Source organism: Astatotilapia calliptera, chromosome 4 (assembly GCF_964374335.1).
Source record: "Astatotilapia calliptera chromosome 4, fAstCal68.1, whole genome shotgun sequence".
NCBI classification, from domain to species: domain Eukaryota; kingdom Metazoa; phylum Chordata; class Actinopteri; order Cichliformes; family Cichlidae; genus Astatotilapia; species Astatotilapia calliptera.
The window spans coordinates 32,188-93,135 of NC_137425.1; the positions used below are offsets into that span (position 1 = coordinate 32,188).

Sequence of the window (60,948 nt, forward strand, 5' to 3'; positions counted from 1 at the left end):
AGAACTCCCCAAGCAGGGTTGAGAAAAACAGAAAAAAGCACAGAAAAAGCTAAGAAAATGCAGAAAGAAACCTAAGTAAGAAGAAGCAGAGAAATAGAAGACAAGAAAGTCACAAAGAAAACCTAAGTTAAGGGAAACATATAAATAGAGGACAAGACAGTCCCTACATCATTGAGCCCAGCCTGATGAAGGCGAAACAACGCCGAAACGTCGCGACGGGCTCAATCATAAACAGCTAGCAACTATAACCCAAGATGGGTAATTTTTTGATCAGGGGGCATCAATGCCCACTCCAGTCGAGTGAGAGTGCACCAACAGGGGACCAGCAATTGCTGGGACCCTGTTTCCTTTTCCACACCCTAACCAGCCAGGTCCCGGTGGAGTGGGTGATGCCCCTGCCCATATCTCCTACCCTAATCCTAACCTATCCCCCCTCCCTCCCCCCCACCCCCCAGAAAAACAGAAAAAAAGCCTAAAAAATGGAAAAACAGAAAAACAGAAAAAGAAGCCTAAATAGAGTGGTTACTAAAGATGGGGGTGCCAGAAATATAAAGAAAGAAAGAGTGGACTAAAGAATAGGGGGTGCCATGAATAAAAACAAGAGAACAAAAAGGTAAAATGGAAATAGATGACAAGAGAGTCACAAAGGGTACACAGAGAAGAAAAATAGAGAAAAACTAAGAAAAAAGTACAGAGAAAGCTAAGAAGAAAGCACATAAAAGAAAAGCTCCCCAAGTAGGGTTGAGACAAACAGAAAAATAGAACTCCCCAAGCAGGGTTGAGAAAAACAGAAAAAAGCACAGAAAAAGCTAAGAAAATGCAGAAAGAAACCTAAGTAAGAAGAAGCAGAGAAATAGAAGACAAGAAAGTCACAAAGAAAACCTAAGTTAAGGGAAACATATAAATAGAGGACAAGACAGTCCCTACATCATTGAGCCCAGCCTGATGAAGGCGAAACAACGCCGAAACGTCGCGACGGGCTCAATCATAAACAGCTAGCAACTATAACCCAAGATGGGTAATTTTTTGATCAGGGGGCATCAATGCCCACTCCAGTCGAGTGAGAGTGCACCAACAGGGGACCAGCAATTGCTGGGACCCTGTTTCCTTTTCCACACCCTAACCAGCCAGGTCCCGGTGGAGTGGGTGATGCCCCTGCCCATATCTCCTACCCTAATCCTAACCTATCCCCCCTCCCTCCCCCCCACCCCCCAGAAAAACAGAAAAAAAGCCTAAAAAATGGAAAAACAGAAAAACAGAAAAAGAAGCCTAAATAGAGTGGTTACTAAAGATGGGGGTGCCAGAAATATAAAGAAAGAAAGAGTGGACTAAAGAATAGGGGGTGCCATGAATAAAAACAAGAGAACAAAAAGGTAAAATGGAAATAGATGACAAGAGAGTCACAAAGGGTACACAGAGAAGAAAAATAGAGAAAAACTAAGAAAAAAGTACAGAGAAAGCTAAGAAGAAAGCACATAAAAGAAAAGCTCCCCAAGTAGGGTTGAGACAAACAGAAAAATAGAACTCCCCAAGCAGGGTTGAGAAAAACAGAAAAAAGCACAGAAAAAGCTAAGAAAATGCAGAAAGAAACCTAAGTAAGAAGAAGCAGAGAAATAGAAGACAAGAAAGTCACAAAGAAAACCTAAGTTAAGGGAAACATATAAATAGAGGACAAGACAGTCCCTACATCATTGAGCCCAGCCTGATGAAGGCGAAACAACGCCGAAACGTCGCGACGGGCTCAATCATAAACAGCTAGCAACTATAACCCAAGATGGGTAATTTTTTGATCAGGGGGCATCAATGCCCACTCCAGTCGAGTGAGAGTGCACCAACAGGGGACCAGCAATTGCTGGGACCCTGTTTCCTTTTCCACACCCTAACCAGCCAGGTCCCGGTGGAGTGGGTGATGCCCCTGCCCATATCTCCTACCCTAATCCTAACCTATCCCCCCTCCCTCCCCCCCACCCCCCAGAAAAACAGAAAAAAAGCCTAAAAAATGGAAAAACAGAAAAACAGAAAAAGAAGCCTAAATAGAGTGGTTACTAAAGATGGGGGTGCCAGAAATATAAAGAAAGAAAGAGTGGACTAAAGAATAGGGGGTGCCATGAATAAAAACAAGAGAACAAAAAGGTAAAATGGAAATAGATGACAAGAGAGTCACAAAGGGTACACAGAGAAGAAAAATAGAGAAAAACTAAGAAAAAAGTACAGAGAAAGCTAAGAAGAAAGCACATAAAAGAAAAGCTCCCCAAGTAGGGTTGAGACAAACAGAAAAATAGAACTCCCCAAGCAGGGTTGAGAAAAACAGAAAAAAGCACAGAAAAAGCTAAGAAAATGCAGAAAGAAACCTAAGTAAGAAGAAGCAGAGAAATAGAAGACAAGAAAGTCACAAAGAAAACCTAAGTTAAGGGAAACATATAAATAGAGGACAAGACAGTCCCTACATCATTGAGCCCAGCCTGATGAAGGCGAAACAACGCCGAAACGTCGCGACGGGCTCAATCATAAACAGCTAGCAACTATAACCCAAGATGGGTAATTTTTTGATCAGGGGGCATCAATGCCCACTCCAGTCGAGTGAGAGTGCACCAACAGGGGACCAGCAATTGCTGGGACCCTGTTTCCTTTTCCACACCCTAACCAGCCAGGTCCCGGTGGAGTGGGTGATGCCCCTGCCCATATCTCCTACCCTAATCCTAACCTATCCCCCCTCCCTCCCCCCCACCCCCCAGAAAAACAGAAAAAAAGCCTAAAAAATGGAAAAACAGAAAAACAGAAAAAGAAGCCTAAATAGAGTGGTTACTAAAGATGGGGGTGCCAGAAATATAAAGAAAGAAAGAGTGGACTAAAGAATAGGGGGTGCCATGAATAAAAACAAGAGAACAAAAAGGTAAAATGGAAATAGATGACAAGAGAGTCACAAAGGGTACACAGAGAAGAAAAATAGAGAAAAACTAAGAAAAAAGTACAGAGAAAGCTAAGAAGAAAGCACATAAAAGAAAAGCTCCCCAAGTAGGGTTGAGACAAACAGAAAAATAGAACTCCCCAAGCAGGGTTGAGAAAAACAGAAAAAAGCACAGAAAAAGCTAAGAAAATGCAGAAAGAAACCTAAGTAAGAAGAAGCAGAGAAATAGAAGACAAGAAAGTCACAAAGAAAACCTAAGTTAAGGGAAACATATAAATAGAGGACAAGACAGTCCCTACATCATTGAGCCCAGCCTGATGAAGGCGAAACAACGCCGAAACGTCGCGACGGGCTCAATCATAAACAGCTAGCAACTATAACCCAAGATGGGTAATTTTTTGATCAGGGGGCATCAATGCCCACTCCAGTCGAGTGAGAGTGCACCAACAGGGGACCAGCAATTGCTGGGACCCTGTTTCCTTTTCCACACCCTAACCAGCCAGGTCCCGGTGGAGTGGGTGATGCCCCTGCCCATATCTCCTACCCTAATCCTAACCTATCCCCCCTCCCTCCCCCCCACCCCCCAGAAAAACAGAAAAAAAGCCTAAAAAATGGAAAAACAGAAAAACAGAAAAAGAAGCCTAAATAGAGTGGTTACTAAAGATGGGGGTGCCAGAAATATAAAGAAAGAAAGAGTGGACTAAAGAATAGGGGGTGCCATGAATAAAAACAAGAGAACAAAAAGGTAAAATGGAAATAGATGACAAGAGAGTCACAAAGGGTACACAGAGAAGAAAAATAGAGAAAAACTAAGAAAAAAGTACAGAGAAAGCTAAGAAGAAAGCACATAAAAGAAAAGCTCCCCAAGTAGGGTTGAGACAAACAGAAAAATAGAACTCCCCAAGCAGGGTTGAGAAAAACAGAAAAAAGCACAGAAAAAGCTAAGAAAATGCAGAAAGAAACCTAAGTAAGAAGAAGCAGAGAAATAGAAGACAAGAAAGTCACAAAGAAAACCTAAGTTAAGGGAAACATATAAATAGAGGACAAGACAGTCCCTACATCATTGAGCCCAGCCTGATGAAGGCGAAACAACGCCGAAACGTCGCGACGGGCTCAATCATAAACAGCTAGCAACTATAACCCAAGATGGGTAATTTTTTGATCAGGGGGCATCAATGCCCACTCCAGTCGAGTGAGAGTGCACCAACAGGGGACCAGCAATTGCTGGGACCCTGTTTCCTTTTCCACACCCTAACCAGCCAGGTCCCGGTGGAGTGGGTGATGCCCCTGCCCATATCTCCTACCCTAATCCTAACCTATCCCCCCTCCCTCCCCCCCACCCCCCAGAAAAACAGAAAAAAAGCCTAAAAAATGGAAAAACAGAAAAACAGAAAAAGAAGCCTAAATAGAGTGGTTACTAAAGATGGGGGTGCCAGAAATATAAAGAAAGAAAGAGTGGACTAAAGAATAGGGGGTGCCATGAATAAAAACAAGAGAACAAAAAGGTAAAATGGAAATAGATGACAAGAGAGTCACAAAGGGTACACAGAGAAGAAAAATAGAGAAAAACTAAGAAAAAAGTACAGAGAAAGCTAAGAAGAAAGCACATAAAAGAAAAGCTCCCCAAGTAGGGTTGAGACAAACAGAAAAATAGAACTCCCCAAGCAGGGTTGAGAAAAACAGAAAAAAGCACAGAAAAAGCTAAGAAAATGCAGAAAGAAACCTAAGTAAGAAGAAGCAGAGAAATAGAAGACAAGAAAGTCACAAAGAAAACCTAAGTTAAGGGAAACATATAAATAGAGGACAAGACAGTCCCTACATCATTGAGCCCAGCCTGATGAAGGCGAAACAACGCCGAAACGTCGCGACGGGCTCAATCATAAACAGCTAGCAACTATAACCCAAGATGGGTAATTTTTTGATCAGGGGGCATCAATGCCCACTCCAGTCGAGTGAGAGTGCACCAACAGGGGACCAGCAATTGCTGGGACCCTGTTTCCTTTTCCACACCCTAACCAGCCAGGTCCCGGTGGAGTGGGTGATGCCCCTGCCCATATCTCCTACCCTAATCCTAACCTATCCCCCCTCCCTCCCCCCCACCCCCCAGAAAAACAGAAAAAAAGCCTAAAAAATGGAAAAACAGAAAAACAGAAAAAGAAGCCTAAATAGAGTGGTTACTAAAGATGGGGGTGCCAGAAATATAAAGAAAGAAAGAGTGGACTAAAGAATAGGGGGTGCCATGAATAAAAACAAGAGAACAAAAAGGTAAAATGGAAATAGATGACAAGAGAGTCACAAAGGGTACACAGAGAAGAAAAATAGAGAAAAACTAAGAAAAAAGTACAGAGAAAGCTAAGAAGAAAGCACATAAAAGAAAAGCTCCCCAAGTAGGGTTGAGACAAACAGAAAAATAGAACTCCCCAAGCAGGGTTGAGAAAAACAGAAAAAAGCACAGAAAAAGCTAAGAAAATGCAGAAAGAAACCTAAGTAAGAAGAAGCAGAGAAATAGAAGACAAGAAAGTCACAAAGAAAACCTAAGTTAAGGGAAACATATAAATAGAGGACAAGACAGTCCCTACATCATTGAGCCCAGCCTGATGAAGGCGAAACAACGCCGAAACGTCGCGACGGGCTCAATCATAAACAGCTAGCAACTATAACCCAAGATGGGTAATTTTTTGATCAGGGGGCATCAATGCCCACTCCAGTCGAGTGAGAGTGCACCAACAGGGGACCAGCAATTGCTGGGACCCTGTTTCCTTTTCCACACCCTAACCAGCCAGGTCCCGGTGGAGTGGGTGATGCCCCTGCCCATATCTCCTACCCTAATCCTAACCTATCCCCCCTCCCTCCCCCCCACCCCCCAGAAAAACAGAAAAAAAGCCTAAAAAATGGAAAAACAGAAAAACAGAAAAAGAAGCCTAAATAGAGTGGTTACTAAAGATGGGGGTGCCAGAAATATAAAGAAAGAAAGAGTGGACTAAAGAATAGGGGGTGCCATGAATAAAAACAAGAGAACAAAAAGGTAAAATGGAAATAGATGACAAGAGAGTCACAAAGGGTACACAGAGAAGAAAAATAGAGAAAAACTAAGAAAAAAGTACAGAGAAAGCTAAGAAGAAAGCACATAAAAGAAAAGCTCCCCAAGTAGGGTTGAGACAAACAGAAAAATAGAACTCCCCAAGCAGGGTTGAGAAAAACAGAAAAAAGCACAGAAAAAGCTAAGAAAATGCAGAAAGAAACCTAAGTAAGAAGAAGCAGAGAAATAGAAGACAAGAAAGTCACAAAGAAAACCTAAGTTAAGGGAAACATATAAATAGAGGACAAGACAGTCCCTACATCATTGAGCCCAGCCTGATGAAGGCGAAACAACGCCGAAACGTCGCGACGGGCTCAATCATAAACAGCTAGCAACTATAACCCAAGATGGGTAATTTTTTGATCAGGGGGCATCAATGCCCACTCCAGTCGAGTGAGAGTGCACCAACAGGGGACCAGCAATTGCTGGGACCCTGTTTCCTTTTCCACACCCTAACCAGCCAGGTCCCGGTGGAGTGGGTGATGCCCCTGCCCATATCTCCTACCCTAATCCTAACCTATCCCCCCTCCCTCCCCCCCACCCCCCAGAAAAACAGAAAAAAAGCCTAAAAAATGGAAAAACAGAAAAACAGAAAAAGAAGCCTAAATAGAGTGGTTACTAAAGATGGGGGTGCCAGAAATATAAAGAAAGAAAGAGTGGACTAAAGAATAGGGGGTGCCATGAATAAAAACAAGAGAACAAAAAGGTAAAATGGAAATAGATGACAAGAGAGTCACAAAGGGTACACAGAGAAGAAAAATAGAGAAAAACTAAGAAAAAAGTACAGAGAAAGCTAAGAAGAAAGCACATAAAAGAAAAGCTCCCCAAGTAGGGTTGAGACAAACAGAAAAATAGAACTCCCCAAGCAGGGTTGAGAAAAACAGAAAAAAGCACAGAAAAAGCTAAGAAAATGCAGAAAGAAACCTAAGTAAGAAGAAGCAGAGAAATAGAAGACAAGAAAGTCACAAAGAAAACCTAAGTTAAGGGAAACATATAAATAGAGGACAAGACAGTCCCTACATCATTGAGCCCAGCCTGATGAAGGCGAAACAACGCCGAAACGTCGCGACGGGCTCAATCATAAACAGCTAGCAACTATAACCCAAGATGGGTAATTTTTTGATCAGGGGGCATCAATGCCCACTCCAGTCGAGTGAGAGTGCACCAACAGGGGACCAGCAATTGCTGGGACCCTGTTTCCTTTTCCACACCCTAACCAGCCAGGTCCCGGTGGAGTGGGTGATGCCCCTGCCCATATCTCCTACCCTAATCCTAACCTATCCCCCCTCCCTCCCCCCCACCCCCCAGAAAAACAGAAAAAAAGCCTAAAAAATGGAAAAACAGAAAAACAGAAAAAGAAGCCTAAATAGAGTGGTTACTAAAGATGGGGGTGCCAGAAATATAAAGAAAGAAAGAGTGGACTAAAGAATAGGGGGTGCCATGAATAAAAACAAGAGAACAAAAAGGTAAAATGGAAATAGATGACAAGAGAGTCACAAAGGGTACACAGAGAAGAAAAATAGAGAAAAACTAAGAAAAAAGTACAGAGAAAGCTAAGAAGAAAGCACATAAAAGAAAAGCTCCCCAAGTAGGGTTGAGACAAACAGAAAAATAGAACTCCCCAAGCAGGGTTGAGAAAAACAGAAAAAAGCACAGAAAAAGCTAAGAAAATGCAGAAAGAAACCTAAGTAAGAAGAAGCAGAGAAATAGAAGACAAGAAAGTCACAAAGAAAACCTAAGTTAAGGGAAACATATAAATAGAGGACAAGACAGTCCCTACATCATTGAGCCCAGCCTGATGAAGGCGAAACAACGCCGAAACGTCGCGACGGGCTCAATCATAAACAGCTAGCAACTATAACCCAAGATGGGTAATTTTTTGATCAGGGGGCATCAATGCCCACTCCAGTCGAGTGAGAGTGCACCAACAGGGGACCAGCAATTGCTGGGACCCTGTTTCCTTTTCCACACCCTAACCAGCCAGGTCCCGGTGGAGTGGGTGATGCCCCTGCCCATATCTCCTACCCTAATCCTAACCTATCCCCCCTCCCTCCCCCCCACCCCCCAGAAAAACAGAAAAAAAGCCTAAAAAATGGAAAAACAGAAAAACAGAAAAAGAAGCCTAAATAGAGTGGTTACTAAAGATGGGGGTGCCAGAAATATAAAGAAAGAAAGAGTGGACTAAAGAATAGGGGGTGCCATGAATAAAAACAAGAGAACAAAAAGGTAAAATGGAAATAGATGACAAGAGAGTCACAAAGGGTACACAGAGAAGAAAAATAGAGAAAAACTAAGAAAAAAGTACAGAGAAAGCTAAGAAGAAAGCACATAAAAGAAAAGCTCCCCAAGTAGGGTTGAGACAAACAGAAAAATAGAACTCCCCAAGCAGGGTTGAGAAAAACAGAAAAAAGCACAGAAAAAGCTAAGAAAATGCAGAAAGAAACCTAAGTAAGAAGAAGCAGAGAAATAGAAGACAAGAAAGTCACAAAGAAAACCTAAGTTAAGGGAAACATATAAATAGAGGACAAGACAGTCCCTACATCATTGAGCCCAGCCTGATGAAGGCGAAACAACGCCGAAACGTCGCGACGGGCTCAATCATAAACAGCTAGCAACTATAACCCAAGATGGGTAATTTTTTGATCAGGGGGCATCAATGCCCACTCCAGTCGAGTGAGAGTGCACCAACAGGGGACCAGCAATTGCTGGGACCCTGTTTCCTTTTCCACACCCTAACCAGCCAGGTCCCGGTGGAGTGGGTGATGCCCCTGCCCATATCTCCTACCCTAATCCTAACCTATCCCCCCTCCCTCCCCCCCACCCCCCAGAAAAACAGAAAAAAAGCCTAAAAAATGGAAAAACAGAAAAACAGAAAAAGAAGCCTAAATAGAGTGGTTACTAAAGATGGGGGTGCCAGAAATATAAAGAAAGAAAGAGTGGACTAAAGAATAGGGGGTGCCATGAATAAAAACAAGAGAACAAAAAGGTAAAATGGAAATAGATGACAAGAGAGTCACAAAGGGTACACAGAGAAGAAAAATAGAGAAAAACTAAGAAAAAAGTACAGAGAAAGCTAAGAAGAAAGCACATAAAAGAAAAGCTCCCCAAGTAGGGTTGAGACAAACAGAAAAATAGAACTCCCCAAGCAGGGTTGAGAAAAACAGAAAAAAGCACAGAAAAAGCTAAGAAAATGCAGAAAGAAACCTAAGTAAGAAGAAGCAGAGAAATAGAAGACAAGAAAGTCACAAAGAAAACCTAAGTTAAGGGAAACATATAAATAGAGGACAAGACAGTCCCTACATCATTGAGCCCAGCCTGATGAAGGCGAAACAACGCCGAAACGTCGCGACGGGCTCAATCATAAACAGCTAGCAACTATAACCCAAGATGGGTAATTTTTTGATCAGGGGGCATCAATGCCCACTCCAGTCGAGTGAGAGTGCACCAACAGGGGACCAGCAATTGCTGGGACCCTGTTTCCTTTTCCACACCCTAACCAGCCAGGTCCCGGTGGAGTGGGTGATGCCCCTGCCCATATCTCCTACCCTAATCCTAACCTATCCCCCCTCCCTCCCCCCCACCCCCCAGAAAAACAGAAAAAAAGCCTAAAAAATGGAAAAACAGAAAAACAGAAAAAGAAGCCTAAATAGAGTGGTTACTAAAGATGGGGGTGCCAGAAATATAAAGAAAGAAAGAGTGGACTAAAGAATAGGGGGTGCCATGAATAAAAACAAGAGAACAAAAAGGTAAAATGGAAATAGATGACAAGAGAGTCACAAAGGGTACACAGAGAAGAAAAATAGAGAAAAACTAAGAAAAAAGTACAGAGAAAGCTAAGAAGAAAGCACATAAAAGAAAAGCTCCCCAAGTAGGGTTGAGACAAACAGAAAAATAGAACTCCCCAAGCAGGGTTGAGAAAAACAGAAAAAAGCACAGAAAAAGCTAAGAAAATGCAGAAAGAAACCTAAGTAAGAAGAAGCAGAGAAATAGAAGACAAGAAAGTCACAAAGAAAACCTAAGTTAAGGGAAACATATAAATAGAGGACAAGACAGTCCCTACATCATTGAGCCCAGCCTGATGAAGGCGAAACAACGCCGAAACGTCGCGACGGGCTCAATCATAAACAGCTAGCAACTATAACCCAAGATGGGTAATTTTTTGATCAGGGGGCATCAATGCCCACTCCAGTCGAGTGAGAGTGCACCAACAGGGGACCAGCAATTGCTGGGACCCTGTTTCCTTTTCCACACCCTAACCAGCCAGGTCCCGGTGGAGTGGGTGATGCCCCTGCCCATATCTCCTACCCTAATCCTAACCTATCCCCCCTCCCTCCCCCCCACCCCCCAGAAAAACAGAAAAAAAGCCTAAAAAATGGAAAAACAGAAAAACAGAAAAAGAAGCCTAAATAGAGTGGTTACTAAAGATGGGGGTGCCAGAAATATAAAGAAAGAAAGAGTGGACTAAAGAATAGGGGGTGCCATGAATAAAAACAAGAGAACAAAAAGGTAAAATGGAAATAGATGACAAGAGAGTCACAAAGGGTACACAGAGAAGAAAAATAGAGAAAAACTAAGAAAAAAGTACAGAGAAAGCTAAGAAGAAAGCACATAAAAGAAAAGCTCCCCAAGTAGGGTTGAGACAAACAGAAAAATAGAACTCCCCAAGCAGGGTTGAGAAAAACAGAAAAAAGCACAGAAAAAGCTAAGAAAATGCAGAAAGAAACCTAAGTAAGAAGAAGCAGAGAAATAGAAGACAAGAAAGTCACAAAGAAAACCTAAGTTAAGGGAAACATATAAATAGAGGACAAGACAGTCCCTACATCATTGAGCCCAGCCTGATGAAGGCGAAACAACGCCGAAACGTCGCGACGGGCTCAATCATAAACAGCTAGCAACTATAACCCAAGATGGGTAATTTTTTGATCAGGGGGCATCAATGCCCACTCCAGTCGAGTGAGAGTGCACCAACAGGGGACCAGCAATTGCTGGGACCCTGTTTCCTTTTCCACACCCTAACCAGCCAGGTCCCGGTGGAGTGGGTGATGCCCCTGCCCATATCTCCTACCCTAATCCTAACCTATCCCCCCTCCCTCCCCCCCACCCCCCAGAAAAACAGAAAAAAAGCCTAAAAAATGGAAAAACAGAAAAACAGAAAAAGAAGCCTAAATAGAGTGGTTACTAAAGATGGGGGTGCCAGAAATATAAAGAAAGAAAGAGTGGACTAAAGAATAGGGGGTGCCATGAATAAAAACAAGAGAACAAAAAGGTAAAATGGAAATAGATGACAAGAGAGTCACAAAGGGTACACAGAGAAGAAAAATAGAGAAAAACTAAGAAAAAAGTACAGAGAAAGCTAAGAAGAAAGCACATAAAAGAAAAGCTCCCCAAGTAGGGTTGAGACAAACAGAAAAATAGAACTCCCCAAGCAGGGTTGAGAAAAACAGAAAAAAGCACAGAAAAAGCTAAGAAAATGCAGAAAGAAACCTAAGTAAGAAGAAGCAGAGAAATAGAAGACAAGAAAGTCACAAAGAAAACCTAAGTTAAGGGAAACATATAAATAGAGGACAAGACAGTCCCTACATCATTGAGCCCAGCCTGATGAAGGCGAAACAACGCCGAAACGTCGCGACGGGCTCAATCATAAACAGCTAGCAACTATAACCCAAGATGGGTAATTTTTTGATCAGGGGGCATCAATGCCCACTCCAGTCGAGTGAGAGTGCACCAACAGGGGACCAGCAATTGCTGGGACCCTGTTTCCTTTTCCACACCCTAACCAGCCAGGTCCCGGTGGAGTGGGTGATGCCCCTGCCCATATCTCCTACCCTAATCCTAACCTATCCCCCCTCCCTCCCCCCCACCCCCCAGAAAAACAGAAAAAAAGCCTAAAAAATGGAAAAACAGAAAAACAGAAAAAGAAGCCTAAATAGAGTGGTTACTAAAGATGGGGGTGCCAGAAATATAAAGAAAGAAAGAGTGGACTAAAGAATAGGGGGTGCCATGAATAAAAACAAGAGAACAAAAAGGTAAAATGGAAATAGATGACAAGAGAGTCACAAAGGGTACACAGAGAAGAAAAATAGAGAAAAACTAAGAAAAAAGTACAGAGAAAGCTAAGAAGAAAGCACATAAAAGAAAAGCTCCCCAAGTAGGGTTGAGACAAACAGAAAAATAGAACTCCCCAAGCAGGGTTGAGAAAAACAGAAAAAAGCACAGAAAAAGCTAAGAAAATGCAGAAAGAAACCTAAGTAAGAAGAAGCAGAGAAATAGAAGACAAGAAAGTCACAAAGAAAACCTAAGTTAAGGGAAACATATAAATAGAGGACAAGACAGTCCCTACATCATTGAGCCCAGCCTGATGAAGGCGAAACAACGCCGAAACGTCGCGACGGGCTCAATCATAAACAGCTAGCAACTATAACCCAAGATGGGTAATTTTTTGATCAGGGGGCATCAATGCCCACTCCAGTCGAGTGAGAGTGCACCAACAGGGGACCAGCAATTGCTGGGACCCTGTTTCCTTTTCCACACCCTAACCAGCCAGGTCCCGGTGGAGTGGGTGATGCCCCTGCCCATATCTCCTACCCTAATCCTAACCTATCCCCCCTCCCTCCCCCCCACCCCCCAGAAAAACAGAAAAAAAGCCTAAAAAATGGAAAAACAGAAAAACAGAAAAAGAAGCCTAAATAGAGTGGTTACTAAAGATGGGGGTGCCAGAAATATAAAGAAAGAAAGAGTGGACTAAAGAATAGGGGGTGCCATGAATAAAAACAAGAGAACAAAAAGGTAAAATGGAAATAGATGACAAGAGAGTCACAAAGGGTACACAGAGAAGAAAAATAGAGAAAAACTAAGAAAAAAGTACAGAGAAAGCTAAGAAGAAAGCACATAAAAGAAAAGCTCCCCAAGTAGGGTTGAGACAAACAGAAAAATAGAACTCCCCAAGCAGGGTTGAGAAAAACAGAAAAAAGCACAGAAAAAGCTAAGAAAATGCAGAAAGAAACCTAAGTAAGAAGAAGCAGAGAAATAGAAGACAAGAAAGTCACAAAGAAAACCTAAGTTAAGGGAAACATATAAATAGAGGACAAGACAGTCCCTACATCATTGAGCCCAGCCTGATGAAGGCGAAACAACGCCGAAACGTCGCGACGGGCTCAATCATAAACAGCTAGCAACTATAACCCAAGATGGGTAATTTTTTGATCAGGGGGCATCAATGCCCACTCCAGTCGAGTGAGAGTGCACCAACAGGGGACCAGCAATTGCTGGGACCCTGTTTCCTTTTCCACACCCTAACCCCCTAACCCTAACCCTAACCCCCTAACCCTAACCCCCTAACCCCCTAACCCTAACCCCTAACCCTGTACGGTACCGGGGACGGCGTCTTGTGCCTGGTGGCCGTAACAGGCAGTGGAGTAGCGGGAGGGCCCAAGGGAAGGACCGTGCACCTCCGCGTCCCTTCAGGGGCCGGAACACTTTTCCTCTCCCTAACCCCCTACCAGCTTGCTGGTGGCCTGATTCTTTTCTCAACACCTAACCCCTAACCCTAACCCTAACCCTAACCAGCCTGTGCCTCCTGGGATTGGTGGTGCCCCTGCCCATTGCCTCTCTCCCTCATTGTGGGGAGCCCCCCACCCACTACCCTGTCCTTACCCTAACCCCATTGCCCCCCTCCCCCCTCCCCTTCTAGCCCTAACCCTAAGGGACACTTAAAAGCCTAAATAAAGAGAACAAAAGACAAGAAAGTCAGAAAAAACAGTACACAAGGAAAGGATTTACAGGAAGGGGGTGCCATAACAGAAAAATACAGAACACAGGACGGGATGTCTAAAAGGAAGGGGGTGCCATTTAAAGAAGTAAGAATAAAGAAAAGAACATCAGAAAAATAAAGAGAAAGAATAAAGAGCAAGAAAAAGAATAAAGAACAAGAGAAAAACTAAAGAACAACAGAAATACAAAGAGAAAGATAAAGAAAAACAGAAAGAATAAAGAACAAAAGAAAGAATAAAGCACAAACAGAAATACAAAGAGAAAGATAAAGAAAAACAGAAAGAATAAAGAACAAAAGAAAGAATAAAGCACAAACAGAAATACAAAGAGAAAGATAAAGAAAAACAGAAAGAACAAAGAACAGAAAAAGTTTGAAAAAGGGAGAGCTAAAGCAGAAAAAACTGAGAGTAAAGAAAAAACTAAGAAACAGAAAAAGTTAAGAAAAACAGAAAGGAAAAAGAAAAGTATAAAAGGCCAAGAGTGGCGAAACAGAACACAAAAGCGGGTGGGCCAGCCTGAGGAAGGCTCAAGAGAAGCCGAAACGTCGCGAATGGCCCACCACAGTGCACTACACCCGCTTAGGGTAATTTTTTGATCAGGGGGCACCAATACCAGTCCCATGGATGGACCGTGCACCTAGGTTCCGGCATAGCCGGGCCTATTCTTTCCCCACACCCTAACCCTAACCCTAACCCTGCCTGTCAGGCCCTTGGTGGACAGTTTTCACCTAACCCCTAACTTTGCCCGTGCCTCGTGGGGGTGGGAGATGCCCCTGCCTGTCCTTGGTGGCCTGTTTTCACCTAACCCCTAACCCTAAAACAAATAGAGAAAAATTAAGAAAAAACAAAGAGAACAACGTAATGATATGAAAGAGAACAAACAGAGAAAAAGAAGTGAAAAGCTGTAAGAAGCAAAAGAATGCTTTACAAAACCTAAGAAACAATTTTTCAACTAAAAACACAAGTGGGAGGAGCTAACAAAGGTATAAAAGGCCAAGGGAGGCAAACAGAAAACAGAAAGACAAAGACAAGACACACTGGGTCGGCCTGAAGAAGGCAAAAACATGCCGAAACGTCGCGAACGGCCCAGTTGATGCTAAAAGTGCACTAAAACCCTAGATAAGGGCAATTTTTTGAACCAGGGCAGGGACACCACCACCCGGCCCCATCGATGGCCCGTGCACCTCAGGCTACCAGCTTGCTGGTGGCCTGATTCTTTTCTCTCACCTTTAACTCATTGGTGTGTGTTATCTGGCTTCATGGATAGATAGAGCTGGGTGTCATCAGCATAGCAGTGAAAATGTATGCTATGCCTTCTAATGATGCTGCCTAGGGGAAGCATGTATAATGTAAACAGAATTGGTCCTAGCACTGAACCCTGTGGAACTCCATAATTAACCTCAGTGTGTGAAGAGGACTCTCCATTTACATGAACAAACTGGAGTCTATTGGATAGATATGATACAAACCACTGCAGCACAGTACCTGTAATACCTACAGCATGCTCTAATCGCTCTAATAGGACATTATGATCGACAGTATCGAACGCTGCACTGAGGTCTAGCAGGACAAGCACAGAGATGAGTCCACTGTCAGAGGCCATAAGAAGATCATTTGTAACCTTCACTAAAGCTGTTTCTGTGCTGTGATGAGCTCTGAAACCTGACTGAAACTCTTGAAATAAGCCATTCCTCTGCAACATCATTTTAAATGGCTATATCATATATGGTTAATCTAAAAATCATAGTTTTCCACAAATAAATCATGAAGTGGATAAAGATGTTAGGGTACCTGGGCTGTTGACCCAGCGTTTTCAGTTGTGTACCTTTATTTGTGTGCTCATCTTAGTTTATTACTGTGAAGGTTTTCATTTCTGTTTTGCATTTCTATTTTCCCCAGTTCTTCTTGGTGAACTTTTTTGTAGTTCTTAAATTTTGGTTTCCATACTCCTTCTATTCTGTGTCCAGTCAGTGTCTGTGTCTGCCCTGGTCCCACGTCTCTGTTCCCTTTGTTGCTGCCTGCTTGTCTGTGTCTGTAAGTTCAGTCTGTGGTTCTTGTTTCACTTTGAAAGTCCGTGTCTCAAGTTCAATGTGCTTCCCCTGTATCGTTAGCCCCGATTTGTCCCAGCTGTGTTTCCCTCCTGACTCTCATTCCCTGATTGCTCCCTCTGTGTATTTAAGCCCTGTGTTTTCTTTGGTCTGTGTCATGATCTCCATCGTTCATGCTGTGTGGCCTGCCCCAAATTGTTGTTTTCAGTTTAGTTTTTGTATTCTCAGTTTTGCCAGTTCTCTGTTTGCCTTCTAGCAATAAATCTGAGTTTCAGTTTACTTTCTGCCTCCAAGAGTCTGCACATTGGGCCCTCCTTACCACCACTTCTGCCTGCACACAGCCTTCACATGACAAAAAAAAATACATTTCATGTTAGATGATATGTTAAAAAGATGACTGGAAATTTAAAAAAAAAATTTTAATTTGACATAAAACAATTTATTTTGAAAAACTAAAAATAAGAAAATAAAAACGTGGATGCCATGGAGAATGGCTGGACAGTGGTATGGCTGAAGGCGCCAATGCAACCGTCAATTTATTTGCCAAATTTGAATTGATTATCAACATGACCCCAATCTACACCTCTAAATGCTTTGTTTCAAAAGTTTGGAGTTATAGTGTTAACAGACAGAATGACACGCAAACATAAAACCTCCTGATCTTACAACTGTTCCGAGAGAACACTTTTCCCGTCAGTTAACAGGTTTGGTTTTAAGAATATATCCTATATGGATGACTGGTTTCCCACTAAAGTACCTGATATTCTAACTGGATGGGACAAATGCTTAGTCTTGCAAGTGGAAACTAAAGTTGGAGTGTGTTATTAAGTGGAAAACATTCAGTTCAATTCAGTTTTATTTATATACCACCATAATACAACAAGTGTTGCCTAAAGGTGCCTTATACTGTCTGGTAAAGACCTTACGATAATACAGAGAAAATCCCCCAAATCTCATGACCCCGTAAGATTACAGTGGGAAGGAAAAACAGGAAGAACCTGAGACAGAACCAGGCTCAGGGAGGGGGCAGACATGTTTGTGCAGTACAGATGATCTGATCTCCTGAGATATTCTGCTCAAGCCAAGGTCTGATGGGAAAATCCTCCAGCCTGCCTGTGGAGGGAAAGTATGCTGCAGGACTTTCAATTCCTCTCATGGCTGCATAAAAGCTTTTTATGACTGTTGTGACAAAAACTTACGTTGAATCTAGCTTAGCCTTGGTGAGATTCTGCTTTCAAGAGACATTTTAGATTCAAGCTCCTCAGTTGTCATGTCTCACATAGGAATGCATGTCATATATCATGCATCTTTAAAAACAAATATATTTTTGACCAATTAATCTGTTGATCTTACTAAATGTCTCTTTTATTATTTTAAATGAGGGGTTGATAATTTATGTTGTCAGAAAGGATTTCATAAAGTTCTGATGGGAACTGCTGAACGTGTGTGTGTGTGTGTGTGACAGAGTGAGAGAGAGAGTGTGTGAGAGTGTGCTGACACACTACCTGACCTCTCAAGTTTCAGCCAGAGACGTAAAGTAAAGCGAGGCCAGAAGACCTGAGACGGAGAGAGACATACGGACAGGCAGCATGGTGCTGTGACTGATGTTTACTGGATTTATTGTGGAAGAAACAGCAGAAGCAGGTGAGTCTGAACTTTATGTTTTTGGACATGAAGTGAAACCTAAGATTTTATAGACTCAAGACATTGGTTTGTTGTTGACCTTTTCATTTGTTTATGGAGCAGTTTTTTGTGATAATTAAAGACACGTTTTCATCTGTTAGTCTGAAAACTTTAAAATTTACAAAAAATGTCTAAAATTACAATTTTCACCAAAGATTCAAAGTGCTTTGGATTCTGATTTAAATGTAAGAGCAGGATTTCATGCTTTAGTTTTCACTTTGAAACAACCGATCCTCGTTATTGTCCTGCTTCTCAGTACACTGTGTGTGTGTGTGTGTGTTACACCTGTTGCGTTGCTGTTAACCTGATACCCTCTGTCATCATATCTGCACATCATCAGACACTTTTTAGCTTAAATGAAAAAAATATCAAAGTAAATCAAAAGTAGACTCACTTTAACCAAACTGCTCTTCTTTTATGCAAAGATTCAATTCAATTTTATTTTATTTATATAGCGCCAAATCACAACATAAGTCGCCTCAAGGCGCTTTAAAAACCAAAAACACAGAATCATTTAATCTTTCCAGGCAGGTTTGGACTTTTGAATTTCCCCTATAGTGACCAGTCTCTCTACTTGAAACTTGTGTGAAAGCCTCACAGGAATGTTCAGTTGAGTGGCCTGTGCTTGCAGGTTTGGCATGTTTGCTAACTGAGTGTCTGTAAGCTCGAATTATGAGGATGAACTCTGATTGTTTCACTTCATGCTTTTGCTGCTAGAAATATAAAAAGGCAAAATAAATTTGTCTTGTTGCCATGGTTTTATGACGTGTCAAGAAACATGCTTCAGGGAATGATAGCGTAAGATGATAATAGCTCACAGTTTAAACAAGCAGGAGTATCTGAAGTGGCTGACGCAGAGACAGTGGAGTCAGATTTTTTTTTTTTTTTTGGCCTTCTTATTTACTGCCCAATGTGTAAGTCGGAGAAACCAGAGTGCTCCTTCTTTAACATCTTTCTGGCAGATGATGACGTTGATCTCGTGTATGCAGCACACTGCAGCAGCACCTTGTGATTATGGAGGTTAGCATTACTATGCTACATTATCCACCCTAAATGCGACTCAGACTTTAATAGTTGTAAAGAGGGTTGGGTTTTATAAGACGAAGCACTGACTGGGTTTAGAGTTTAAGGTAAGCCAGCAGACATTATTTATAGGCCAGCTGACTGTAGTGAAGAAGCTGATCAGGGATCAGATATTAACAACTGCTGGGACCAACAACTGCTGCTTTCCAATATAGCCCTGTGTGGCTGCAGCAAAGCTGAGCACTAACAGAGGAGGGTCACACCAAAAGGTTAAGAGTCTGCCACAGGAAATGGCATTGAGCTGGTCACATTAGCACTATTAGAGTCAGATCAGGATGCTATGTTTGCTATAAGATGAAGTGGCAGCTTCTGACCAGGAAACATTTCGTTTAAATTGATGATCACATATCCGGTTGCTTTTCTTGAGAACCGACAGGTGCAATAGTTTAATCACGTGTGCTAGCAGCTTCTAGCCTCACAGGCCTGTACTCCATACATAAGTTATGCTGCTGCCCGGGTTGGGTAGGTTAGGTCTGCAGGTATAGGTGTGAATGCGGGAGTGAATGCGAGCGCGAATGGTTGTCTGTCTCTGTGTGCAACAGACTGGCGACCTGTCCAGGGTGTGCCCCGCCTCTCGCCCTATGACAGCTGGGATAGGCTCCAGCGCCCCCCGTTACCCTGAAAAGGATAAGTGGAAGTGAATGGATGGATGGATGGTCTGCTACTGTGACATTCTTTAGCAATAAATGCCCCAGGCTTTGTAAATAAGAATGCAACAATTTATTCAAGTGTTCAGGTCCCCAGGAAAACCCATGACATCCTAAAGCAGAGGCTGTCAGAGTCCAGAGCATTCTCATTCCCAACACATAACCCTGTCAGATGTGTTTTCCAAAGCTCTTCATAATCAATATGTCAAAGACATTTACATGTACAGATTCATTCCATCTGGCTCTCCTCTGTGTGGTTAGTCCTTTGTCTTTCCTGTTGTTGGCTCATCTGCTTACCTCCCTTATGTTTCCCAGGTTCCAGGTTTCGCGGTTCAGGTTTTTGTATTGTAGTTGTGCAGTGTTCTGTTAAAGCCTTCTCCGTCTCTGTCTCCATCTGCATTTGGGACCACAATCTCTCATCTCCGTCTGCCTCAGCAGATGTGACAGTAGCACTTTCAGCTTTGTTCATCATGTTTCATGTCTTGATCTTGCGTTGAATGACTTTGACAAGGTGCTGTTAGTTTTTGGTTCTTTGTTGTATTCATTTAGAAGTACTAGAATGTCTTTTTCTCCTCCAGTGGGTTGTCAGTTATTATTTATTTATTTATTAACCTTTATTTAACCAGGAAGATCCCATTGAGATTAAAAACCTCATTTTCAAGGGAGACCTGGCCAAGATAGGCAGCAGCAGATGTCTCACAGTTACAGAAATGACTCAAACACAGGCAGCAACAACACACATGCAACAATAAGTGAAAGAATACAAATAAAAAATAAAATAAAATTCTATAAAATTCAAACAAAAATAAAAAAGTCAGTTAAAATGACAATCAATCTAATTGAAACAGTTACATGTTATGGACTTGGCCTCAAGGATTCGTAAGTAACTATTAACAGTAGTTTCGTAACAAACAATGTTGCATGACTCACTTCAGCTTTTTGCTACCTTTTTTGTTGATCAAGTAAAGGGTGAAAGGATCTCCTCAGTAACTGTGTGAGGAGTAACATCACCAGGGTCAATTGAAAATCTGATCTAAAGATTAACCCTACATATTAATGACATTTATATGAAATAAGGACTACAGCCAGAGATTGGGAAGATAAAGCTTCCATGCCTGATGGGTACAAATTTAACCTATGTCAGCCTCTGCACCTTTACATGCTTGGCCTCTTCACACATGGAGAGTTCAGTTGCTCACAGATACGACAGTAACCACATCACTTGAACTTGCCTGAGTAGATGTCAGGCAAGTTCAGTTACAGTCAGGATTAGCTACATGAACTTAACTTTGGTTAATGCTGTTATTTCCATAGAGAGTACAATTTGTCTTCTTGTCAGTCTTTCATATCTTGTACATGTTTAACCTGATAAATATGTCACGGTGTGTTACACAGGTTTCACCACCAGGCAGTGCCAATGAGCAGAAAAATGTAGACAAATAAACTTTATCTAATGCTGATGCTAAATGTTAGCATAAGGAGAACTAGTTCCAGAAAGAGTGTTTCATTTACAGAAAAAAAACTCTACAAGTGAAACTGGTGCCAAGTTCACCTGTGTGTTTCACAGTAGTACTAACTTTAGTAAACTGTAAATTTACCTTTATCCAACCTCAAATAAAGTAGCATTAGTCACCTCTGGTAAGCATGAATCGTCCAACAAGTTAATGTTAGCTATTTAAATAACTGATAATTCCATCGTATCATACTTTAAGGCAGTGGTTCCCAAACGTTTTTTGCTGGGCCCCCCTTAGTTTTACAAGAAAAATGTTGCTCCCCCCCCCCCTCCCCCCACCACAAACACATCCTCCAACCACACACACCCATATTTTGTTACTCCATTGCGGTTTATTTAACACCTGAAACATTTAGTAAACAATTAAGCAAATACAAGTAAACTGCAATAAATTACAGGTAGTAATAAAATACACTACTATTTCTTTTACGCTACGTCCACACCTACACCTAAACGACTTCTACTGCCGTTTTGACGAGCCATCAGGCAGCCTTCACACCTCCAACGGCCCCAACAATAGAGACACTTTGGACACTAATTCCCCCACCTCTCCCCCCTCCATAGAGCCATCACCACCTTCAAACCGTTCACCTACAACACCCCCCTCCTCACCCCACACAAAAGAGGATTTCACACCACCTCCTCCCACCACAACTCTTCATATTCATGAAGCAGATGTGAGGAAGCAGTTTAAGAGTCTGAATGCTCGAAAAGCTCCCGGCCCAGACGGTGTGTCTCCTGCCACCCTCAGACACTGTGCAAACGAGCTGGCCCCAGTGTTTTCTGGCATTTTCAACTCCTCACTGCAGGCATGTCATGTGCCTTCCTGCTTCAAGTCCTCCACCATAATCCCTGTCCCCAAGAAACCTAGGATCACTGGACTAAATTACTACAGACCCGTGGCTCTGACATCTGTGGTCATGAAGTCTTTTGAGCGCCTAGTTCTCTCCCATCTCAGGACCCTCACGGCCCCCCTCCTGGACCCCCTGCAGTTTGCATATAGAGCCAACAGGTCTGTAGACGACGCCATCAACATGGCCCTACACTTCATCCTGCAGCATCTGGACTCCCCAGGAACCTACGCCAGGATCCTGTTTGTGGACTTCAGCTCTGCCTTCAACACCATCCTTCCAGACCATCTCCGAGGCAAGCTTTCCCAGATGAATGTGCCTGATCCCATCTGCCGGTGGATCACTGACTTCCTGACGGACAGGAAGCAGCATGTGAGGCTGGGAAAGAATGTCTCGGACTCCCGGACCATCAGCACCGGCTCCCCTCAGGGCTGTGTTCTTTCTCCTCTGCTCTTCTCCCTGTACACCAACTGCTGCACCTCCACCCACCAGTCTGTCAAGCTAATCAAGTTTGCAGATGACACCACCGTTATTGGACTCATCTCGGACGGGGACGAGTCTGCCTACAGGAGGGAGGTTGAACGTCTGGTGTCCTGGTGCAGCCACAACAACCTGGTGCTGAATGCCCAGAAGACAGTGGAGATTATTGTGGACTTCAGGAAGCACACAGCCCCACTCCCCCCCATCATCCTGACTGACACCCCCATCACCTCTGTGGACTCATTCCGCTTCCTGGGTACCACCATCACCCAGGACCTGAAGTGGGAGCCCACCATCACCTCCGTCATCAAGAAAGCCCAGCAGAGGATGTACTTCCTGAGGCAGCTGAAGAAATTCAACCTGCCAACACGGACGATGATGCAGTTCTACACTGCAATCATCGAGTCCATCCTCACCTCCTCCATCACCGTGTGGTACGCTGGAGCCACTATCAGGGACAAACAGAGACTGCAGCGTGTTGTGCGCTCTGCTGAGAAGGTGATTGGCTGCAGACTCCCATCTTTGCAGGACCTGTACACCTCCAGGACATTGCGGCGTGCAGCTCGGATCTCAGCTGACCCTTCTCACCCTGGACACAGTCTGTTTGACCTGCTCCCCTCAGGCAGGAGGCTCCGGTCCATTCGCACCAGAACCTCTCGCCATAAGAACAGTTTCTTCCCCTCTGCTGTTGGACACATGAACAATAACCATATGACTGTTCCCACCACTAACACATGACCCTACGCTGTGTTCACTGCATCATTCCATGTTTGGCACTGATCACCACCTGCACTCATGTATATATCTTTCAACGTAGCACTCTTAATTCTTATTCTCATGTATATATCTCATGTATATCTCATGCACATATCTTCCCACGTAGCACTTTTAATTCTTATCCCTACTTTTATTTTTTTCCATGTCTATTTAAGTGCTATTTATGACACTATGTTTGCACTGAAGCACCGCAGCAATTTCCTAATGTTGTAAACCTGCTCAACATTTGGCAATAAACCCCATTCTGATTCTGATTCTGATTCTACACGGGTAAACCACACGTAAACTGCGCTTCGAATCACCGAAAACAGTTTTTTTTTTAAACTCCTTTTTTGCGTTTACGTGTGGACGAGGAATACAGAGTTCGTCACGCAACGTCAAAGGTATGTGCCTTTTTTTCACGTCACGCTGTGCACCACGTTATTGTTTACATGTTTACAGGGGCGATCGTGGCTCAAGAGTTGGGAGTTCGCCTTGTAATCGGACGGTTGCCGGTTCGAGCCCCGTTGTATCCTTGCGCAAGACACTTCACCCGTTGCCTACTGGTGGTGGTCAGAGGGCCCGGTGGCGCCAGTGTCCGGCAGCCTCGCCTCTGTCAGTGCGCCCCAGGGTGGCTGTGGCTACAATGTAGCTTGCCATCACCAGTGTGTGAATGTGTGTGTGAATGGGTGGATGACTGGATATGTAAAGCTCTTTGGGGTCCTTAGGGACTAGTAAAGCGCTATATAAAATACAGGCCATTTACCATGAGATGAATTGCAGAATGGCAGATAGAGACAAAATACTGTTAATCTGACAATCTGCAGGTTTTACACGCTTACATATACATTTAGAAAGGCAGAGGTGTCACGGTGTGATTATTTTAGTTGTAGTTGTTTTTTTTTCCTGTGTAATAATATTCAACACTGCTATCAATGTGCCTCTTTGTGCAAAATGGGTTCAAAAACATAAACAGCTGTGGGACTCTGTTTGTCCGTGATTTGAAGAGCCCAGCGCGTGTTCCCGACGCAAGGAAAACCAATTCTGCAGGGAGACCTACCTTGGCATTTGTGCAGGTGAAGCCAAAGGGCAGACATGCTTCACCATATTTTCTAGTCTTTGGCTTAGAATGAAGTTGGTTTGGAAACATATTCAGCGATGCTTCATCTCCTGTATTGTGTTTGTGTGGGAGCCCCAGGACTCTAGAATGCAACCAATTTGGTCACAAATGCGATCAAACTTTTCAGTGGTGCGACTAAAAAAAAATTTGGTCGCACCGGTGCAACCAACTGTTCGGGTAACAAAAAAATAAATAAATAAATCTCTGCAACTCTCCGTGTGGTCAACAACAGACACACATTATGCCCCTATCATGGACTAAACCAATCAGAGATAGTCAGGGGCGGGACCTCTCTGATTGGCCATGGTCCAGTTGAAAGTGCAGGTGGAAGAGGGAGGTAAGTAGCTTGAATAAAGCGATACCGATTCATTAAATCCTGAATTGAATTTTAAATATAACTGTGTTTTGCCAGAAACGCCAGATTCTCAGATTAAAGCTCAAAAAACTATTTCAACAACCACCAAACAGCAAATGAGAGCAGGTACACGGATTCCACACAAAGGCGTAAATACAGAGCGGACCCGACACATAAGAATCAGCTTTGTCTTTCTCAGCTTTCTCACCCGACGGCCCGTAGACAGACACGCTGTCGGAGCTTAGCGATTCTGATGCGTCGGGTCTGCTCTGTATTTACGTCTTTTTGCGCTGATTCTGAGCTGCAGGTTTTGTCTCTCCAACCAAAATTCACCGAGCCAGCAGCAAAAGAAGCAGCAAACTACGCTTCATATTTGATAAATGTCGTCATGAATTCCCTCTGAGTTTTGCTGTTTTGCTTCCACCACGATAAAAATCACACTTCATGCACAGCTCTCTCTCTCTCTCTCTCTCTCTCTCTCTCTCCCTGTACTTCAAAAACAGTTTCCCGTCTCAAATCTCTGTTTTTTGCATTATTCATTCGCTTATTACCCATCAGTGTACCGTTGTTTACAGCGCTGTCGGCCGCTGTCTTTTTCTTTTTCCTTTTTTCACTTAAATGACCTCGGACAAGAAAGCCTAATTTCTGCTGTTCAGTACTGAAGAAATTCTAACTTTTTAAATTTTTTTGTGTTTTATTCTCAGTTACTTTGACACAAAGGCATCTGCAGTGATGTTCACAATTCTGATGAAGTCTCACATGTATCAGTACTGATGAATGATCAGAATTATAATATTTCTGACTGTCTGAGGCTAAATTGAATCGAATCAGGATGTTGAGAACCGGAATCGAATGGATTATAGAAATCAGTGATGATACCCAGCCCTAGTGAGCAGCCTAGGCCTGACAGAAGTAGATGTAGCTGTGGGTAACAAGAAAAGATGAAAAGAACTACAGGGAGTGCAGAATTATTAGGCAAGTTGTATTTTTGAGGAATAATTTTATTATTGAACAACAAACATGTTCTCAATGAACCCAAAAAACTCATTAATATCAAAGCTGAATGTTTGTGGAAGTAGTTTTTAGTTTGTTTTTAGTTTTAGCTATTTTAGGGGGATATCTGTGTGTGCAGGTGACTATTACTGTGCATAATTATTAGGCAACTTAACAAAAAACAAATATATACCCATTTCAATTATTTATTTTTACCAGTGACACCAATATAACATCTCCACATTCACAAATATACATTTCTGACATTCAAAAACAAAACAAAAACAAATCAGCGACCAATATAGCCACCTTTCTTTGCAAGGACACTCAAAAGCCTGCCATCCATGGATTCTGTCAGTGTTTTGATCTGTTCACCATCAACATTGTGTGCAACAGCAACCACAGCCTCCCAGACACTGTTCAGAGAGGTGTACTGTTTTCCTTCCTTGTAAATCTCACATTTGATGATGGACCACAATGGGGTTCAGATCAGGTGAACAAGGAGGCCATGTCATTAGTTTTTCTTCTTTTATACCCTTTCTTGCCAGCCACGCTGTGGAGTACTTGGACGCGTGTGATGGAGCATTGTCCTGCATGAAAATCATGTTTTTCTTGAAGGATGCAGACTTCTTCCTGTACCACTGCTTGAAGAAGGTGTCTTCCAGAAACTGGCAGTAGGACTGGGAGTTGAGCTTGACTCCATCCTCAACCCGAAAAGGCCCCACAAGCTCATCTTTGATGATACCAGCCCAAACCAGTACTCCACCTCCACCTTGCTGGCGTCTGAGTCGGACTGGAGCTCTCTGCCCTTTACCAATCCAGCCACGGGCCCATCCATCTGGCCCATCAAGACTCACTCTCATTTCATCAGTCCATAAAACCTTAGAAAAACCAGTCTTGAGATATTTCTTGGCCCAGTCTTGACGTTTCAGCTTGTGTGTCTTGTTCAGTGGTGGTCGTCTTTCAGCCTTTCTTACCTTGGCCATGTCTCGGAGTATTGCACACCTTGTGCTTTTGGGTACTCCAGTGATGTTGCAGCTCTGGTGGCAAGTGGCATCTTGGCAGCTGCACGCTTGACTTTTCTCAGTTCATGGGCAGTTATTTTGCGCCTTGGTTTTTCCACACGCTTCTTGCGACCCTGTTGACTATTTTGAATGAAACTGTCACGGCTCGGGTCAGCGGCCGTGTGAAGGGTGGAAAGGAGGACTCAAATGCAGCACTTATTCAGACGTGAGGGTGATTTATTAACAATACCAAACATAAAGTGGAGATGGCAAACAGAACTAAGGATGAACTAAACTGGGAGAAACTAAGCCAAGGAGTGGCAAACCTGAACATCGAAGTGAGAAACAGCAGGGAGAGCACGCAGGGAATTTCACAGGGTGTGAACACAGACGACGCGACGAGGAGCAGAGGAAAACACACACTATAAGTACACAGAGAGACACTGGGAAATCACACACAGGTGGGGGAAACAGCTGGACCTGATTAACCTGACGAGACAGGGGAACACTAACACCAGGGACCAATAGAGGGAGCACAAACCCAGAACCCAGTATCTAAAATCCCAAACACAAACCATCCCAAAACAGCCACAAATAATAATGAAAGTAATAACAATAAAGAACATAAACACAAAGTCACTGAGTCATGGCCACAGGACCATGACAGAAACGCTTGATTGTTCGATGATCACGCTTCAGAAGCTTTGCAATTTTGAGACTGCTGCATCCCTCTGCAAGATATCTCACTATTTTTGACTTTTCTGAGCCTGTCAAGTCCTTCTTTTGACCCATTTTGCCAAAGGAAAGGAAGTTGCCTAATAATTATGCACTCCTGATATAGGGTGTTGATGTCATTAGACCACACCCCTTCTCATTACAGAGATGCACATCACCTAATATGCTTAATTGGTAGTAGGCTTTCGAGCCTATACAGCTTGGAGTGAGACAACATGCATGAAGAGGATGATGTGGACAAAATACTCATTTGCCTAATAATTCTGCACTCCCTGTATTGATAACTTTTTTGTTATGTTAAGGCCTGATCTGTCTGAAATTCATAGCCAGTGCTCTGACACAGTGCCATCAATCTGTGAATGCTGAAAAAGCACAGTGTATCCAGAAAACACATTATATGCTGCAATAAATACACTGCCCAAGTGTCCCTCTACCACTGCCTTTCAGCAGCGGACAGCAGCAAAAAGGTCGTCAGAGGAGGCCGAGATGATGATTAAGTTTGACATTTTCTACAATATTGACAAAGCACTTTAAGCACAAGACTGTTAATCATTCAGAAGTGAATGTTGTCTGTATGGACTGCAATTTCCCCCCCAAAAAACTGCACATGTAAAACTGCGGTGTTAAGTGATGCGGTTGAAAAATTGGAGTGCGCCTAACTTTTGTGCCGGTGCACCTATTTTTTTAAAGTTAGGCGCACCGGTGCCCCCATGGCAAAAAGTTAGTCTAGAGCCCTGGGGAGCCCCGTCACAAACCTGTCCATTATGCTAGCAGTGTCCAAGCGTTTATTTATTTATTTTCCTTTTCATACAGTGCCCCTCCTGCAATGGCTCTGCGCCCCCTGTAGGGGGTTGGCCCCACACTTTGGGAAGCTCTACTTTAAGGGTTAACAGAATTCACCGAAAACAGGATTCCAAAATCCTGCAGCTTAACCTGCAAACTGCCCCACATGGTGCCACAAGCACGACCTTAAGATGACAACTAAAAAGTTATTTGTTGTCATTTTCAACAGATAATCACTGAATACATTCAGGCCCACTAATCATGGCGTCTTCTTCACAAGCTGAATACATAAAAGACAACTGAGTGTTTCTGAGTGAATGACACAGACTAAACCACAACGAAAATGGGGCTAACGTTACACTAACCAGGAGATGGCAGCCTTTTAATGGGCAAAGTCTTTAAACCATCAGTGTGATAGAGTGGGAAAATTGGCTAACATCATATCAAATGTATCAGTTAAAGCCACCAATAGTAACATTAAGTGATACAATCTTAGTTTCAGAAACGTCTTCTAGAGTTAAACTTATTTTGTTTAGTGTGAATCCTGATCAAGGTCTCTCTTATCTGTCGCCTAGGATCAGGAGACGCTGGTCTTAGAAGCAAAAAATATCAAGAAATAATAAAACTGAAATAAACAAATTTTTTCAGACATCTATTAAATAACACGTTGTTTTAAATTGTGTTAAATTGCGGGGACACCTTGTGTACCGGCATTATTAAAAATTGCATGCCAGGTTAACTAATGAATGACACAACACTTTACAGTTAAATAGATACATGGATAAAATTAAGGAAAACAACGATTTCATGGTTTCTCATCTGTCAGTGGCTTTGCTCGGTAAATATCATGAGGTAATTTTCCTGTAATAAACTTATTTTTGCACATTTCTTCTAACATATCTTTGAGATTTTCTTCAGTTTCCTAATCTCACAGAGCCTGATTGTCAGAGGTTGTGTGCGGAGGCGAGGAAGAGATGACCCACACGCAGGACTCTTGGTGCAGAATGAGGTTTATTGAACATGGAGACAAAAGATGATAGGACGGCTGGCTGAACTTAACGGACTGGTAGACTAACTGGCTGGATGACTGAACTGAACACGCGACAGGAACAACATCAATGACATGACCGTGAACGAGTAGAAACAGAGGGCTTAAATACACAGACTGATGAGGATGATAATGAGAGACCGGTGAGTACACAGCTGAACATAATCTGGCTAATGACACAAGACGAGCTGACACAGGAAAAGCAGGAAGTGAGCACATGGAAGTGGAAAAATAAACTGAACATGAACAAAACTGAAAACACTGGGTCACCGACCCAGGAACCCTGACACTGATATGTTCACACTGAATAGTTTAGTGCAGGACACAGCAGGTTGTATTTAGAGGCAGGAAATGAGGATACATACAATCCTCCATAAGTGGAACAAAACTGATAAGAACCTCTGTTAATCCCAACTCTTAAAATCTTCCTGCTTTGTCTTCCAGAGCCTGAGCTCCGGGAGAAAATACAGAGGCATCCTGTTTTGTTTTCCTTATTTGAGTATTTTGCCATTCATTTTTACCTGCCTCTTTGTTGTGTTAATTTATAACCTGTGTAACAGTTGGTGAAATGTTAGTATTTGACCACATTTTGACCAGCTCTTGTAATGATAATGTAATTAACGCATTTTATTTTGTATGTTTTATTTTTATGTTGAGCATAAACATTTTCCTTTTTTTTTTGCATACCGGATTGGTGTACAGTTAATTTGATACATGGAAAATAACCGGTTAATTTTGTAAGTATAAGGTAAGAGCAGAGGTTACTTCCTGTTTTGGGAAGTAAGGTCAGAGAAGCTGCTCATGGTGACGGTCTAGCCGTGTGAATGTTAAAGAAGAAATAAGTCCTAAGTTCCAATTACACCGGTTTGTCTACTTGCAGGCCAAAGTGGTATGTTTGTTTATATTTTGTGAATTTTATATTGCAATATGTTTTAATGCTGAAATATAGTTTTCTTGTACATTTGTATTCACCAGTTCTACGGTGTACCTGTGTATGTTAAGAGAAGCACAGTAAACATCAGTAAGGAAGAACTCTCGTGTCTCTCGTGTATGTGTACAAGCCGGCATAACCTGTTTTTATTTAATGTAGTTTTCAGAGTTGAAGAGAAGCATAACTGAATGAAACACCCACACATGCACACATGCGTTATGGCAGAAGGTTGGAGGATTTATAGTTACAAGTTTCTTGGCATCTGATTTGCAATGTGATCCTCGCAGAATCCGTACAGACAGAAGCACGTGTGTGTGTGTGTGTGTGTGTGTGTATCTCCATGTTTGCGTGTGTGTGTGTGTGTGTGTGTATCTGCATGTTTGTGTGTGTGTGTGTGCTGGTGTCTGTCAGCTGCTCGACTCTGCAGCTTGGTTCTTGTCCGCAGAGATTTCAGAGAGAAATTGTAGAATCTGAACTTGCTGTCAGTGAACTTGGGAACGTCTCAATCAGAGAAACTCACACAGCAAAATTTGACACTGACAATATTCAGACAAGACAAATTTGTCTGCAACAAACCACAAACCAGCTGGGGTGACGTTAAACAGTTCAAAAACAGCCATCAGCACTTCTGAATTGATTTAAGTAGATGACTGCAGAGCTTTGCTGTTCAGATCTTCAGGAGGTTCCAGCCATCCAATCATGACACACAGAAAGACAAAACATTACTAATAATATAAAAACTTCAAACAGCTGTGGTAAACAGTGAGCGACGGTTCTGCACAAAGCAAACCACGTCACGGAGGTAAGAGTCAGAAACTCTAACGGGAAAGTCAACGTTAGTGTGCAATGTCAGACATAGGCTAGCTCTGTACTCATGCATCACACAGTCTTCTAACTCTGTGCAATAGAAAAACAGTGAGTGAGACACTGAAATGATTCCATTCCAACAGAAGGCAGCTCGCTCACATATCGGAGCTCCCATCTGTCTCTCACATGAAGATTGTTCAGGTAGCTCCAAGTCTCAGGACACGACTGCAGTCTTTGTTTCTGTCATGTGGTCACTTTCTGTCCTCCATGTTTTGGATCAGTAGAAAGAGTGAGGTGAGCACCAACAGAAGGTGATCTGAAGACGAGCTCAGTATGGAAACCCTCTGTGTGTGTGTGTATTTGTTATTATTGCTGCAAATTGTGGTAAATTCAGACTGAATGACAGGCCCTACATTAGTCACATGACAGTCAGCTGTTTCATATTGGTGCTCTGTGGTCACACGCTGTGCTGTTTAAAGTCGATATAGTTTAAATATTGCTCACCGATTTACAAAGACTTAAAGACACACACACACCTTAGACTGTTCTTTGGGGAACAGGTTGTTATGATGTTCAAGTTGGTATGATGTTTAAGTTCCCAAATAACTGAATAAATGTTTCTTTAAAATGAAATGTGGAACAGCACCCCCTGCCTGTAGGAGGCGTCTGCAGCTGTAGTCTGTCATTCACTTCCTGCTCAAAGACCAACAGAGCCAAGAGGGAGACAGGAAATACCAAACGTTACTGAGCACATCCAACAGCATTCTGCAGGCTATGGTTACACACACACACACACACACACGCAGAGTTATCTGTGTTGTTGTTCCAGCAGGGTGTGATGATGTTGTGTCACACCGATAGAGAAAAGTCCTTCTGCTTTTAATGCATCTGTGGGTGTGTGCCCTCTGATAGTGTTAGTGTGAGCTGATTTATGTATTTTGTTCTCGGAGTCACTCAGACTTTCCTTTCCTTCCTTAAAGGTGTAAAAAAAAAAGTTTTTCAGATAAACGGGATTCGATTGTGGACAAAGGAAAGCCTTTAAGAAGCTCAGTCAGCTTGATAAAATCTCCTTTTTCCTTTTCTGCAGCTGAATGTTTTCCAGGGAAGTTTATGAAATATTCTGGATTCACAGGCTGAAGATTTGTGCTGGAAAACTGCTTGTTGTCGATGTGAACACAAAATCAGAATGTCATCTGCATATAAACAGACTTTTTTGATCCGTGTTAGACGTCACGAATCAGGTCCTCATACTGCTGTGAATTCCGGCCTTATGCATTAACAGTGAGGTTTCACTGCCACCATTAGGACCAGAACACGATCAAACCATGTGGGGACTTAAGAACTTCTCTGGATGTCAGGTTTAATGAAGACCTCTTAGTTAGGCAGGCATTCAAATGACATAATCTTTTATTGATGGAAAACCAACATGCCAAAAAAACAGACACACTGGCAGCTAGGAAACCGACTTGAACTCTGGAAAATTACAAAATAGGAGGTACGATAAGCAGGAAACAAGATGATGTGACAATGGACTAAGGCAAACTGAGGGAATAAATACAAGAGCTGATGAGGGCCAAGGAGAGACACCTGGGAATACACACAGCTAAATCTAACAACGGGACAGGAGCTAAAGAATAACAAAGTCTGGACAGACGTCAGATTTAATCTATCATGAATTATGTTTATTACTATTAGTCACAATGGGTTTTTTACTTAAAATGGTCACTGTGAATGTAAAGTGATGTAAAGTGGTCTCTGATGCCATCTTGTGGTGAATCAAAACATTACTGTCTGTCAGTCTGTGTGTGGCGCCGGCTATCACCAGAACAAGAGGCTGAATGACATGTCACTGATGGACACACAAACATTCACACAAACACACAAACACATGCACACATTGACAAACAAAGACATATAAATGCACACACACACACTTTCAGGTTAAATCAGAGGACGCAGCTACAGCAGCTCTCACTGTAAGCCTGGTTTTGTGCCATCATCAGATTTTCTGTGGTTACATTTGACCTATTGTGCTTTAATGTGTTTGTATGTTCATGAATGTGCATGTGTGTGTGTGTGTTTTGTGTTTCCACAGCAGTGGCACTTTTAATGAGAGTTAATGTTTTGAGCTGAATGTTAACGAAGCTTTAAATGTGTTTGTTCTGATTGATGTTAGTGAAAGTTATTACATTTATTTTAAATCTGTTATTCTTACATGTGATGAAACAACATTTTAACACAGGTGTTACTTAGTGTTTGAGGTAATAATGAATTCTTTGGACTGATTCAAAGTGTGTGTGAGCGTCTCTATTAAGCTTCCTGTAGCCTAATATTTGTGGGAACCAGCAGAGTCACTGAGCTGACAGACGAGCTGGGAGACATGCAGTTTCTCTGCTGAGTCTACTGTAAAATGTAGTCAATCATCAGTGTGATCAATAGTGATGATTATATTCACTGAAAGAAGTTTTTATAACATGCTACATGTCGGAGTCACGGTGGATGAGTTTATATCCAGCTAAAATACAAAACAATGTAGGGGTTCAATGAGAGGTGAAGAGGGTATGAAAGAAAATCATGTAGAGACACTGAAAGGATGTGTGTGTGTGTGTGTGTGTGTGTGTGTGTGTGTGTGTGTGTGTGTGTGTGTGTGTTGGAATGAGCCAGGTCATCGTACTCACTGTAATTTTACACCCAAGGGTTAAATTGATGACTCCCAACAGCTGCTGGTGCCATAGTAACGCAAGGGTGGGGTCAACACCAGCAACACTGAAAACATGAAAGCTCAAGTGAAGTATAGTGAGATACTGCATTCTGATTTAATGTTGTAGTTTTGATTTAGCTTTACTTATAACTACCACATGACGGCAGGAAGCTCCGGCCCAAGGTAAAGACTCTAAAATATGAGAGAAAGTGTTGAGCTGTGAACAACATTTAAACGCTCCAGGCAGGAAGGTAGAACGTATTTTTAATAGTCACGTCATTTCAGATTACCAGTGAACTTTCTGATTGATTCTCGTAATTATTCACACTTTATTTACAGTCACATTTTTCTTGTGGTTCTTGTTTGACTTAGTTCGCTTTTAGTTAGTTTCACCGTGACATCATGGTGCTCCTTTCTAATGAAGGGCTTAAATCCCCTGCATTTTCTTTCCCTACAGGTGACAGGTGAACTAGGGAAGTTCAGGAGATTCTGCATGATGCCAACATGGCACCTCTTTTGCCCCCTATTGGTTCAGAGATTTTTAAACGATTCACACCAGCATCACTGGAGGAAATCCAACGGCGCCATGAAGCTGAAGAAAAGGAATGTCAGATAAGAAAGGAGAACAACATTGAGGTATATAATATACTGACTGATCAGCTAAGGATAAGTAATCAGGACTCTGAAAACATATAATCCATACTCTGGCTGTGCCACAGATTGCAGAGGAAGATCTTCCTAAACCAGCCAGTGACCTGGAGGCCGGAAAACCTCTTCCCCTTATATATGGAGACCCACCTCCTGAGTTTCTCAACACCCCACTGGAAGAGTTGGATCCTTTCTACCAGTCGAAGAAGGTGCTTTTGTTTAAAGAAATATATGTTTGAACATAAGGATGTCCATAAGTGTACAACACATTTCTGTAATTGTATTATCATATCTACGGCCATATGTTCTGAGCCCTCAGGTGAAGAGAGGAGCTGAACTGCCAACTGATCACCAATTGGTGGTGAGTTGGATCAGGTAGCAGGGGCAGATGCCAGACACACCTGGCACACCCAAATATATCATGGGGGTGTGCTGGAAATGTTCTACACCTTCATTGATTAGGCTGCTGCAAGGAGATGCAGCTGCAAAGCAGTTGATACCTCTCGTGATCCCTAATCAATATTGTGGACACCAGAGGGGAATAGAGCCACTGGGCCATTGGGCTTGGTTAGCCTGTGGGACTCCACAGGCAGCTGACAGGTACCGACAGGCGAAGGGGAACTCAGGCTATAGATGAAGCAAAATATCACAAGGGGAAAGAGGTGCTCGAATTAAACTGTTTATAGCAGGGTGGGTTGTTGCTTACTTCAGCTGACTTGGTCATAGAAAGGAATACTTTGAGGGCATCCTGAATCCTATTGGCATAGCTTCTGTAGAGCTAGCAGAGTCTGAGAACAAGGGAAGGAATTGGGCTTAGTTAGCCTATTACTAGAGGTGAGTCACTGACACAGTTAAGCAGTTTCTTGGAGGCCTGGCTCCTAGGGTGGATTAGGTTCACCATGAGTTTCTAAAAGCCCTGGATGTTGTAGGGCAGTCACGCTAATGGTAAAAACACAGCCCTTTTCTGCGGTGCCAAGGTGCCACGTTCCCAGCCACCATCGATGAGTCAGAGGCCCCCGGGAGAATTGGTGGGGGCGCGGGAGATGTCGTCAGTAAGTCGGGAACTATCGCCTGGATGCTGAAGCTCCTGGTAGCCAGGAGAATGTGATCTGCTTCTTCTGCAAGTGAGTGGTAAACCTTCGCAGCCAGCAGTGCTCTCACTGTCAACGTAAATGAAGACAGAAAACCAAACAGCAGTGACTGAAGTTGGAGGACGAATGCAATTTTTTTTCCACACAAAGAGGGTTCCCGATGGTTAGGAACAAATGTAATCACATGGCAGGATGCTGTTAATGGACCAATTTTCAGTCAGGAGAACAACTGCAATAGAAGGTTAGTCATTAACATACTGCTGCATGGGCTGGGCTGTAGTTACATTGTAAGGTTTTAAAAACTGAGCTTAAAAAATGAATAGTAATGGTAAAATCCGAGAGAGGCCGACAGTGATCACTGACTGTTTTAGATTAAATAAAACAAGATACAAAGAGAACACGCTAAAAACACAACAGCCTTAATAAATGCAGAGTGGTTTGGACCCAGAAGCAGGATTCATCAGGTCATCACTTAATGATCGGATATTCCACCCTCTGTGAATGGTTTAATGCAGTACAGTTGTTATTATTATCACTCGTCACATCCTGTTTATGACAGTTAAAATAACATTCATAAGAAAATTGTCTGTGTAAACTGTATCTGGTGTTTATTAGGCCGATACTACTGTACTTTAATGTAATTGATAAGCATAGTACTCCAAGAGCCATATATTTTATGAGGTGGTACTCATTGTGAAAAGCTTGAGTAGTAAGGCATTCCTAGTTGACACACCTGCAGCACAATGTGGAGCTCTGGGATGGTTCCTCTGGATTGGCAGACTGGGAAGGTGGTCCCCATCATTATGAAAGAGAACTGGAGGGTGGATGCTCCACCTATACAGCGTCTTGAGTTTTCCTGGAATTGTTTATGTCAGGGTACCAGAGACAAGAGTTCATTTGCTACTAGAACACTGGATTCAGGAGGAGCAGTTTTTGTCATGGTTGAAACAATGGACCAGTTCTTTATCCTCTCGAGGATATTTGAGGTTGTGTGGGACTTTACCCAACCAGTCTACATGTTATCATTTGATACTGATGGTGAGAAACACCATACCACCTGTCTGCCTGTCACCTGTGTCTCACCTGTCTGTCTCTCTGCAGACCTTCATTGTGCTCAGTAAAGGAAACGTGATCTACAGGTTTAATGCTGAACCCGCCTGTCACCTGCTGAGTCCATTCAACCCACTCAGGATCTTAGCCATCAAGGTCCTCATTCATTCATATCCTTTACGATAGTTTGCACCCTACCTGCATAATGTCACAGTATGCCTTTATGACAACAGGATGACATTTTTTTTCTTACAAATAAAACTTTATTCAGTCTGTTCATTATGGTAACGATTCTGACCAACTGTGCGTTTATGACGATGAGTGACCCACCAGCATGGAGCAAGACAGTCGAGTGAGTTCATGCACGCGCGCACACACACTCTCTCTCTCTCTCTCTCTCTCTCTCTCTCTCTCTCTCTCTCTCTCTAAAGTGACATCACGTTTCAGGTTATTGTGTGGGGGTTTTTTCATGTTTTGTGGCTGTCTGAGACCCTGGAGTATAATCGTGGGTGGGTCTCTGCAGATGTCTCTATGACACCACGTGACATGTTTATCAGTGAGCACAGAGATTCTCAGAAAGCTGAGAGAAAGATCCTGCAACAGCTGGAAAACGTGCTCTGTGTCATGGTCCTGGGCCATGTTGGCCCAGTATTCTTAGTTTTCTTGTATGTTTGTATTTTGTTCCCTATTTAGGCCATGTTTCCTGAGTTGCCCTGTTGTGTTGTTCCCTAAGTGTTTTCCCTTCGTGGCTTTTACCCCCTGTGTGCCCCTCTGTGTATCTGTGAGCCCTCGCCTCTCCTTATGTTTTATTCCATGTTTCCCCTGCCCGTTATGTCTAAGTTCTCCCCGTGCTCTCTCTCCCCCTGTGTGCCCTCTGTGTATTTATGAGCCCTCGTCTCCCTTTGTGGTTGTTCCATGTTTCCCCAGCCCGTTATGTCTGTGTTTTCCCCGTGCTCTCTCTCCTCCTGTCTGAACCTCTGGGTTAGGGTTTTGGAAAAAACCCTTGGACTACCCACGTTCCCTCTTTTGACTTCTTGTATTCCAGCAGCGATTCTTAGTCTCAGCAGCTTTGGTCATTTGGTTGTTTAGTTCGCCCCAGGCACGTGGTTACAGTACCATGTTGAAGTCACATGACACATAAAAACAATAATCAAACATTAAACTAACTGAATCAAAGTTTCTTTGATTTAAATCATAATTAAGTGTTACAGCTCTCCTTTACTTTCCTCGTTTCACTCTGCAACCTGATTTCTGCTGGAAGAATATATGTAAACTCTCATTTCCCTCCATGAAATGTGATAAGAAAAAAATCCTGATCATATTGTAAAACTTCAGCAGAGGAAATCCTGTTTAATTGTGAAAGTAAGAGCATGCATATATGTGAAGGCAACTCTTAGTTTGCTACAAAGCACAAGGACTGGGTGCTGAAGGTCACTTGGTCTGATGAGTACAGGTTTACCTTGTTCCAGAGTGATGGAGACATGAGAGTAAGAAAACAAGTGGGTGACGTGATGCATCCATCATGTACACAATATCACTAGTACCTGCTATACAAGCCAACCTGATCAGCTGAGTGAGATGGTCAGGTGATGAGAGGTGAAATGTCCTCACAAAACTGTCACTTTCTTTCCAAACTCCACCATGACCTGGATGACCGATACCTACACAGACATATGTAATGGTCAGAAATCCAGTGTTAAGTCCAGTTGGGGATTTTGCTGTGCTGCTATAATACCCTGCTGATATGAGTTTTATGTTTTTTATTTTCTCTGTTTCCTTGTTGAACAGATATGTGTTCACAGGCATCTACACATTTGAAGCATCTATCAAAGTTTTGTCTCGAGGATTCTGCATCGGAGACTTCACCTTCCTCAGAGACCCGTGGAATTGGCTGGACTTCATGGTCATCAGCATGGCGTAATAATCAATCATACATTTGATGTATTAATCAGACAGCATACGGTTCAGATGTAATTTTATTTCATTTTATTTGGCAAAATGAAAAAAAGAAGCCTCAGAAGCAGCTTTAACTGTAAAAGCAAAATATTTTATTTTAGATGGAAGCTATTTATATTCCATCTTCATAGTTAAATTTCAAACAACATTTAGTAATTAAAGGAAGATGATGCAAGTGACGATGATTAGAATGATTACAAAGGTGAAAAAAATTATGAAAATAGTGACAATGATAAGAGATGAAGGTGTTGATGATGTGTCTATTCCAGATATTTGACGGAATTTGTGGATTTGGGAAATGTGTCGGCATTGAGGACATTCCGAGTTCTTCGAGCTCTTAAAACGATTACCGTCATCCCTGGTCAGTGTGTGTGTACATGACTGGATTTTGGATGTTAAGTGCACCTAAAAAACAAAAAACGTGTTTAACCACCAAAAAACCAGCGATTTTCGTCTCCCTGTAGTGATGACTTTGATGTTTGTGATTAGACTTTAACACCCATCCAATCCGCAGGTCTGAAAACAATTGTTGGAGCTCTCATCCAATCAGTGAAGAAGCTTGCTGATGTCATGATTCTGACAGTTTTCTGCCTCAGTGTCTTCGCTCTGATTGGTCTTCAGCTCTTCATGGGAAACCTGAGGCAAAAATGTGTCCTGATGCCACCACCATTTCTTAGCAACCACACGTCAGACAGTAATCTTAACACCAGTTTCTATGGCAATGACACTTACAGCAACAACACGGGAAGCAGTAACTTTGACTTCTACGAGTACATCAACAACCCAGGTAGGAATACTTTAAGGGTTAGGATTAAGCTTCTCTGAAGAACATAGCTGTAACCCCAGTCTGTCTGTCACAGAGAACCATTACTACTATCCTGGTCATGCTGATGCTCTGCTGTGTGGAAACAGCTCTGATGCTGGGTATGTCAACATAATGATACAAATAATAGTAAATGGCAATAATAGTAATGTTAACATGAGCACAGATGATGACAACAATGTGTCCAGGGTCTGTCCGGATGGTTACGTCTGTATGAAGGCAGGGAGAAACCCAAACTACGGCTACACCAGCTACGACACTTTCGGTTGGGCGTTCCTGGCTCTTTTCAGACTCATGACTCAGGACTTCTGGGAAAATCTGTTCCAGCTGGTCAGTAACTCGCTGGTCCACTATAGGCTGTTTCCACAAACTGTAAAAATGGACACATCCTCCATGTAGAAAAAGCTGCATACTTTCCAATCAATCAGGAGCCATTTGGTCTCTGCGAGAAAGTAAACCGACTACTTAACTGGCTTTTGAGTTCACTAAACTCTTTCCTAATGAAAACTGATGTTTGGATAGAAGCAGTTCACACCAATTATCTCAAGTCACTTGAAAATCGACACCCTACAATATTAGAGAGCACTCTGCAGCAAAATGCTCTATTAGGATGCTGTTATGGCATTTAAGATAAGATGGGACCTGATTGTTTAAGACCTTGTATGTGAGGAGCATGATTTTAAATTCATAATAAATGTAACCCTCTCAGGCTCAAATTAAACTTTTTGTTGCTAATGCACAACCAAGTCCTGCAGTGGTACTTCTGAGTAAAACAAACTCATAAAATATGTATGTGGGGTAATCAGGTTGTTAGTTTTTAACTGTTGCAAATCGGCAACGCCTGCCTTGAGAGGGTAAACAGGGAGCTAATGAAGAGAAGCCAGTATGGGGGAAATCAGCTCTCTTTATCAATATAATGTGTCTGTGTGTGTGTGTGTTTATTGTAGGTTTATTCATTTGTAAGGAACCCCATTAGCCTCCACAACAGTGGTTTCATGTCTTCCTGGGGCCCAAACCATCGAATACAATCAAATTTAAATGTCTGTGTGTGTGTGTGTGTGTGTGTGTCAGCCTGTATGTACACAAACCTCTGCATCCAATTCTTGTTTTTTAAAGTGATTCATGATGTGTGACATACAATCCTTCACTGCAGTTCACCGATACCATCAAAAGCCCTAAAATACTATGAGATTCATGCTCATGATGTGTGGATGGAAACTTCTGGCCGATGACTACTCTACTGATGATGATTTAAAATATTACGTAGCTCCATCAGACCTGTCGTGACTGATTTTCACTTCAGTTCTTGTGTAATTTGGCATACTTCAGGCTTTTCACTCTGTTTCCCACAACATTGGTTTGTCCCTTGAGTAAAGAGCTTTGTATGAGTTAATGATTTATAGGTCAGAGTTCAGAGGCTCAATACACACAAGAAAAAAATTTCATTTGAAAATGGTCAGGGACAAGGACTGGATTGAAAATGGATGAAAAAACATCCAATGTAAAAAGAAGAACTTTGAAAAAGCTTGAAAAAACGTGAAAAACTATTGGTCAAGAGAATTTTTTAAATTACAAGACAATCTGGCTCCTTGGAAGAAACATATGGAGAACTGAGGGATGGCATTTGGACATTACATCCATTTTTGAGATACAGTCTGTTTCCTGACTTCCCATGATGCACTGCCATGTTACGTTTCATTCGGTTTCTAACTTTCTCAGAATTTAGGATGAAAAATATTTGTGTGACGTTTGAAATATTTGACAGCTTGAAACAGCATAACTGTAGATATAAACATCATAAAGAGAACAAATACACCTGTGTGACGTCAGCACAGAGAAGGGCCATTTACCATTTTACCAAATAAACACAAAATAAATGAGTGCAGAATTAAATGAGAACATAAACAGGGCAACAGTGTCATACATAGGGCTGCTCGATTATGGCAAAAATGATAATCACGATTATTTTCACTGAAATTGAGATCACGATTATTTGACGATATTTATTTAACCCTTTAAGACCTACTATAGAACCAAGTCCACCAGAGCTTATATTATTTTTTTTACATGTTGTAGTGCCATTTGTGGGAGCATTTCAAGTTGCTATACATCAATACAACTGTTATAGCCCATATTTTAATAATATGTATGCATTAAGTCCATAGTAATTACATAAATTGCAAAAAAGTGCAATAAACTACAAAAAAAATTGAAAATCGTTTTTGTTTTGTTTACATATATTTCTACTTGGAGAAATTTAAGAGGTTTATCCCTCAAAACTTTAAATACAATAAAGTTGCAAAAAATAGTTTCCCACCACAGGAAATTTATTTTGAGTGTCTTCATAGTTTTATTTTGGAGATACAGCAATTTTTATATATTGCAGGAAAAACAAAAAACAATCCTATGATGCAAATTTGCAAAGAAAACAGCATGTGCATCATTTCACTGTGGGAAGTGTTACGAACAGCTGATAGGAACGGCAAAGCGTGTTTCTGGAATATTATGTTTTTGTTCCTGCAAGCGCTTTTTATGCAATTTTTGCAAAGCTATATGTGGAACGAAACCGTGACCGAGGACAAGCTGATGGCATCAGATGTAAGTACAACTCCTCCGGTTTCATATGCAAAACAAATTATTGCGCTAGCTTACACGGTTCAGGTTCTACAGGGATTTAAAAATAGTTACGCAAAACGGAGCGTGCTGCTCTGACCGGCTTTAAAGGGTTAACAATGACTTTAAAAAAATAATATAAAATAGTGTGCAACACCACTGAAGTTTTTTTTTTTAAACTCTCTTTTCAACCAACGGCAGTCACTCTCCAAATAACTTCTGCTTAGCTTTCCGAGCTTCCCTCGGGTCCTCTTAATCAGCGGTCTCCAACCTTTTTTGCGCCACGGACCGGTTTATGCCCGACAATATTTTCACGGACCGGCCTTTAAGGTGTCGCGGATAAATTAGGGAGGGGCTAATAATCGGCTCAGTCATTTTTAATGATCGTTGAAAGCCCAGATCGTAATCGTGATTAAAATTCGATTAATTGAGCAGCCCTAGTCATACATCTTATATATTATGAGACAAACCAAGAGCCAAAGCACATACAGCAGTTCCGCCCACCTGTCCTTCTTTTGTTTCTATGCAGACTTTGCGAGCCGCCGGTAAAACCTACATGATCTTCTTTGTGGTCGTCATCTTCCTCGGGTCATTTTACCTCATTAACCTCATCCTGGCTGTGGTCGCCATGGCGTACGCCGAGCAGAATCAAGCCACCATCGCTGAAGCCAAACAGAAGGAGGAGGAGTACGCTCAGATCCTGGAGGCGCTGAAGAGGAGAGAAGAGGAGGTCTGATCACTGGCATGAAAACTTGCACAGGATCATTTAAACACAGCTGAATCTTTGTTTCATTACAGCAGGCAACCAGGACGGCAGAGCTGTTAGAGGATGCAGACCCAACACTGCAGAAGAAAAATTCATCTACAGATTTAAACAGCCACAAGCTAGAGCACAATGCAATGGAAGGTACATACACCTGTGTCATGTTACCTCTAACACAGAGCCTGTGGGATGTCCTGTCATTATGACCAACCAGGCCAAACTGTTCAGAGGTAGACGTTGAGCACCTTGCGGGAAAAACGAAGCTGGTCGTTTTCATTTGAATGGTCCCTATGTAAAGTCTCTTTAAAAGCATTTTGAAGTCTCTGGTAAAATCTCTGTGCTATACTAACAGTGTTCAGTGGCTCTGTGGTGTAGTGGTTAACACCTGGCCTTATACGTGAAAGATCTTTGGCTTGAAAGTGAAAGGAGGCACGAAATTCATCCTCAGTGAGTCCCAAGTTAGCATAAACCCAGATAAACATGAGGGTTCAATCATCCATCTGTCTTAAATCACAGCTGCTGCAGCTGAAAATACCAACCTACAGTGTCCAAATAGCATCATCTCCAATGTTCATAAATGTCTATAGTCATTGTTCAGCTGCTTTCAAATACATTTGGTCTAAAATGTTTATAGGCACATTAATGAGCTCAAATCAATTACAGCTTTCATGTATTTCCCACAAACAGCAGAAATATGTTAAACCAAAGGTTGAATTTAACTTTGAGCTACTGCTATGCAGCAGAAGGTGAAATAAACAAAGACTCCAGAGGAGAGATTTAAACCACAGTGGTAATGAGTAATAGCTACAGCAAGAACAAGGGAGATGAAAATTAACCTTCTTCACCTGGAGATAGAAATTCAGTCTAAATTTTTAAACAATCTCACTTGACTTCTGATCTCTGGCTTGTGACAGTATGCAGGGAAAAAGCATAACACAAACAGAAAGCCTTCACTGTACTTATAACCTCTGTGAAGCTCTTTGTCTTACAATGAACACTGCATAAATCCCATTTAATTGGTCTGTGACATTTGTATGTGATATGTGCACATCTGGACCTTTAGAGAAAATCTCAATAAAGCTCATGCTTCACCAATTAGCTGTGACTTTCAGAATTTGAGGATGACCAGAGGCCGTGTCCTCCATGTTGGTATGTGTTCGCTGACATCTTCCTGAAGTGGAACTGTTGTGGCTGTTGGCGATGGCTCAAGCAGTGGCTCTTCATCATTGTTATGGATCCATTTGTGGACCTCACCATCACCATCTGCATCGTCCTCAACACTGTCTTCATGGCTATGGAGCATTATCCAATGACAGAGGAGTTTGAGGAGCTGCTGAGTGTTGGGAATCTGGTCAGTGATAGAGTCATACAATGTGATCCTGATTAGATGCATTCAGCTCACATGAATGTTACACTCTGTTAAACACAGTAAAGATCTTAACATATTTGGATGTCTGACCCCTCACCTCTAAACCCCCAGGTCTTCACAGGTATCTTTACAGCTGAAATGGTCCTTAAGCTTCTGGCCATGGACCCGTATTACTACTTCCAGGTCAGACTTTGCGTTTGTTTACTGATGATTCACAACTGTTCCTATTCTAACATTTTTGTACTTTTTGTCATGGCTGTAGGTGGGCTGGAACATCTTTGACAGCATCATTGTCACCATGAGTCTGGTTGAACTGGGATTAGCTAACGTTCAGGGCCTATCAGTGTTACGCTCATTCCGACTGGTCAGTGCATCATCATCATTGTCATTACCATCATCACTTACTCAGAAAGTGAATGAAAAATGATATTAGAATCAGAATCAGAATCAGAATGGGGTTTATTGCCAAATGTTGAGCAGGTTTACAACATTAGGAAATTGCTGCGGTGCTTCAGTGCAAACATAGTGTCATAAATAGCACTTAAATAGACATGGAAAAAAATAAAAGTAGGGATAAGAATTAAAAGTGCTACGTGGAAAGATATGTGCATGAGATATACATGAGATATATACATGAGAATAAGAATTAAGAGTGCTACGTTGAAAGATATATACATGAGTGCAGGTGGTGATCAGTGCCAAACATGGAATGATGCAGTGAACACAGCGTAGGGTCATGTGTTAGTGGTGGGAACAGTCATATGGTTATTGTTCATGTGTCCAACAGCAGAGGGGAAGAAACTGTTCTTATGGCGAGAGGTTCTGGTGCGAATGGACCGGAGCACTAATGGACCAGATATTAGTGCTAGTCTGTCTTCTCACCCTTATCTCACATGCCTCTTCACCTTTACAGATGCGAGTATTTAAGCTGGCCAAGTCCTGGCCAACCCTGAACATGCTGATAAAGATCATCGGGAACTCGGTGGGGGCTCTTGGGAACCTGACTCTGGTTCTTGCCATCATTGTCTTCATCTTTGCTGTCGTCGGCATGCAGCTGTTTGGGAAGAACTATAAAGACTGCGTCTGTCGCATTGCAGAGGACTGTGAGCTTCCTCGCTGGCATATGCATGACTTCTTCCACTCCTTCCTCATCATCTTCAGGGTGCTCTGCGGTGAGTGGATCGAGACCATGTGGGACTGTATGGAGGTGTCGGATCAGACCATGTGTCTGATTGTCTTCATGATGGTCCTGGTTATTGGAAACCTGGTGGTGAGTATCTGACTAGAAAGTGCTTTTTCCCAAATCAGTTTCTTATTGTTTCAGGTTTTGAAAGTCAAAGGTATATGGTGACATTTACAGAAAGGCAAGCAAAGACGATAAACCCAGCGTTTTTGTTTTAACACAAGCCTCATCAACCATTCACAGCAGATTTTTTTTCCATGCTCTTTCTATCTAACATTCACATGCATTGATGCATCAGAAATTAACCTGAGGTTAGTATCTTGCCCAAGGAAATTTGTCATGCACATTGGTGCACATTGGTGCACTGGTGGTGAGATGCTAAACAAACCTGGTGTACCCAAACATGAGGGTGCACTAGGAACGTCTGACAGAGGCCCAAATCCAAAAGCTCTTCAACTCCCACCTCTGGCGGAGTTTTTAAGGCATTCTAATGGAGGTTGGTGACATTGAGTTCCATTAGATCATGTTCCACACCTCCACACCATTGCTGTGGTTACTGCAAGGGGCTACGGCTGCAAGGGAAACACGGAAGATCAAGGGAGCTGTCAGGCTAAAGGAGGTGTCTTATTGGGCTTGGTTAGCCTGTGGGACTCCAGAGGCAGCTGACAAGTGCTGGCAGGCTAAACGAATTGGGCTCTGACAGTGGCTGATGCAAAAACTTGGGCGTGGGACGAGTTTGGTGAGACCATGGAACAGCACTTTTTGACGGCCTCATGGCGACTCTGATAAACCGTCTGATGACTCACACAACTGGTCCGTGGCTATGCCCCTGGGGTGGACAAGATTTGCCCTAAGTTCCTTAAGACTCTGGATGTTGTGAGGCTCTCTTGGTTGACACGCCTTTGCAATGTTGAGTAGAGTCCTGGGACAGTGCCTCTCATTTCCCTTTGTGAAAAGGGGGAAAAGAGGGTGTGCTCCAACTACAGGGGGATCACACTCCTCAACCCCCTGGGACTCACTCTCCAGTATCTATGTCGGGATACTGGAGAGTGAGTCTGTTCATTTGTTGAATTTTGGGTTCAGGAGGAACAATGCCATTTTTCTCCTGGTCACCATCACAGGATACTCAAGGGATGTGGTCAAATGCCTTCTCCAAATCCACAAAAACACATAAATAGGAATTATGAGTTGTACATTAGCTTGCCACAATTGCTTTGAGGCTGTCCAAAAGTGCTGTTCCATGCTCTCACCACACTCAAGTTTTTTGCATCAGACACTGCCAGAGTCCAACTTCATTTGAGCTGACTTTGGAGCTCCACAGGCTTGCCAAGCCCAGGCCAAGTAGATTTAAATCTGCTTCCAGAGATGATAGCTAAATGCACCCACAAGATGCCAGTAAATCAAAGGATGACGTAAACAGGCAATGAGAGAAGCTTTGTGACGGAACACTGAGATGTGAGGCGAGAGACAGCTTTCATGTTTTGGTTTAATTGATATTGATTTATAGGTTTTACTGAGCAAGCAGTGCCTGTCTTGCATTCACTGATAAAACTGTTATTTTTTCATTCTGAATGTGTTCCTAAATTAGTTTCTTCTTATTTTAGGCCATGAATCTGTTTCTAAAGCTTTTCCCTTTTGTTGCAGGTCCTGAATCTGTTCCTGGCCTTGTTGCTGAGTTCTTTCAGTGGTGATAATCTAGCAGCTCCAGAAGATGAAGGAGAAAACAATTTACAAATCGCCATAAACCGGATTAACCAGGCTGTGGCCTGGACCAAGTTCTGGATCCTGGAACACATCTGGGCTTTAGTGAGAAATAAGAAACAAGTCAACCAAGACCAGTCCAGTGGTACAAGCCATGTTTCAGATGTTTATTGTTTATTAGTGTTATGTGTAAAGAAAAAAAGCTTTAAATTGGATTTAATGTCCATTTACTTTAGCAGTCAGTTGTGAGGAAGACGACACAATGATGAAGGAGGTATTACCTTTGACCTTTGTGACCTCAGATGAACCAGAGCCCCATGACAAAGCCTCTAGCTTTAACCATGGCATCCTGACCAGTAACTACCATACCATTGCATCCCTGCGGGTCCCAATAGCCGAGGCTGAGTCCTACTTTGACATACGTGAAAATGAAGAGGAAGAGGAAGATGACCTGGATGGAGAAGAGAAGTACTCACAAGTAATCCCTGTTATTGTTCCTTTCTATTCTATGGACCTTTTTTCACAGCAGCATGATGCAGTAGCTAGTATAGGTAAACACAGGTAATTTAGGCTCTGCTCCTGTATTAATGTCATTAGTGTTGGATTAGTTTTAGTAATTATGTATTAGTGTTGTCTTTATCAAAGTTTAACTGCTCTCTTTTTGTTCAGGGCAATATGTCATCAGTCTGCAGTACTGCAGATTTTCGTCCTGAAGTCCCAAAGGAGGAAGATGAAGAAACAAACACGCCTGTGGACTGCTGCAGCGACAGTAGGCACATGCATGCGTTCATAGACACACATTAGCGTTTGTGATTATAAGGTGAAGCGTTCCTTGTGGACCGACTGCAAAGTTAAATGTGTGCTGTGATTTCATTGGCCAATTCAAACACTGCATTTGTTTGTTAATTGATATTTCAGAGTTTTACAGTGGCTGTCCACTCCTGGACATAGACACTTCCCAGGGCCGTGGGAAAGTCTGGTTTAATTTCAGGAGAACTTGTTTCACTATTGTAGAGAACAACTACTTTGAGACATTCATCATATTCATGATCCTGCTGAGCAGCGGTGCTCTGGTAAAACCTTCATTTCTTCTTCTGAGTTTTTTATGTTTTGTTCTGCTTGTAATATTTTTGTTTTTTTAATCCTCATAATTCTGATTGCTGCTCAGTTTTCTCAGTGCTGATTGGTTTGTTTTGATCATGTGACTGAGCAGGTCAGAAATGACTGGTTCGTATTTGTACAGTGATTACTAACCTGTGGAGACAGTGTGGGCAAGCACATGTTGGCTACTAATATGTCTGCTTCAGGTTTTACAGGTGAGATATAACAAATACCCCTACATGAACACACGACAACTCAAATAAACACCTTTTAATCAGCATTCAGCATCAAGTCAATTAAACTTTTATGAAGCTCAGTTTCAAGCTGCTTTCGTATTATTGAAATTACTGTTCCTGGAACACTAGAGGATCAACAATTGACTGGCCCACACGCTTGCCTAACCCAAATGTGATAGAACACAACCGGGACGTTATGTTTCAATCCATCCAACGCCACCAGGTGGCACCTCAGACTGTCCATTAGCATCATCTTATCAGAAAGAGGCTCTGACATTGTCACCCATGCATACAACACAAACTACAGAGTGCCATTTGTTGGTTGCTGCAATAAAATTTCAGCAAAATAGACCAGCCTGCTGCATCCTTTTTTTTAGTTAGATTTTCAGGATGTTGTCTGTAGGTAGGTCTGGGATGGCAGGTTGTAGATGCGTCCTTGATCGAACACTGCTGATTTAAATGGCTAAATGACCTCCTCAGCATGTCGTGAAGTTCTCCAGAGGCCTGGTAATGAACTAATCATGTGATTCAGGTGTGTTGACCCAAGGTGAGATCTAAAACCTGCAGGACACCGGCCCTCGAGGCCTGGAGTTCGACACGCTTGATGTAGGTTGATAATTTTAATTTCTATCAAACATTGTGGCATCCTTTCACTTCTAACACATTACCCAGCTCTTATCGGTACAGATATCCAGTGTGGTTTTTTTCCAACTGAGGACTAATGTGTTTTCACAGTGGTCCTCTAACTTTTATGAGCAGTGTACAAAAATGGGTAAGGTTCAAACTTTACTTTTTCACTATGTAAAATGTGCAACTGGAACTTCTTGTTCAGAAACGGATTATTCTGCACTTCCATTCTCCTTTTCATTTGAGATGATTAGGCTTTAAATAAACTCAGAATTTAAATGACAGGTTAACCGAGAGGTCAGGTTTGAATGCCTGAGTGAGTGACATGATAAACTCTTAGTGTTTGTAACAAGTGTTCTGATGGTGCCATCACCATCAGTTTGCTGATGTCTGAAACTGAAGAGAAATACCATCTTAATCTTGAAAATACCTTTGCCTGGAATACCTGGAACTACCTTAAAATACCTGCAAGATACAATCCAAAGTGACCTGTGAGCTCTTTGGTGTGATCAGAATGGAGGCCTTTTTTTAAAAATAACTCGCCGTTTAAGACAAAAAGAACCAAGTCCTTTACTGTTGAGCCATTTTTTTGTATTTTAGCAAATGAGTTTGGTAAAATTATCAGAGGAATAAACTAAAGCAGTATAAAACTGTTTGTGTCTATCAAGTGTAGAAAGTAGAGATGTCACGATACCACTTTTTTATGTCCGATACCGATACCGATATCATAAATTTGGATATCTGCCGATACCGATATGAATCCGATATAGTGTTTTTTAATCAACAAAACTGTTTTTTAAATATCTTGCTGCATTTTGTATAAGTTCATACTCAAGTTTAAAACAACAACTACACTAAAGCTATTCTGTTATACCTGTATGCAAAAAAAAAATTTTCATAGTTCAGCAATACTGATCAATCTAATAAACTTAAACCTACACCATCCTCCCTATTCTGGTATTTTAAAAAGTACTTAGCATAAATATTAAGCAACCTAACTAATATGGTTCCAACTCCCAGCAACAACAAAAATAAATAAATAAAAAATAGGGAACCACCCCTCACGCTCCACCTCATGATGCTTAATCGATGTAATCAACCTTAATTTGATGCAGTGCGAAAAAAAATGCACAGAAATCAATTATTTTTCAAGAAATATTAAATAGATTCAACATCTTTCTTCAACAAAATTGCAGACTGCACAGATGGTACCTTCCCAAAGGAAAAAGTACTATAGCTTACTAGGGTATATATATTAGACTTAATAGTTACTATATACAATAATGGACTTACATTTTACATCAAATTAAAACTTTGGGTGTCAGATAATTATTTATTAAAAGCTAGACATTTTAAATGAGAATAAGAAAGAAAAGTATGTCTTTGTGCCCCCTTTTCCCTGTTCATGCCCTATCGGCCCCCCTGGCTAAACTTTGCTAGATCCACCCCTGCACAGTTACAGCCGTCAGCTGTAGAAAAAGATCCTGGTGTAGAAAGTAATAATAAATAAATTCTAACAACAGCTGATCAAGCTTAAACGTGCTGCTGTTGTTCAGCCGCTGGTTTCCTCTTTCTGGTGCAAAGTGGGCCAAAAGCAAACAAGAGACACGGACTCGCGACAGAAAAGCCGATCAGCTGATCATTAAGCAGTTTCATGATTGAAGTAGCAGCCGGAGAGCGAGAGGCAGTCGCTTGTTAAGCTTAACGTGGGAATGCTTTACAAACATTCAGAGATGGACTTACACACTTGCTTTACTTCTCTCGGGGATAACTTTGTCGGAGATGAAATGCCGAGTTGCTAGCGAAGCTCCAAATGCTATCCAGACCACCGACAGGTCCCGCATGCCACAGCCGCTCTATCACGTGATGCATACTGCTCCGACGTGCTAACGTTCTGAGGTGAGTTACGGCGTGTTGCAAGTTTTGTGAGGTGCTTCCGTGATATTTAATGGATCGGATTACATTTTTTATTTTTCTCCGATATCCGATCCAGTAATTTAGGTCCGTATCGGACCGATACCGATACGTAATATCGGATCGGTCCATCTCTAGTAGAAAGCACTTTAATCTTGTTGAAAATGTCTGTGTTGGTTTATTTTAATAAATATCACTCTACAAGCAGATGCACTACACAGTGAACTCCTTTCCATGTGGTGACTAAAGCTGATTTGAAAACAGGCTTTTGAAGATATCTACATGGAGCAGCGTCGGGTCATAAAGACGATCCTGGAGTATGCGGATCAGGTGTTCACCTACGTGTTCGTGGTGGAGATGGTTCTCAAGTGGGTCGCCTATGGATTCAAGACCTACTTCACCAACGCCTGGTGCTGGCTTGACTTCCTCATTGTAGATGTAAGAACAGAATGGATGATTACCAAAGATGCTGTTGATGTTTATCTTTTGTTTTTCTATGATACAACTGACAGACATTATGAAACATCCCAGATTTCTATAAACAGGAATGTGAACACGGGAGGTTAAAAATTCTACTTCAATTTCACTGAATCAACAACAGTCTGCCTGTTTGACCCACACAGCATTCAGTCACTGTTCCTAGTGTTTTTGCAGCTTAAGTTAAACACACAATGCTTCATGTACTTCACACTTGTCTGCCAGTCCCCGATGTCTCTAAAAAAAGGAAAAGAGTTCATCAAGCTCATTTCCGCCACCTGGAACTTTCCTGGCACTGCCCCTTGAGCCCGCGGCACCACCCCTCCACTGGAGTGGAGCTAAAGACCTCTGCCTTACCTCCACATATTTTAAACAAAACGAGGGTTTCTACAGACACAAACATGGATGTCCATGGCTCCCTGGTGTCTCCCCAGACACTTGCATATAGTTTAATAAGGAGAGATCATTAGAAGGATTTGAACATAATTTATTGATGTTCAGAATTCAGTTTGAGGTATTTGGTGGTTCGACTACAATGGCCCATCACAGCAGAACGGAATCCCACTGGTGATAGGGATTAGGGCTGGACCCCTAGGAATCTTGACGCTGGTGGTGGAAATGAAGATGGAGACTTGAATGGAGGCTGAGTCATGAGAGGTGTCGATGGGGAGGAGGAGGGTTGTACCAAGGGGTCTGCAATGGAGTGGGTACACAGTGAGATTTATAGTACCCACAGCAAAGGCTGATTGGCCTGAAGAAGGTTGGACAAAAGATGACTGGACTAGAGCAGTGATGTCAAAATCAGCTGCACAGTGTGGGAGAGTAAATGAAAGCCTAGATTAGCCGCAATGCCGGGAAAGATATGTGACTACAGATATTCCTTATTGAACTTGTGCATAAGCTTCATTAGGGAGACTCCACCACAGTAATAAGGACAGGTTTCCATTCCTCCAGGTTCATGTCTAAACTGCTAATAAATCTGAATATTTCATATAGACTTCTGTTCATGCACAGCTTGTTTTAAATCAGAACAAAGTGTTTATTCTGGGGTCCTCACACCCTGTGGCGTAACAGTCTACTTTAGGAGGACATTAGTACTCTGACTTCACCACCAGTGTCATTTGTCTTTCAGGTGTCTCTGGTGTCGCTAACAGCAAATATCCTAGGATACTCTGAGCTGGGAGCCATCAAGTCCTTGCGGACCCTAAGAGCTCTGAGGCCCCTGAGAGCCCTCTCCCGCTTTGAGGGGATGAAGGTGGGGCTAGCACATGTCTACAACCCTGTCAAGAGGGTCTCAGGGTGCTAGTAAATTTGTGTTTGACTGGTTGCTTTCTCACTGCAGGTGGTGGTTAATGCTCTGGTTGGAGCAGTCCCATCAATCTTCAACGTCCTCCTTGTGTGTCTGATCTTCTGGCTGATTTTCGGCATCATGGGCGTGAACCTGTTTGCAGGAAAGTTTTATTACTGCTTCAATGAGACATCGGAGGAGTTGTTTCTCCCTGAGAGGGTTGACAACAAGACCCAGTGTTTGGCTCTGATTCAGGAAAACTTCACTGAGGTCCACTGGAAGAACCTGAAGATCAACTACGACAATGTTGGAATGGGCTACCTGTCTCTGCTGCAAGTGGTTAGTCTGAACACCTGTGACTTCACAGAGAAATAACCCAATAGATCAATACAGAATAATTCTACTGACCTCACTGATCAGATATTGCTGTCATGATGTTTTGTGGGTCTTTACCTGCTGATTCTTGCAGTAGATGAACAGCTGAAACTGATGTTCAGGACTTTTGTCTTTCAGGCCACATTTAAAGGCTGGATGGATATCATGTATGCAGCAGTAGACTCAAGAGAGGTCAGTTGTACTGAAACGGTTACTGAGACTGTGCTGATACCGATGCACAGATCTCCTACTTGTGAGCAGATTTGTGTATTTAAAAATGAAGTCTGACGGAAAGGGACGAGAATTTTTCATGTCAGAACGTTTCGTTGCTTCTGAGTTATTGTGGTTAGTCGGGTAAACCTAAGAAAAACATTTAAGCCATCACAACAATTTAGCTTATTTCATTTTGTTGGATTCCTAAACAATGCCCTTTAGGCGGGAAAGGAAATCAGATATCTAATGGCAACCAGTGTTGGGGAGTAATGGAATACTACATGTACTGGTGTTACGTATTTAAAATACAAAATATGAGTAACTGTATTCTGTTACAATTACCATTTAAAAGATGATATTCAGAATACAGTTACTTTGTTGAAATAAATGGATTACATGGCGGTCTTTTCCTGTTTCATATGTTTGGCTATGCTCTCTCTATTTTTGGTAATTCCACGCCGGTGGAAACCCAAACAAAACACGCATTATGAGGCTCAAATGTCTATGTCTCTATCTCGCGGCCCATGTCACCTCTACTTGTGGTCCGCATAATAACGTGAAGAAATATTATTTTAAAATGTTTTATTCAAAAAATGATTTAATATGAATGCAATAGCAGAGTGTTACAGTCATAGCCCTAAAGAATGTAGCCTGATGGGCAGTGTAGTCTGTGCTGCAGGGAGAATGGACTGCCATACCCGTTATGTGTCTGTGAGCGCGAGGAGGGAGAAAAAGGAAAGGTACGAGCTGTCATCGAGCAGAAACGGGAGCTGGAAGCATGTAAATATAATAATAACCACTGCAGCCAAACAGAGAGCCTGACGAGCCCAGCTGTAAGTAAGCTATTAAGACTCGACTGTACACCGTGTTCGTGTTTTCCTCTGAAACAATAAGCTCTGTTGGAGCAGCCTTTCAACGCCTCTCTCTGTCTCTCGCTAGCAAAGTCGACCTAGACAACAAAGTAAAGCTAGTTTTCAGCTACGAGCCCGACACGAACCCGACGTATTAGCCAAAGGTCCCTTTACTACGGTTCGGAGCCGCGGACCTGTTTTATATACGCGTGGAATCGTTTTCTATACGAGATCGCTGCAAAAAGTGCAGCCTTACCTAATGTCCACCTACTGTTACTCATTTATATTAAGATTTAAACATCTAGTTGGTGTGACGAGTAACCTTCAGTAATAGTAATAAATCACACAGCAATAGGACATTCATGTAGTTGTAAAAAGCATGATAATATATTAAGTAATCCAAAGTATTCAGAATACGTTACTCTCATTGAGTAAAGTAGCAGAATACGTTACAAAATACATCTTGGGGCATGTATTCTATAGTGGAATACATTTAAAAAGTAACCTTCCCAACACTGATGGCAACACCCTAACCCCTGAAATAGTGTCCCCAGAGAATGACATCACTCAACAGTTTTCATTCTCACCCTAACCTTTATCTTGGTTACCATGGTTACATTCTTGGGAGTGTAGGTGGAATCCCAGCCAATGTATGAGGACAACCTGTACATGTACCTGTACTTCGTCTGCTTTATCATCTTTGGCTCATTCTTCACCCTCAACCTTTTCATCGGAGTCATTATAGACAACTTCAACCAGCAGAAAGCTAAGATAGGTTTTTACTCACTGACATCAATCATTTATTACTGGATTTCTATTTGCCAGCTGACTGTGTGTTGTTTTTTCTTTACATGGGAGGAGGTGATATTTTCATGACAGAGGAGCAGAAGAAGTATTACAACGCCATGAAGAAACTGGGCTCTAAGACACCTCAGAAACCTATCCCACGGCCTGAGGTCCGTTTGATTACTCCCTGTGAGCAGAAAACAGGATTTAAACATTTGGGATGGAGCAAGATTTAAATGGTTCCTTTATTTTTTGTGTCCAGAATAAGTTTCAGGGTCTGGTCTTTGACTTGGTGACCCAACGTTTTTTTGACGTTCTCATCATGGTGTTGATCTGTCTCAACATGGTGACTATGATGGTGGAAACAGATGAGCAGAGCAAGGAAAAAGAAATCATCCTTTACTGGGTCAACCTTGTTTTCATCATCATCTTCTCCACAGAGTGCGGTCTAAAGATCATCGCTCTGCGGCAGCACTACTTTGCCGTCGGCTGGAATATCTTTGATTTTGTGGTGGTTATACTTTCCATTGCAGGTGAATCCATGTTTGAGGAAACTGACAATATTTAATATTTTTGTTTTTTAATTCACACGTTAATAGAAGAATCTCATACTTTCTTTTCCCTTTCCACCTTCTTTCTTTTTTCCTTCCTTCCTTCCTTTAGGCCTTCTCCTTGCTGACATCATAGAAAAGTACTTTGTATCACCTACGCTCTTTCGTGTGATCCGATTGGCTCGTATTGGCCGAATCCTTCGTCTTATTCGTGGAGCCAAAGGGATCCGGACGCTGCTCTTTGCCTTGATGATGTCCCTTCCTGCTCTCTTCAACATTGGTCTCCTTCTCTTCCTCATCATGTTTATTTTCTCCATCTTTGGTATGTCTAACTTTGCCTACGTGAAGAAGGAAGCGATGATTGACGACATATTTAACTTTGAGAACTTTGGAAACAGCATGATCTGCCTCTTCATGATCACCACATCAGCAGGATGGGATGGACTGCTAAATCCCATCATGAACACGCCCCCAGACTGCGACCCAGACTTTGAAAACCCAGGAACGACTGTCAGAGGGAACTGCGGCAGCCCAGCATTAGGCATCGTTTTCTTCACCACGTACATCATCATGTCCTTTTTGGTGGTGGTTAACATGTACATTGCCATCATCCTGGAGAACTTCAATGTAGCTACAGAGGAGAGCAGCGACCCACTGTGTGAAGATGACTTTGAGATGTTTTATGAAACCTGGGAAAAGTTTGACCCCGATGCCTCACAGTTCATACATTACAGGTGAGTCCACCTGTGTTTTAGTCTGGCTCTAATCTGAGATGTGGTGTTCTCTAAAGACCTGTAAGAGTTAAGTTCTGTGGATTCTAATGTGTTCCTCAGTGAGCTGTCAGACTTCTGCGATGCTCTGCAGGATCCTCTGAGGATTCCCAAACCCAACGCTGCCACCCTGATCCAAATGGACCTGCCTTTGGTACCCGGAGAAAAGCTGCACTGTCTGGACATACTGCTTGCTCTCACTGCACAGGTAACCTCACCTGCTCACATTTACAGCTTATTCTATTGGATCTTTATTATATTATACTATATTATATTACATTTATAGGTTTTAGGTGATTCCGGGGCCATGGATGCTCTAAAAGGCAACATGGAAGACAAGTTCACAGCCAACAACCCATCCAAGGTTCTATTCTATTCTATCATAAAGTCTTTACCAGTGTCATGTACAGTTCTTGGGAGAGTTTGCACATGGGCATATTTAAGTACCAGTAATTGGTTTCCTTTCAGTACTGCTTTGAATTTGTGTAGAAGCTGTTATTACATCTGAGACCTGTTTATAGCTTAGCTTCATGCTTAGCTTGTCTAAATTTTTATTTCATGTTGAGATGTCTAACGGTCACACAAAGCTCTCATATATATGTAAATGACAAGTGACAAATGAATCTGTGGAGAAATCTTTGGAGAAAAGAAAAAAAATGCAAAAAACGTAAGTATGTTTGATGTGTCAGTCAGAATGAGTATGTTCTTTGGTCAGACCAAAGACCCAGATAAACAATCTCATAAAATCAAAACTTACATGTTCTGGCAACCAGAGTTAGAGTTAGGATTGGTGTCTAATGAGGTTAAGATGGTTAACCTCTGTGTCACGGCCTTTAAGCTTCCAAACAGAATAATCCAAGAAAAGGCCTGAGGTGGTAGCAGGTGGTTTGTTTCAGAACGCACTTCCAACGTGACTCTTTGAAAAATATATGCTGTTTATTTCTTGCAAAATTATGAACCAAATCATTTCTTACAACTTATAAAACAAAACAAATTTCCCAAGTGTGGGACTAATAAAGGTTATCTTATAAACAAAAGTTAATCTAATTCCACAAGTTCACAGAGTGGTCAAAAAATCATTTTAAAAACGCTCCCGTCTTACCAGCTGACAACAAGGAAAACATTTCCACCAAGCATGCTCTGAGTTAATGCGAGGGTCCAAACAACTTTTCCAAAATTAAACTTTTAATTACAGACTTTAATAGCGAAATAGCTTAAGTATGTTATAATGGATAAAAATTATGATTCACAAGAATTCAACAAAAATGGCCACAACACATTTCTGTCCTGATGGGAAATGAAGAGACATTTTTAGAAGGCGATTCGTGGGCTCTTCATGTGTCGGTGAACATGCAGCAGATCAAGCTCAGTGTTTTTGTAACAGAGCAGCATTTTTATCTGTTCATATTCAGTTTCTGACAAGCTGTCAAAAACATTTTTGACAGCTTGTCAGAAATATTATTTGTCTCTGATGCTGTGATCATTATGACATACAGGAGTCATATGAACCAATCAGCAGTACTCTGCGGAGGAAACAGGAAGAGGTAGCAGCGACAGTGATCCAGAGAGCGTACAGGAAGCACCTCCTTCAGCGGGGCAAGGTCAAACGGGTATCCTACAAATACGGAGAGAAGCTGGACGGACGACAGGACAAGCCACCAGAGACAGAAGCAACTCTTTCTAAAGGACTGAGTCAACCGTACAGCAGCAGCCACGAGCAGACGGCTTCAGGTCAGGTGCATCCCACCCGGGTAGAGCTTCAGAGCGAGTTTGTTCTCCGCGCCGCCCCGCCGTGCAGCACTCATGAGTTTGTTCAAGATGAGAACCTGAGGGAATCTGTCGTGTGACAGCACACCTGTTCCTCCAGTTTCTCCTCTCACCTGTGGAAGCTGCAGCTGGCGTTCTTTCTACAAACTCAGCAGAGACTCTGTTTTTCCGGTGTGTTCAGAGGTTAACACCTTTGTTAATGCCCTGTGTGACGTCAAACTTTGCAGGTGACCCTGATTATTGATTGTTTCTGAGTCACCTCGATCGACTCAAATGTTATGATGGATGTGTTTGATATTGTATCTGAAACTGCCTGAGACAGTACTCATTAATTCATAACAGGCATGTGCTACTAACCTGAACCTAAGAGCTGACAGTCAATGAGAGTACAGCATGTTAGCAGGTGAAGAAGTTCTGGTTAAAGTAGTTCAAATATAACCACATGTTTACCTATTTAATTAACATTTCATCAACAAAAGACTCAACCTACAAGTTGTTTGTATTCCCAGTTCTTAATACTTCCAGTTTGTTGAATGCAGCTGCAGGTGCTTTCTTTACGCAAAATCAAAGCTTCTGCAGAGTTGATAAAACGGGAAGTGTTGTTTTACTGGCTGAGGCAGCTTGTTTGCTGTATGCTGACACTGTTCCTGATTGGTGAACATTTCTGACACACTAATGACATAAAAGCAAACACCCCTCAAAGACTGCTGCACACCTTTTTAATAAAACATGTCCATGTACCTGGAAATGAAAAGAAATAAAACTGTTACACTGAAAATGGACAGCCAATAGGAACAGGCTGTTTTTGTGATGTAAACAGTGTTTATTCACTGAAGAAGAAGAGAAGTAATTTCTTTTTTCTCTTTTTATGGACTCTGCTGAGTTTCAGTGATCCTAAAACCTTTGTCTCTTCTCAAAATACATTTATGTTGTTTTTTTACAGACTTCACTTGCAGGTGAACTTTGTCAAACTGTCTTCTTGTTGTTAAGAAACTTTTGCTTCATGTGGTGGATGAGTCTCAGCCATCTGAGTGGTCAGTTGGATGGAGGATAGTTGTGACCTGCAGTAAAACAAAGCTTCTGTAAGTGTTGTCATGACGTTTATGTCTGTACATATCAATAAAGTTTTCCGATTCGCAACTGCACTTCCACCTGGACGCTAAGTATTCACACCTTCAGATTTCTCTTCCTGTCTGGCTCAGAGGCGACAGCTGCTGTCGAGTCTAAATGGCCAAAGTTCAAAGAGAAAGACAAGAAGAGCAACAGCTGACCAAGGATCACACACACATACACACACACACACACACACACACACACACACACACACACACACGTGTTCTGGTGTTTGTGAGGACTTCCCAGGACCTTGACCCTGAACTTGAACCCAGTCTGAACCTTTAAAGCATTGCCTGGGGGAGGGGTCTTCAACTTACTGTTAATTAAACTAATTTAAGGTTAGTCTGTTTGCACTTACCGATAATGACTTCAAATCTATTTTAATCATGTGAGCAGTAAACTGTTGACAGAATAAGTTTCTACTCTGTCGCCCCCTGCTGGACTTACTATGCTACAGCCCCTTCTAAATAAAAGCACGAGGCACAAGCAACCAGTTCAGTGGTTAATAAAATGCATCGGGTGACATTATAATGTGTGAATGTGTGCGTGAATGGGTGGATGACTGGATATGTAAAGCGCTTTGGGGTCCTTAGGGACTAGTAAAGCGCTATATAAATACAGGCCATTTACCATCATTTATTTATAATCTTCTGACTGATTACAGAATGAATCCAGTGCACACCTGGTCTCTGCTCAAGGCCACTCACATATTCACTGCGTCTCTATCTCCATGGAGACAAGATGCTAATTAAGATGAATGAGTTTATTTCCTGACAGTTTAAATATTGAAGCTGCAGGAAGGTCACACAGTGACAGTTTTATAACACACACACAAATCGTTAATAATCATGAACAGCTTTCTGTCCCAGCCCGATAAACCAACACCATTCCACTTGGGTCGTGTTAATGTTCATTAATAAACTACTGACTGAAATCTGAAGACGGGCCTGTAAAAGAAATAAAAAGGAAGAGTTTTAATAAAGTGTTGCTCTCAGCTCGGTTTGCAGGAGCTTTGTCAGGTGTGTTTCAGCCTTTAGGACGATCATGGATGAATCTGATGGCAGTCACAGAAATCCCAAATGAATGAGGAGTTACTCTGGATCATCTCTGCAACAGGGAGAGAATCTCATTTGAAAAGGATTTCCTTTACAAGCTGTTTTCTCCCGTTTATTTGCAGTTATTATCTAATGAACTGACAGGTTTTATTTATCTAGCAGACAACAGATTGGGTAAAGTATGTAAGATAATCTGTTTGTAGTCCATCTTTCAGACATTTGGCAGCTACGTCAACATCACAGTAAGAAGCAGCTAGATTGGGATCACCAAACTTCTCTTTCCTTCGTCACATTTGACAAGCGGGAAAGGCGATCGAAGACAGAGGCGCAAGTCTTTCTCCTTGGTCTCCTCCTGCAGCTGATGTTCGGCTGGTTTTGCTGTTGTTAGCTCTAATCTGAGCTGCTGTCCACTCTTCGGATGAACTCTTCCTCTTCAGACAGAGACTTACATCAAAGAGTTTGGTGTTTTTTGAAGAAACGTTATTGAAACTTTATGGGTTTTTTTAAATAAAAGATGATTAAAAAAAACGTCATTAATGAGAAAACACGTCCCTGCACAGCCTCAGACCAGTCTCTCTATGATTTCTCACTTTCATGCAGTGTTGAATAAATTCAGTTTCCTGTGTAATTGCTGACCACTGTGAATACATTTACAAACATCTGACCGTGTTTTTCACTCGGTTACATCTTGTTTTCAGTACATGTAATAACATAAATATTCAGGTCAGCTATTTATTAGTTTCTGTGATGTTTTACTCTTTTCAGCAGCTGAACAAATGTCAGTTTATTGAAAATAAACATATTGAAAAAGATATTGAAAATCTTAAAGTCAAAACGGGGGTTGCATTTTCATTCATTATTTTTTTAATAAAAAAACCCTTTTGACAGGGTTGAATGGAGTTTTTTATTCACCGCATTGTCAAGATTTGGAATTGGTGATCATTTTTGTAGATGAGTTAAGACACAGGGCTGAAAGCCTCTGTTCTCACCAATGGGCTGATGTCCCCATTTTTTAATATCTCCAGGTCTACCCGTCAGGGTTGTAGTCTTAGCCCTGTTCACTATCTTTTTGGAACCCCTGGCTATTAAAATTAGGGAAGATTCAAGTATTGTGGGTGTGAATGGAGGGGGGAGAGAACATAAATTATTTCTATATGCAGACAATAGTTTGGTGGTGTTTCAGGACCCTACCAATTCTATAACAAAATTGCTAAATGTTATTGGTGAATTCTCTAAGTTATCAGGCTACAAAATTAACTGGCATAAGTCGGAGGCAATGCCAATATATCAAACATGTATTGCTAATTCATTATCAGCTTTCAATTTCAAT

General features: G+C 42.0%; 2 protein-coding genes across 2 annotated transcripts; both read left to right on the forward strand.

The window, feature by feature from the left end:
• Positions 1 to 17,218: 17,218 nt before the first annotated feature.
• Positions 17,219 to 36,269, forward strand: LOC145428452 (sodium channel protein type 4 subunit alpha B-like). The gene is made up of 4 exons (XM_080300656.1): positions 17,219 to 17,448; positions 33,752 to 33,930; positions 34,014 to 34,151; positions 36,135 to 36,269. The coding sequence occupies exons 2-4, from the start codon at positions 33,799 to 33,801 to the stop codon at positions 36,267 to 36,269; spliced, it is 405 nt and encodes a 134-aa protein (XP_080156782.1). The 5' UTR covers positions 17,219 to 17,448; positions 33,752 to 33,798.
• Positions 36,270 to 36,296: 27 nt separating this feature from the next.
• Positions 36,297 to 58,592, forward strand: scn4ab (sodium channel, voltage-gated, type IV, alpha, b). The gene is made up of 27 exons (XM_026163772.2): positions 36,297 to 36,435; positions 37,872 to 38,000; positions 38,309 to 38,400; positions 38,554 to 38,826; positions 38,900 to 38,963; positions 39,051 to 39,192; positions 42,005 to 42,205; positions 42,274 to 42,382; positions 43,351 to 43,589; positions 43,719 to 43,790; positions 43,870 to 43,971; positions 44,521 to 44,877; positions 46,435 to 46,636; positions 46,728 to 46,969; positions 47,161 to 47,260; positions 47,410 to 47,564; positions 50,634 to 50,807; positions 51,979 to 52,101; positions 52,189 to 52,473; positions 52,648 to 52,701; positions 54,207 to 54,344; positions 54,425 to 54,529; positions 54,622 to 54,892; positions 55,023 to 55,644; positions 55,744 to 55,888; positions 55,967 to 56,044; positions 57,177 to 58,592. Exons 1-27 carry the CDS (start codon positions 36,365 to 36,367, stop codon positions 57,525 to 57,527), a joined length of 4,896 nt encoding a protein of 1,631 aa, XP_026019557.2. The 5' UTR covers positions 36,297 to 36,364; the 3' UTR covers positions 57,528 to 58,592.
• Positions 58,593 to 60,948: the final 2,356 nt, after the last annotated feature.

Excerpts from the sequence above, each read along its gene's own strand:
- LOC145428452 (XM_080300656.1), top strand. The coding sequence starts at position 33,799 with ATGGCACCTCTTTTGCCCCCTATTGGTTCAGAGATTTTTAAACGATTC. Across the intron at positions 33,931-34,013 it reads GAAAGGAGAACAACATTGAG|ATTGCAGAGGAAGATCTTCC; the intron begins GTATATAATATA and ends GCTGTGCCACAG. Across the intron at positions 34,152-36,134 it reads CTTTCTACCAGTCGAAGAAG|ACCTTCATTGTGCTCAGTAA; the intron begins GTGCTTTTGTTT and ends GTCTCTCTGCAG.
- scn4ab (XM_026163772.2), top strand. The coding sequence starts at position 36,365 with ATGGTAACGATTCTGACCAACTGTGCGTTTATGACGATGAGTGACCCA. Across the intron at positions 43,590-43,718 it reads TGCTGAGTGTTGGGAATCTG|GTCTTCACAGGTATCTTTAC; the intron begins GTCAGTGATAGA and ends CTAAACCCCCAG. Across the intron at positions 54,530-54,621 it reads AACCTATCCCACGGCCTGAG|AATAAGTTTCAGGGTCTGGT; the intron begins GTCCGTTTGATT and ends TTTTGTGTCCAG.